This window comes from Heterocephalus glaber, unplaced genomic scaffold, assembly GCF_053883595.1.
Source record: "Heterocephalus glaber isolate CG9 unplaced genomic scaffold, H.glaber_assembly_v1.0 deba00001564, whole genome shotgun sequence".
In the NCBI taxonomy this organism is placed as follows: domain Eukaryota; kingdom Metazoa; phylum Chordata; class Mammalia; order Rodentia; family Bathyergidae; genus Heterocephalus; species Heterocephalus glaber.
The window spans coordinates 9,402,444-9,474,082 of record NW_028258351.1 but is presented as its reverse complement, the minus strand read 5'-3'; the positions used below and the strand labels follow the sequence as shown (position 1 = coordinate 9,474,082).

Sequence of the window (71,639 nt, the reverse complement as noted above, 5' to 3'; positions counted from 1 at the left end):
TGTAGTTCCAGCATTCATGAGGCTGAGGCAGGAGGATTGCTAAAAGTTCCAGGCCAGCCTGGGCTACATAGTGAGTTGAAGGTCAGCCTAAACTACATAGTGAGATCCTGTTTCAAAAAACAAAACAAAGCAAACAAACAAAAAAAGACCAATCCCAGCACTCAAAAGGCTGAGACCAGTGGATCTTTGGAAGTTTGTGGCCAGCCTGTACTACACAGTAAGACCCTTCCTCAAACAAACAAAAAATGATTAAAGATGTGTTATGTACACATATCAACTCCCCATGATGAATATAATCACTATGTACTGCAATCATGTACTAATAAATTTTTTTTTAAATCACCAGTTCAGTTTTCTGATATGTGATCATTCAAAGACTTGAATAGTTCTACAGCTGCGGTGTTGGCTGGCAATGAAGGTGCAGATAACATTTCCTCATGCACATCCTCCTAAAAAGTACATCTTACAAACAAAAGCATTGTTGCATTGTTGTCAACATCACTAGACTTGCCAACTGGATTGAATACCACAGCAATTCATTAATCTCCTCTAACAATGGTGCCTCAATAGCCTCTGCTAGTCATCTGTAATAGTGCTAGCCAAAAGAGAAATACATGGGGCCGGGGATTTAGCTCAGTGGTTCCAGCGCCTGCTGCGCAAGAGCAAGGTCCCAAGTTCGATCCCGGGTACCAAAAAAAAACAAACAAAAGAGAAACATATGCCACCTTTTGAACTTCAGCCTCTCCTAAAAGTTCACCATAAATGTCCTTAGCAGCAGGTAAGATCAACTCTTTTCCTATAGTAATGGGCTTCTTAGCTTTAGCAATGTTGTTAGCCATTGGCTACAAGAATAATGCTCTCTTGAGCCAGGGATTTAGCTCAGTGGTGTGGCCATCTGCCTTGAAAGCACAAGGTCCCTGAGTTTGATACCTGGTACCAAAAAAAAAAAAAGAAAAAAGAATAATGCTCTCAGTGCAGACGCATTTGATGAAGTGATGGCCTTCAACAATTCTGTTCTTTATGTTCATATTTTTCTCTTTTGGAAAAACTCCAAAGCCTTGTCTTTTAATGCGGGATGCTTGGTCTCCAGGTGATGAAGAAATTTGGAAGGTTTCAAGACCTTGTTGGATAGCAGGTTGTCACATCATGTACAAAGCAGACTAGAACAATATGAATCACTGGTTGCAATGAACCTCAAATTTAAGTGGGACTCTCGGTATTTTCTTTTTCTTTTTTTTCCCCATTAAGTTTATTGGTACATTTTCAGTATAGAATACAGTTATATTCATCATTGGGATCTTGTACCATTACATGAGCATCTTGGTTCTTATTATTTTTCCCCTTCCCTTGCCCTCCCTTCACCCCCTCCACCCTTCCCTATTTGCAAAGACTTTGTTTCCATTTTTTTCCTTTTCTCATATTTTTTCTTTTCCCTTCTTTCCTTTCCCCTACCCCTCCCACTTCCCCTACACCTTTAGACCTTTTCTTCCTGTTACACAATATCAATTATACATTTTTTAAATTACAATATCAAGATCTAGGAGACATTACCACAGATTTTACAGAATTTTAAAGGATATAGAAAGCATATTACAAAAATCCGTTTTGAAATAAATTTGACAACTTCTAAGAAGTACCTTGGAAGACAAATTAATGAAACTAACACTGAAGGAAATATAAAATTTGAATAGCACCTATTAAAGAAAGTATATTCCTAGCTTGAAACCCTACCTATATGACAACAGCAGGCTCATATACATTTTAACTGATAAATTATATCAAACATTTAAAGCAGAAAAAAAAGAAGGAACACTTCTCCCCTCATTTTAGGAAATCAACATTGTGCTAATCCTAAAACTGGATAAAGATAATAGAAAAAAGTATGAACATAGATAGAAATTTGTTTAACAAAACAAACTCTTAGAAGTCAGATCTGGTAGTATGTAAAAAGTGGTTTTGTTATAGGGATGGCAGTGTTGGTTCAGCATTGGAAGATACACCCCCAAAAGTCATCATTTTAACAGAGGAAAGGAAAAAGCCATATGATCCTGTCACTAGTTGGAGAAAAAATATTGGACTAAATTCTACAGCTGTTCATGGTAAAAGCTATCAGGAGACTAGAAGTAGAACAGAACCTTCTCAACAGATTAAAGACATGTACTCCATACTTTCAGTGAGAACAGCTTATATGAATGGAGAAGATACAATGCTTTGCTCATTAAGGTGGGGAACAAGGGCAGATATGCTTACTCTTTATCTGTCCATCAAACTTTGAAACCTAGGCCCCACCAAAATAGTCTGGCAATAAAATGACACAATTAGGATAAGATTGGCAAGGTAGAAGCAAAATCTTTATGTGTAGATGAAATAATCATCTACAGAGAAAATACTAAGAAATCTCTAGGAGCCCCTAGAACTTGTACTTGAATTTAGCAGAATTAGAAAACACAAGGTATATATAAAAATTCAGGTCTTTGTATACTTGCTATAAATGAAGAATTGGATATTGAAATTTAAAAGTTATGTAGGAGTACAAAGGACCTAGAAAAGTTAAAAAAAAAAAACAGTGTTGGAAGACGTTTAGTACCTAATTTTAAGACTTCTTCTAAAGCTACAGTAATCAAGGCAGTGTTGGTGTAAGGAAAGACATATAGATCACTTGAATAAAACAGAGAATCTAGAAATAGAACCACACATATATGGTCCACTGAGTTTTGAAAGATTATTTAACATTAGCATTTTATAGAATATAAACTCGATTCAAGAGCCGAGGAAGAGATAGTGTTTTCAGCAAACGGCACTAGAACACCTGGTTTCCGTATATAAAAAATTAACCTCAACCCTTTATTTCCATACATGAAAATAACTTGAAGGGATCTATGAACCTAAATATGAAAGCCTAAAAGTATAAAACTTTAAGAAGAAATTGTAAGGGAAAATATTTATGAATTCAGGGTAGGCAAGAACTACCTAGGATACAAAAGACATGATGTATAAAAGAAAAAAATTGATAAATGAGATTCCATCAAAATTTAGAACGTTAGATAACATCATTAAAATGAAAAGTAGTCCTTAAACAGACCATATTTACAATGCATATAACCTATGAGCAGAATATATAAAGAATTCTTAGAGCTCATTAATAGACAACCCAATTAAAAAGTAGACATAAGAAGATGATAAATGGCCAGTACAGCACTGGCTGTAGGAAAGGTGTGCAACTCTAGAATCAGAAAAATACTAATCAGTACAATAACAAGATTGAATTATACACTCATTAGGGAGATGAAGTTCAAAGTTTTAAAAGCCTTGTCATGACTTTTTCTTTTTGTTGGATTCTCCCCCTTTGTGTTTAATTTGTCATGCCCAATGGATTCATTCTGCTGGGTTTCCTGGGGTTGTGATCCTCATTGTTTTTTCCTAGGGTATTGTCTAAAATTATTTGGAGTGCTGGTTTGATATTCATGAAGTTCCTGAGGTGCTCTTTATCATGAAAGTATCTTATTTTTCCATCAATTTTTTTTAATTTTTTAATTTTTTTGGTACCGGGGATCAAACTCAGGACCTTGCGCTTGCAAGGCAGACAGCAGAACCACTGAGCTAAATCCCCAGCCCTCTCCATTAATTCTGAAAGATAGTTTTTCAGGGTACATCAATCTGGGTTGGAGGCTGTTTTCCTTTAGGGCTTGAAATACATCACTCCAAGCTCTTCTTGCCTTGAGGGTTTGCATTGAGAAGTCTGCTATGATTCTGATGGGCTTTCCTTTGTATGTGATTTGTTTCTTTTCTCTCACTGCTTGTAGAATTTTGTTCTTCTGTTGGATTTCTGGAATCCTAATTATTATATGCCTATGTGTAATTTTTTTTGATCAAGGCTATTTGGAGTCCTATATGCCTCACTTATCTGTATGTCAAGTTCTTTTCCCCTCCTTGGGAAGTTTTCTGCCATCACTTCTGTGAACAGTTTTTTTATGTCATCTGCACTCTCTCCTCTTTCTTCATTGACTCCAGTCAGTCTTATGTTATTCTTCTTTGCATTGTCTAGCAGCTGCTGGATTGATTTCTCGTGTTCCTTTACAATTTTAAAGCAATTTTTCTTTTCCTGGTCACTAATTGCAATCTTATCTTCTATATGTGAAATTCTATCCTCACATTGGTTCATTCTGCTGTGTAGACTTTTGATGGAGTTTTTAATCTCCTGGAAATCTGTTTGCATCTGTTTTATGGATTCCATTTGTTTTCTACGTTGGGATTCCATCATGTTCCTCAGATCCTCTATTTTTTTAATCTGTGTCCTCTCTAGATTTATTAATCACGTCTTGCACCATGAGCAAAATATTTGCTGTTATCTGAGTAATTATTTCTGATCTCATTTTTCCCAGATCCTCTTTTGTTGCCAGTTCAGGGAGTCCAGGTGGTTGAGTATCAGATTGTTCCATCTCGTTTCCCTTTGGGGTTGCTGTAGGTAATCCAGAAATCTGTTTTTGAGGCTTGTTTATGTGTCTTCTCATTTCCACGGGGTGGGGGGTGCTTCTGGTGCCCGCGTGGCTCACCTTCTCTGCCCTAGGAGCTTGGGATGGTGGCGGGGGAGCTTCCTTCCTGTTATTTTCTTATCAATGCAGCTTTCTTTTTACTGACAGTCTTAGATTCTTCTGTTGTCTCATCATTGGTCTTTCCCCCTTTTCAAACAAAAATGTTGTTTGTTTTTCACTCATTTTGGTTTGAGTTAGCACATGAGCTTACCAAAAATGTGACTGAGACCAGTGCAGAGTGAAAGAAAGAGGTGTGGATGGAAATGGTAACCAAAATAATGGGCAAATGTGTACAGAGTAAAATAAGTGTTGGATTCTAACTTAAAACCTGCCACCAGATGCAGCTTGTCATCTGCCACTCACAAGAGAGTTTTGACAAGTCTGCAAGCAGCTGGTATATTATGGTCCCTGTACAGTCAAACCTTTCTGCTAGTGCTAAACTGTATTTGCAGCTGCTCCCGAGAACTAGCATCACTGCCTTACCTCCACCTCAGATCATCAGGCATTAGACTGTCATAAGGAATACACAACCTAGATCTCTTGCATGCACAGTTCACAGGAGGGTTCAAGCTCCTGTGAGACTCTAATGCCCGGCTGATCTGACAGGAGGCAGAGCTCAGGCAGTGATGCAAGCAATGGGAGCAGCTGTAAATACAGATGAAGCTTCACATACTAACCACTCACCTCCTGCTGTGCATCCTCAAACCATCTGTGGCCCCAGGGTTGAAGCCCTCTGGTTGAATGGGTATAGAATTTCAGTTTTGCAAGATGAAAAGAATTCTTTTTTTTGTTGGTACCTGGGATCGAACTCAGGACCTTCCGCTTGGGAGGCAGGCAGCGGAACCACTGAGCTAAATCCCCGGCTCATGATGAAAGGAATTCTATGACTGGATGATGGTGATGGTGGCACAACATTGTGAACATTCTTAATGCCACTGAACCATGCATTTCAAAATGGTTAACATGGGGCCGGGGATTTAGCTCAGTGGTTTCGCCACCTGCTGCGCAAGTGCAAGGACCCGAGTTTGATCTCTGGTACCAACAAAAAAAATGGTTAACATGGTAAATTTCAGAGTATGTGCATTTTACTACAAATTAATTTGTTTTTTATTTATTTGGAGTTTTTCAGGGGGGCCGGTATTTGTGTTTTGGTTTGTTTGGTTTGGTTTTGTGCTTCGGATCAAATCCAGTCCTGCATCAGTTAAGAACACACTCTTCCACTGAGCTGCACCCCCAGCCCTACAATTGAGTTTTTAAAAATTTCTAATTTTCTATTTATTATTGCTATTTAGTCACAGAAAAGATAATACTTTCCAGGAAATTTACTTCAGCTTATGTCATATATCAATATAATTTAATGTGAAGAGAAACTGTGGCAGAACTAGTAGGGGCCTTTACAAGGAAATACAAGAAAGGCAATAAAGGAATTCTTCTGTACAGACTTCTGACCTGCATTATTTGATTTTTTTCTCAAAATACAAAACCTTAATATTAGAAGCAAAGAGAAAAACAGCAAAGAAGAAAAGAGTAAAATAAAAGACCAAGGATAAGAAATTTTTCTATCCTGATGCACTGCATACATAATGTATATGTATGGGCTGAGTGATAACAAAAATACTTATGTATTATAATCGAATCTCATACAGAGTTAGAAACAGCAATTTCCTTTTTTTTTTTTTTTTTTTTTTGGTACCAGGGATTGAACTCGGGTCCTTGTGCATGCACAGCAGGTGGTGGAAACACTGAGCTAAATCCCCGGCCCAGAAACAGCAATTTCCAATCAAGCAGGATTGGACCAACATTTTCTGTCTTCAATTACATGATGAAAAAAGGGGTATTAACAGTCACTTCTGATTAGCAGTATTATGATAAATGTTTGACACGATATAACTTTTCTCCTTGTTTACTCATAAAAATTGGTGCCTTTTTATAATGTTCTACAAGTTCTTCCATGGTGCTGAATTTACGCTGCCCAATGCAGTAGAAGGTCTCCTTTCATTGGACTTTAAAATGTGTGTTTTTCCCTTGTGCTTTTAATGATACTGAAAAATCATTTGGCCAAGATTCCCTATCACTGATGAGAAAATCTCCTTCATGTCCCCTTTCATTTAATGCCATTTCTGCTTCATGTCTGGTAACTTTGCCATAATACCAAGGATTGCCAGCAAACTTTCCAGTGAGTGAAGGCCTAATATAATCACACCGTGGAGGTGGCGGTTCAAAACCTGAAGTTAATGAATTATTCTGTGTAATGGTAATGTAGTTTTTTGGCACCAGACCAACCATCCCATTGATCTTCCTGCATTTCCACCACTCTGGGTCATTCTCTGGCTTTTCAACAACATCCATTATATTACCTTATCAAAATTACCATAATTTTATCAAAATTAAGCTCTTCATCATTGGTTGAACTGAATGGGTAAAGAGCCTGTACCACATGCAACACTTGCCCAGTATTTAGGAGATGCAGAATCTGGAACATTAGGTTATCTTTTCACTTTTTCAATGCCTAAGGTATCCTTTAGGTTTTTTACAATAGATGCTTTCAAGCACTGTTTTTCCTTTCCACATAGTTAGAAGGCACAAAATCTATTTTATTCATGGAATTTCTAACTCTTCACCAGGATTTAGAATCATCCAGAAGCCATAATCTCTCATTCTTCTTGATGTCTAGCTTTTGTTCTTGTTGGGCCACATAATCAAATTGGCAATAACACATCTTTTTTTGTTTGTTTGTTTGTTTTGTTTTGGTACCGGGGATTGAAATCGGGATCTTGTGCTTGCAAGGCAGGCAGCAGCACCACTGAGCTAAATCCCTGGCCCCTATAACTGAATTTTTTTCTTTTCTTTTTCTCTTTTTTTTTTTTGGTGCTGGGATCGAACTCGGAATCTTGCGCTTTTGAGGCAGGGCCCGGACCCACTGAGCTAAATCCCCAGCCCTACAATTGAATTTTTAAAAGTCTCCTTCTTGGCAGCTTCTGACTGCCTGCATCCCTCCTCTTCCAGAACAGATGAGACTTCTGCTTTGCTAATGGACAGCGAGCTTCTTGAGGATGAAAGCGAGTCAGTTCTGTGGCCAAGTCACAGAAGCACAGGGCAGAGCACTTGGCAGTTTGTCCCACAGTGGGTGAGGAGGGTGAGAGGGCAGGGCAGTGTGTGTATGGCTGGGCAGTAGGTTCAGGGCAGAAGGGGTCCTGAGGTAACCCAGACTTTCCACCACGGAGCAGGGGTTCATCCCTAGTGGCTGTGCCCATTGACCTAGTACTAGCAGGGGCTCAGTACTTCAGCACAGTAGTCTGTATCTTGACCCAAGTTTGACCTTGAGTCCTAAACCAGGGCTACCCCGCATCTCCTTTGACAAATGTCCACAGGGAACTCGAATTCTTGGCCTGACTCTGCACTCACTCCAAAAGAGAGGGTAGTCATTCTTCACTTGTTTTGAGGGGACTTTTCAGCAAAATATCTAGAAAATAAGAGAAAATAGGCCCTCTGAGAAACAACATCCCAAGTCACTAAGGCGCCCCCCGGAATCTATTTACTTTTCCTTTAGTCTCTATTCTAAGAAACAATGATCTGTGTTCCAGCCTACAGCAAATTAAAAGCTTCAACTTAGAAGGGGAGATGCAAGCTGTTAGCTAAAGCCTGAGAAAGACAGAAAAGTCCAAATAATGATCAAAAACAAATAAGGGGGTGCTAGGGGCACAAATATGAGGCACAGCTAGGGGTAGAGCTCTTGCCTATCACACTGGAGGCCCTGGGTTCCATCCCCAGCACCAAAGGAAGGGAGGGAAAGACACGGGACTGCAGGCAACATGCACACTGGGGGCAGAAGGCCACTCTGGCCCTGGGCTTCCCAGTCAGAGGTGAGAGGGGCCAGGGAGGATGCCAGGGCCGCACTTCCTGGAAAGCCAGGTGGGAAGATGCACCCAGGCTCTGCAGTCTCCTCCCGTGGGGAGGGTTTCGCCCCATGGTCTCACCCCACTATGCCAGGACTGGGAACTGTATCCCTTTGCTGACCAACCATGCTATGTAAAGCCATGTAGACCATCAGAGGCCTGACTTGCTATGAGATAGGGCTCCACTGGAAGGGTCTGAGCCCAGCAGTGACGTGATTTGTGAACAATCTTTCTAGCTAATGTATTGTGAAGCCCAGGGAATGGAGGTGGGAACACAGGCAAGCACAGGGGCTTTTTTCTTCTTTTTGAGACAGGGTCTTGCAGTGTTGCTCAGGCTAGCCTCAAACTCCTGGACTTGCTGGGCGTGGTGGCACACACCTGTAATCCCAGCACTCAGGAGACTGAGGCAGGAGGATCAAGGAGGATTCAAGGGCAGTTTGAAGGCCAGGGATGTAGCTCATCAGTGCAGTGCCTGCCTGGCAAGCTTGAGGCCCTGAGTTTGAGTCCTGAACCCCCCCCCCAAAAAAAAACCCAGCTTGAACTACATAAAACCAAAAACCAACAAAAAACCACACCTGGACTCAAGCCATCCTCCTGCCTCAGCCTAGGGCCTCTGCTCTCTGAAGCCTTCCTGGCCCCCTCCACTCCTCTGCGGGAAATGGCCTCTTCTTCCTTGCTTCTTCACAACATTTCTCCCACTTTAGGCACTTACCATTGCTTGTCTATCTTCCTCCACATTGCTGGTTGCTGTACCCACAACACCTGGCCCAGTGCAGGAGCACTGCCAAATGTCGCTGTGTCCTGTGAGACGTGACTGGAGTAACAGTTAGAACCCGGAATGCTGCTCAGGAATCTTTAATTACAAACAACAGAAGCCAGCACTGGTTGTCTTAAAGCAAAAAGAAAAGGAAATTTGGGAGATGCCCTGAACCTACCGGAAGGCTGGAGAACTGCCCTTGGTCAAAGTACAGGAAGCTACAGCGTGGTTCTTGGCATTCAGGTTAGGCAGCTGCGGTGACTAAGCCAACTGCTTCTCCTCCCCTGGTTCCCAGGTCTTGGGAAGGATGTAATGGGAAGGTTCAGTCAGGTGTCCTGGCTCTGGTCTCACTGGGGCACCGAGAGGAAGAACCAGGGCAGAGAAGACCTTGGGAATGCATGAAGGGAGGGCAGGGTTCTCTAACCGTCTGTCTTACACAGGCTGCACAGTCAGGAGGCACATGACAGCGAAGGAAACCAGAGAGCTGCAGGGAAAACAAGTGGCCACGAGCCAGCAAATGCAAACCACACTTCCCCCAGGCAGGAAAAGTGTTGCAGCAGGAACTGTGAATTGTCACTAGATGCCTCTTCCCCAACTTTGCATCCTCAATGCTCCACACGTACCTAGTAGGTGCTCAGCTAGTACCTGTCAGGTAGGTGAGTCATGGGACAGGGTCTAAGGAGGTCCCCAAAGGGAAGATGGGGAAGCTCGGCCCGTATCTTCCACAGGGAAGACTGCAGGTTTGCTGACTTCCAGCACAGAGAAAGAATGCTTAGGATGTGTCAGAAAGAGGCATAAAGATGGCCTAGCGTGGTGGCACACACCTGTAACCCCAGCATGAGGGAGGCTGAGGCAGGAGGATCACCGTGAGTTCCAGGCCAGCCTGAACTACATAATGAGACCCTATCTCAAAAAAAAAAAAAAAAAAAAAAAAGTCTCACAGATAAGAAAGCCAGTTTTGTCTGGTTGCTACCCAAAAATTACTTTTCTAAATCATGACCTCTACAGATGTTCACAGCAGCACTATCCACGACAGTCCAAAGGCAGAAGCACTCACACGACCGTCAGCAGCTGAAGTGATGAACCAACAGTGGCACTGCTTATCAATACAGCCACGAAAAGTAGCAAACTAAAGTGGGGCATGGGGATCAGTGAGAGATCACTTCCCTAGCAAGTGTAAGGCCACGGTTCTGTCCCACCACTGCAAAAACAAACAACAAAAAACTATTCATGAAAACATTACGCTAAGTGAAAGAGACAAGACGCCGGGGAGGAGTGACAGTGGCTGCTTAATAGGCACGGGCCCCCTTCAGTCCTGAAGCCTTCCAAGCTTTGACCTAGGCAGTGGGGAGGGTTACACAACATGGTGAAGCTGCTAAATGCCACTGAATCATGCACTTTAAATGGCTGACTTTGTTAAGTGAATTTCACCATGTATCTAACAGACAGATATAGTTTTTGCCCATAAAGAGTGACAAGAGGAGGTCTCTGTTGAGCCTTCATCCTCATCTTCAGGCGAGCACACAGGAAATGGGAAGCCACTTCCTACACCAAATAGTCCTGCCAGAGGGATTCCCCCGGGAACTGGGCGAGGGAAGACCTGTGGGTTGTCCTCACCAGAAGATCTCACACAGGGCCACTGAGGGCCAGGAGAGGCCTGGAGAACTGGCTTCCTCCAGTCTGGGCCCCTCCACCTCTCCAGGGTATCTGGCCTCTGGGAAAGACCTACTTCAAAGGAAGAGCAACTCAACATAAAGTCCCACAAAGACAAGAAAAATTACCTCTTTCCCTCCACCCCTCCTTCACAAATGGAGAACCAAAGGCCAGCTGTATAGTATGTAGAGCCAAGGAGTCTGGCAGACCTGGCCCTGGCTTTGGTTTGCAGGTGTTCTGGGAGAAGTAGTAGATACAGGTCTGGCTTCCTGCTACCCTCTCCTGGGGCTGTGAGGGGAAAGTCCAACAGGGGAAAATCTGCCACCAGTGCCCTAGGTCCTGGGACACATCTGAGCCGTCACAGGTCTGAGCCTTGGGCCCTTTGAGTAGTGCACACATCAGTCTATCAGTGTCCTCCTGCTCCCTGCCACAGCACTTGTATGTTGTGTACTCTCTGCCTGCCTTCCAATAGGCGCTCTCCACACCCCGCACCCAGTAAAACATGCAGCTTTTCATGTTTTCCACTGACGTTTGCTACTGCATTCTCCTTGTCCATGTTTTCAAACACTTTCTTTGCTTTTTTTTTGAGACAGGGTCTCACCATGTAGTTCAGGCTGGCTTTGAACTCACTATGTAGCCCAGGCTGGCCTTGAAATCACACCGATCCCCCTGCCTCAGCCTCCCAAGTGCCAGGGTTATAGGTGTGCACCACCATGCCCAGCTTCTTTCTTGCTTTCTGTTGGTGGTACTGGGAATTGAACTTAGGCCTTCACACTGAACTATTCCCAGCCCATTTTAAATTTTGAGACAGGGGGCCAGGCATTTAGCTCAGTGGTGCTGCCACTTGCCTTGCAAGCAAAAGGCCCCAAGTTCGATCCCCAGTACCAAAAAAAAAAAAGAGATTTCCTGTTTAGGGGCTGGGTATTTAGCTCAGTGGTTCCAGTGCCTGCCTCACCAGTGTAAGGTCCAGAGTTTGATTCCCAGTACCAAAAAACAAAACAAAAAAAAGAGTAAATTTTGAGACAGGTTCTCCCTAAGGTTCTAAATTGCTCGGGCTGAGTTGGAATTTGCTCTCTTCTTGCCTCGGCCTTCCAGAGTGTTGGGATTACAGGTGTGTACCACCATGTCGAGTTTGTCCATTTTCTTTTTAAAAATTAGCAAAGTATTAGCGATATCTTTGAAAAGGTTTAAATAAATGGATGAAGCTGGACATGGTGGCACATGCCTATAATTCTAGCATCTGGGAGCCTGAGGCAGGAGGACTGCAAGTTCGAAGTCAGCCTGGACTACATAGCAAGTCCCTGCCTTAAAAAAACCTAAGGAAATAAATAAATGAAACCAGCTTTTATTTTACTAAGCAACATGGTGGCCTGCTACATTAGATAGCACAGTGCCCAGTGTTTGTCCCTCTCATGCTGACTCTGGGCTTGGACTTGCTTTGATGGCAGATGTTAGCAAGAGTGCGGAGAGCAGAGGCTTGATAGGCATTGGTATGATGGGGCTTTTGCTCTTACAAGCCAGCTACCATGCTCTAGAGAAGCTCAGGCTATCTGGGCCATGTGAGATGAACTGAAAAAGAAGCCTGGAAGACAAATGAAGTGCCTGCCCCAAGGCCCAGGCAAGTGACAGGTCTTGGACACCACTGCCCAGGATGGAGCCAGTGAATGCAGCCCTGAGGGCCACCCCAGCCTACACTGTGCACAGCAGGCAGATCCCCACCCCACGCCCGTCAATCAGACTTCAAAGAGTAACAGACCAGTGCTGGTTCTGGTTTGAGTTTTTGGAGACACAGTCTCACTATGCTTAGTAGGCTGGTCTTGAACTTTTGGATACAAGTGGTCCTCCTGCCTCAGCCTCCTGAATAGCTGGGACTACATTTGTGCACCACTGGGCCTCACTTCTGTTGTTTGTCTAGGCTCCTAATTTGGGAGCAATAGATAAACTGACCCATGAAGTCTGTGCTCTCAACAATAATATGGCATGTGATCAGTCTTGGAAGCCCACTGGTGAAAACTTCTCAGCATTCTACCTCCTACTTGTACCATTATAGTTATTTTTTGTTTGTTTTGTTTTGTTTTCTTGGTACCAGGGATTGAACTCAGGTCCTTGCGCTTATGCAGCAGGAGGTGAAACCACTGAGCTAAATCCCCGGCCCCATTATAGCTATTTTAAAAATTTATTTCTGACTCTAAAAGGAAAATTAGCCCATACCCTTTGAGTGGATAAAGTCACAAGGACCTGACCAGAAACAGGTTTAAGCATTTAGTCCGTGATCCAGGTAGTATTTCAAATCAGTGAGGAAATATGCTCCTAAAAGATAAAGGCTCAATAATAGTACAGCCAGCTTTCCTATCTTCAGGTTCTGTGTCTACAGGTTCAACCAACTGCAGACTGAAAATAGCTCCTTCCCAATTTCTTTTTGGTTTCTTGAGACAGAATCAGTCTCATTGTGTAGTCCAGGATGATCTTGAACTCACTACGTAGCCACGTCTGGCCTTAAATTCATGGTGATCCTCCTGCCTCAGCCTCCCAAGTGCTGAGATTACAGGCATCGGCCACCACACCTGGCTACCTCCCAATTTCATCTGTACTGAACAGATACAAAGTTTTTTCTTGTCATTATTCTCCTACACTACAGTATGATAACCACTTGCATAGCATTTATATGTATTAAGTATTATAAGTAATCTAGAGAAGATTTAAAGTATCAGGAGAGTTGTGTCAGTTATATGCGAATATGACACCATTTTATATAAGGGACTGAGCACACCCAAGATTTCCATTTCTGCAGGGGCCCAGGAACTAATGCCCTGAAGATACTGAGGGATGGATGTGTTGATAAAGTTGGCTGACTGATTAGAAAAAACTAAGTTTAAATCTTTACCTCACACCTTATATCAAAATAAACTCCAGGTGAGTTTAAAAGCTAAACAAAGGAGAAAGAGGACAAAGAAAAAATAGAGATCTGGAAGAACATTGGGGGAATATTTGATACTGAGATGGGAACGTCCTATAAGCAAAGAGCAGTGGGAGAAAAGAATAAAGGAAAATATCAAAAGAGCACATAAAAATGCCAAGTGTGTGTATGTGTCAAAAATCACTAAAAATGAAACGAGAAGATAAATTCTAAACTCAGAAATATATTCACAACACATAGGACAGACTTGACATTTAAGAGTTTGTGTGAACCGGTAGGAGAAAAAATAGAAAAGCCGACAAAAGATACGAAGAGGCAGCTCACAGGAGAAGGCCCGATATTCCCTGCATCTATTTTTATTTTTATTTTTTTAAATTTTTATTTATTTACTTATATTTGGTACCGGGGATCAAACTTGGGACCTTGAGCTTGCTAGGCAGGCGCCAGAACCACTGAGCTAAATCTCCGGCCCCTGCATCTAATTTTGAAGGCAGCAGACACACGACCTTGGATTGCAGAGCCCAAGGCCGCCGAGCAGCCGGGCGCGGGGTCGGGGACGCGCGCTGTGCCCTGTCTCGGGCACCGGGAGGGCAGGCGCTGGGTGGGCAAAGCCTCACCAGGGAGAGCCCGCGGGCCCCTCCGGGAGGGGCCACCTCAGGCCGGCCCAGTTTTTCCGGCAGGGAGCAGGGCGAGTCCCATGCCTGGTCGCGGCCGCCGGGAGGCGCTGCCGCCCAGGAGACGCGCGCCAGGCGCCCCGCGAAGGCCCCTTTCTGCTCCAGGCCAGGAGTCGGGCCCAGGCCCGGGCGGGCTGGAGGGGCCGCTCGCCAAGGCGGCAGTGAGAAGCCTCTGAGTCACTCTGGCCGCGGCCGCGCCTCCTGGGCTTGGCCGCGCCTCCTGGGCTTAGCAGGCCATAATGGGGAAACTGGGTCAGGCTTGTGACCCAGTTTACTGGTTCACAGTTCCCGCCAACAGCAGGAGATGAATGCGAAGGCCGTCCAGACTGACTGCCTGGCTGGCCCTTGAGACAAATATCTGAGGAGTCCCTACTATGTGCCAGGCCTGGGCCAGGCCCTGGGAGTGGGAGGACAGACACGTTGACAGCCAGTTTCTCAAAGCAAACTCCTGAAGCGTGGGTGGCATGAGTTCAGAATGTGTCCTCTTGGGACCCTGGGTCTGGGCTTGCCTGGGCAGGTCCCCAAGTCACTGGTCTCCCTGTCATCTCAAGCTCAGCAGCCCAAATTGGAATGTCTCATCCCAGCTCTGGTGGCCCCGGTCATCCAGCTTGCCCACCTCTCCGACTTGCTTCCTTTGCCACCCGCGTACACATCCTGCCTGTTTTCCTCCAGGGCCCTGTTGTGTTCCTGCCTGCAGTGGTCACCTGCCTCCCAAGCCCACCGCAGCCCGTCCAGGCTCCTCTGTGTCTGCCTTTCTCCTAAGGTGTCTGGAAACACTTCCTTTTCTCTCCAAAATTCTCACTTTTTGCTAATAAAGAGGGTACTTTAGTCACCTGGTCCAAAGGAGTGAGGTGTTGGGCCTCAGCAAAGTGTCTGTTCAGTTGGACAGGGGACAGCTGGATGCTCTCCAGGAGGGCTGGGCTTCTGCGGAGGAGGAGGAGGAGGGGGAGGAGGAGGAGGGGGAGGAGGAGGAGGGGGAGGAGGAGGAGGAGGGGGAGGAGGGAGGATGGGGGAGGGGGTGGCCTGAATGGATGAGGGTGGCGTGTGGCAGAAGGAGATCAGCGGAGAGTGAGAGGAAGGGACAGAGTCCAGAAAAAACTGGCTCCTCCGCCCCTCCCAGGCCCCATTTGCAGTAATTCCAGTGCATTCAAGATGGCTCTGCCTGTACTGCAGGTGGGCACAAGGAGGTGGCGACGTGGCAGGAAACGCGGGCATCAGGAGTAGGCAGAGAGGCAGGAGTTCTCTTCTAAGACCCCTCCCTACTTCAGAGGATGTGGGCAGAACAAATGGAACAGCAGGCACACTGAGCCCGTGCTAGGATGACACTGTTCACAGAATTGAAGGTATCACCCCCTCCATTGAGCCCAAGGCCTTTGGACTGAGCTACACCCCTGCCCCCCCCTTTTCATTTTGGAACAGGGCCTTGCTAAATCACTAAATTGCCCACGCTGGGCTTGACTTGCAATCCCCCTCCCTCGGACCCCCAGAGTGCTGTGATTATAGGCGTCCGCCAACACACCCAGCCATCAATTTGTCTTTAGCATTTTATTTTTTTAATGTTAGCTGCAGAATCTCCAAATCACATAGACATGCATAAAATCAAATCCAAGCAAAAGTTCAATTCTTCCCCAACTCACATCTCACTGTTAACAGTTTGGAATAAACCCATCCGTCCAAGTTTTTTCAACATATAAAGTACATATACTTACACAATCATGATATCATCATTCTGGAACGCGGTCCTTTCCCTTCCGACAGCTTTATCTCCTTCTTTATAGATGCTCTAACATCCCAACAGCAGTGAACCCGCCCCTTGGGGATGGCTGGATGTTGGAGAGCTTCCTGGTTTTGATCTTCAGGTATACAACTTGGTGCACTGTGGAAATGTCCTGAGAACTAATCTCCTGACCATGGAGCTGTGGTGGCCGGGGTAAGGCATGGCTCTTTGAAAGCTCACACTCACCAGGGCTGACAGGTGCAAGGCAAGCCCCATGGAGTGCACCACTGAGCCATGCCAGAAGTCAGCCTCCAGGGAGCCTTCCCTGCCACCTGTCCCCCTGCTTCCCTATCCGCCTCTTGCCCTGAGCCTGGAAGGCACCCAGCCTAAAGCTTCCAATCGTGTGTATGGCCTCTGGGGTCCTTGCACACCCTGGATCCCCATGACCTTCTTTCTGCCGTCACACACCTCTACTATCTTCTGGCTCTTGGGACAGATGGACAAGTGTCCCATCCTGGGGATTCTCCATTTAGCCATGGACTTACAAAGTTTGCCTTTTGCAATCTGCCAGCTCTGGTCACCAGCATTGGTAACACACCCTACTCCCCGCCTTCTAAGGCAACGGCAGAGTAGATGAAGTTTGTCTTCAGGAACAAACCAGTCCTACTCTGGGTTGTTGACCTAGCTCTGCTTGAAATGTATCCGCTATTGTCATGAAACAGGGGCTGGGGACTTGGGTGTAGTTCAGTGGCGGGGCTGGTGTTTAGCTTGTGTGAGGCCCTGGGTTCGATTCCTGCACCTAAACCAACAAGAACAAGGCCAGGGGAGTGGTGTGGGCCAGCCAAGCAGTGTAGTTTTCTGGAGCCCTTGGCGCATCTAGCTCTTGGCCAGGCACTGGGAGGTGAGAGAAGAGAAATGCAGGACATAGACCCTGCTCCATTTTCTCCGAAGGATCCTGTGGATGAGGGCTGTGACTGTCCCACCATGGAATGCTGTCCCACCCCGGCATGGTTTCCAGGAGACTGGCCTCCTCTTGCTTCCGCCAGCACCTGCTCTGCCCCATGGGTACATGTGATTCTTGATGACCCTGTGGTTCAGGGCTGGTGACCAGCCTTGTATACGAGCATGCTGTTCGGTGATCCAGAGGGCCCAGTGGCAGGCACACCATTCTGAGCACTGCCTGTCGCTCTCTCTCCTGGGGAACTAGATGGGTCCAACCTCACAGTCAGGACCACAGACAATGCATAAACCATTCTGATACAATGAGGTAGACACTTAAAGTCCAAGAAGGCAGAAGGAGGGAGGTTGGGAAAGTGCACTATTTCCTCCCGAGGGACTTTTGTGGGGAAATGGTACCAATCTATCCTCTCCTTTTCCGCCTGCGTTTAAACTCCTGGTTGTATGTTCTCTGTCTGTGCCTCCTGTCCTTGAAATCTCCTGTCTCAAGGAAACATTTTCAGATTAGACACAGTCACTTTCTCATCCTGAGTGCAGAAGCCTCTTGACACTGGCCCGTGTCGCAGGTGTGTGTGAGACCTGCATCCGTGCCATCACCTACTATGTCATCTGCCATTCACAGGCTTCCTCCTTCACCCATTAACTGGATTGGGGATGCTAAACATACAGGGGAAAGGCTGCCTGTTTGTGCGTCGTGGTGCTAGTTAGGCCTAGAGACTCCTGCCTGTAATCCCAGCACTCAGGGAGGCTGAGACAGAAGGATCACAAATTCGAGCAACATCAGGACTCAAACTGTGCTTTGCTGGGCTTTGACTGCTTCATTTCCCCCTAAAATTCCTAGAAACTACTTTATATCTCCATGTCTTTGTGGCCCCCGTCACTCAATCTACCAAGTCCCCGCTCATCCATCCAAACTCAGTACTGGGTCTATACCTGTCTTTCTGGGCATTGATGCTCATGTGCTTGCTTTCTGAACCATAACAACTGATTGAAGGAGAAACAGGCAACTGGCCCTGTCTGCCCTTCCGGTCTGGGGCCACACATACCAATGCTGTTAATGTCAAACAGCCAACCTCTTTCTCACCCTTCCCTCCCTGGCCTTTGGTTTCCCCTCATAGTCTTTGAAAAACGAGCCTCACAGTGTGGACTACACCTGCCAATCAGCTCACTATGAACTCTTCTTTTTTTTTTTCTTCTAATGCTGGGGTTTAAACCGGAGGCCTGGCTCATTCTAGGCAAGTGCTGTAGCACTGAGGTATCTCCTCAGCTCCAATTACTTACTACATTTACAAACTGACTCTTTTTAAAGGCTTGGTAGGAGATAAGAAGGCAGGTTGCATGGTAGGCAGGACAGGACAGGGGTCAGTACGGGAGGCCTTGGCTCTGGACAGGCTGGACAGGCAGGGCAGGGCCCAGGCCAGTGGAAAGTTTAGAGAGCCCCCAGCCTGGGCTTGATTTGCATTTGAAGGAGCAGAGGGAACAAAGGTCTGTGGGGACACCATCAGCAAGAGTAGATGGCAAGGGCCGGGGATTTAGCTCAGTGGTTCCACCTCCTGCCTTGCAAGCAGAAGGACCCGAGTTTGATCCCCAGTACCAAGAAAAAAAAAAAAAAAGAAAGAAGAGTAGATGGCAGGAGATCATATCTAATATTGGGAAATGAGTATAGAATGAGGAATGCAAGAACTTTCTCCTGGGGAGAGAGTGACAAAGGGTCCTTGCCCTGCAAAGGTTAAGAATAGGGTCTGTTGGGATGGGGATGTAGCTCCCCGGTAGAGCACCTGCCTAGCATGCACGAAGCTGTGGGTACAAAGTCCCAGTACAACACACACACACACAAACAGACATGCAGTGGGGGTCCTTCTCAGTCAAGGACTGACCTTGAAAAGGAGAGACAGACCAGGGCCCAGGAGGCAGCCAACACAACACTCCAGGAGCCAGCTCCCTGGTGGGAGGAATCCCCTGGTTCCGGTTCCGGTTTCAGCCCTGGGCTCCTACCCCTCACCTTCTCCCACTGGGCGGCACCATGTGCCCAGGTGCAGCCCTGAGGATGGAGAAGCATCACAGGCCTGCTTCTCAGGCCTCACTTGGTCCAACAGCAGGCACCATGGTAATATAAGAAAGCTCTGAGTAGCAGGCGGACACTGGGTGTAAAGCTGTTAAACTGGGAAGAGGCAGCCAGGTAAGGAGGCAGTGTGAGCAGCAGCAGGCTCTGCCCAGGCAGGTTCCCAAGCAGCTTCCCCAGTTTCTAGTGTTTTCTGCTGCAGTCTCCCTCCTTTGAGGGTTCTATGTGCCCCTTACAGGGACTGTTGGGCAGCAGCTCCAACAGTAGGATCAAAAGGGCCACCAGACATGGTCTAACAAGGTTCCCACTGAGATACAAGACCTAGACCCACCTTACTCATAGAATTAAGTTTCAAGTTCGCCAATTCCCATTGCAGAAAAAGAATTTTCAGGACACATGAGAGATATAAGAGCATTTATCAGGCAGAAATTTTTAAAGTACGCACTCCAAGAAATAGCGTGGGCCCTCAAGAGAGAGGCACATTGTGATCTGGAGCCAGGTATCCCTCAGGGGCCTTGGGGTGCCTTTGAGAGGGGTGACCCAGGGTGTGTATTCCAGCTGTCTGCAGGTCACCTGTGTGGCGGCTGGTGGGATGCAAACTGGCTCCCTGTGTGAAGCTGAGATCTGCTGCCCAACATTACTGCCACTCCTTGAGGTTGGAGGTTGGGAGCCCGAAGCGCCATTTACAGGGATAAGCACAGACCCAGGGCCCAATTTACAGACTTATGGTGTCTTAAGACCCTTAGGATTTTTTTTTTTTTAGTGAGTTTCCTGGAAAGGAAAAAGGTTTGAGTAACGTTCATATCATGAAGCTGCAGTTTTTCTTCAAAGTACAATTTTAAAATTCCAGTTTCCTCATCGCCTTTCTATCCATCTTTATTTCTTCTATGCCACCTCAAAAGGACACAGCAGCTCCATCTCTCAGTCTGGGCTCTGCTGCTGACTTCCAGTTTCTTGGTCAAGTTGATTGACATCAGTAACGAGGAGTTTAAATTAGATGGGTGAGCCAGGGATGGTGGCTCACACCTGTAATTCCAGCACTGTGGGAGGCTGAGACAGGAGGGCCGGAAGGTCAACCCCAGCCCAGCATAAAAAAAGGCTGGGGATATAGCTCAGTCCAAAGGCCCTAGGTTCAATCCCCAGTACAGGAGAGAAAAAAAAGGAAAAATAACAGATTAGTGGTTCTTGGCAGACATACTTCTGCAGGGCCTGAGGAGTGGTTCAGACCCAGAAGGTCAAGGGAAAGGATCTATCAAGTATGTTTTCAAAAACTCGACAAGGAACTGTGATAGCCAACATTGGCCTTAGCTCACCTCTAGGGTCCCTTGTCTCCCCTCTTTTCCACTCGGGGACATTGGGAGTGGGTTGGGAGGAGCTGTGGACTTGGGGTGCAACTAGTGTAAAACCCCAGTACGATACCAAGCACTTACAAGAGCATAGAAAGAAAAACATACCGTGCTCTGTGCTAGGCTCTGTTTCAGTTTTAGAACTATTAAGCCCTAATCCTCCTAACAACCCTGCGAGGATGTAAATGTTATTGTCCCCATTTTACAGCCAAGTAAACAGAGGCAGAGAGAAACTCGATTCTTGTCCAAGGTCCATGGTAAGTAGAGCTGGGCTGCCCCCCCGCCCCCGCAAGGCTGGGCTGCCCGCTGTGCCAGTAACTGGGGTCTGGCCATGATTAGTGCCCTGTATGTGGCCCAGGATCACAATTAGGAAGTGGAGTTTGTTTTTATTTTTTTTCCTTAGCTGTTCAATGGCTTGCACGTGTGTGACATCTGCCCCCTAGGCTGGAATCCCTCAAAGGCAAGAACTGTGTCCTGGTGCCCCCAGAGCCTAGCACAGTCTTGCCTATCGCAAGTGCTCAGTTGCTGCTCAGGGGATGCATGAATGAATGAATGAACGAACGAGCTTGCTGGGATAAGGGGAGCACAGGGAGGGTGCCAGGGAACCCAAAGTGGAGCAGCCAGTGCAGGCAGGGCTCAGAATCATGCCCGACCGGGAGTGTGTGCCCTGCTCTGTCCACATCCCGGAGCTCCTGACCAGTTCCCCAGCCTGCTGAGCTGCAGCCTCTGGCCCTGGCAGCTCACAATGCAAGTGGCTCCCCCCAGGGCCCCAGGGATTGTGTTTTGGGGACAAGGAGCCAAGCAGGGTTTCCACCCACTTCTCTGCCTCCCCCACTCCCTGACCATCCCACGCTCACAGGACGTTGGAGTGAGGGTGACTCTAAGGCCTTCTGCATTTGGGGAGGAGGATCAAATCACGTAAAACAAGAGCTCAACACACTGAAGAAAAGTTCTCTGGTTTGGCTCCAGTGTGTATGGGTGATGAAATAATCATAAACAGCCAACGCTGCTGTTGCTGTGGAAATGGGATCTTTTAGGCAAGTTAGTAACAGCTCCTCCTAGGCTTAGGCTAGGCCCTGTGGTAGGTGCTTTTTGAGCTTGATGGCTCTGGACTATAAATACTATCATTTCTTCTATCTCACAGAGAGGTTAAGGGACTTGCCCAAGATCACACAGCTATGAAATGGTTAGAACAAAGATTTCAAGACAAGTTTTGTTTTGTTTTGTTTTGAGACAGGGTCTTACTATGTAGCCTTGAACTCACTATCCAGACCAGGCTGGCCTCAGACTTGCAGCAATCCTCCTGCTTCAGCCTCCTGAGTGCTGAGATTACAGGTGTGTGCCACCATGCCTGGCCCAAGTCAAATATATTTTGATTCTGGGGTCAGAAGGCCTGGGTTTGAATCCTCACTCCACCATTTATTATAAAGTGGTTTTTGGCACCAGTTAACCCTTCTGTGCCACAGATTCCTCCTTTATAAAATGGGCTAACAGTGTCTGTTTCATAGGTTGTTGTGAAGATTACATTCTATGGATTAAGTTTTTAGTGCCTGGTTCATAGTAAGCATTAATAAACATTAGCTCTTTCTTGATTTTAATGTTTTAGTTGCTGGCCATTGTCAAATCATTCTTCAGGAAGGGCTGATGGATGGATGTTGTGTCCCTTAACTTGCCTCATCCTGCCTCACTCTTCATTTGTCACCCGTTTCTAGCATCTTTTACTCCTGATATCACCTAGAAAACTAGCATTTTAATTATATGTAAATTCCACTTCGTATTTCACCCAATCTACATACCACCGATTTTTATCTGTACCATTATAGATAATTAACCATTTTAGTTGTACCATTTGAGAAAAAAAGATTTTTTGGTGGTACACACCTGTAATCCCTGGGAAGCTGAGGCAGGTGGATTGAAAATTCAAGCCCAGGCTGGCAAATATAGCAGAAATCTATTTCAAAATTTAAAAAGGCTGGGGCCCGGGATTTAGCTCAGTGGCATCGCGCCTGCCTTTCAAGCGCAAGATCCTGAGTTCAATCCCCGGTATCACAAAAAAAATTTAAAAGGGCTGGAATGTAGCTTGTTGTGAAGACCCTGATTTCAATCCCCAATACTGCAGAAGGAAGAAAAGAAAAAACATTTTTAGTTGGATGGTGTTGGTATGCACTTATAATCTCAGCACTCAGGAGGCTGAGACAGGAGGATCACAAGTTTAAAGCCAGCCTGGGCTACATAGTGAGCAAAAAGGGCCAGGGATTTAGCTCAGTGCACCTCACCTGCCTCACAAGCAAAAGGTCCTGAGTTCAATCTCTGGTACTGGAAAACAAAAAGAAAAAAGAAAACCTTATTTATTTATTTTTTTGGTACCGGGGATTGAACTCAGGACCTTGCGCTTGCAGGGCAGGCACTGGAACCACTCAGCTAAATACCCAGCAAAACAACTTTATAAGAAAACCTTTATGTTAGTTTTTTTTACTAACATAAACATTGATATAAAATACACCCAATTTCAGAGATGTTACAATGTGAGGATGGAAGTCTCACTTTTAATTTGTGAAATGTGGTGGGAATGATTTGAGCTTTATTATTGACATAGGTTCTTCCAGCCCTAAATTTTTCATGCTTTTTAGATGGCATCTATGAGTTGACCTGGACAATTCTTGTGACCAGTCCAGTTTGGCCTCCAAGACTCCAGCTCTGTGCCAGCCCAGTGGCTGTAATTTCTGCTAGGTCTGCTCTGGCAGGTGACACTAACCTTGCCCTGGGCAGCTGGGCCAGGGGCTCCTGCCAGCCTGTGACCCAACTGGTGTGAATGTTTGACACCAGCAGCTGCAATGTCAGCTGCCTTTCTCACCTCTGGGGACTGCTTTACGGCCTCCTGCTGCAGCCTGTTTGACTTAGATTTGTTAACATGGACAATAAAAAAGGATCTGACATAAGTTCCCGAGGAGAGCAATGTGGAGGGAAAAACCAACCAAGTTCCCATGTAATTTCCCTAGGCTGTGGGCAAAGGACAAGGCACAATAATCATTTAGTCTGTGTGTGTTTCAACTGCCAGATTACATTTGGAGTCCTCCTTCTGTGTTTGTTTTTTCCGTGATTCGGTTAAAGGTAGCGCATGTTGGGAAAAGGTTAGCCTGACATTATGGCTGCCCCCAGGGGTTGGCAAAGATACAGGCAGGGATTACCTTAGGAGTCTGATATTGATTCAAATTATTTTCCTTCGCACTAGTGCCCATCCATGGCCACTATGGAGAGAAACAGGGCTCTGCAGGCCAAGCAACCAGATCATCATCTTTTACCTCTTAGACCTAGAGAAATGAGTTGATCTCTGAACCTCCACAGCTATAAAATGAAGGCAGTGCCACTTTTTTGTTGTTTTGAGATAGGGCCTTGCTATGTGGCCCAGGCTGGCTTGGAACTCCTAATCCTCCTGCCTTAGCCTCCCAAGTGTGGGGTGTATATACGCATACCCCCATGTGTAGATGAGGAAACTTCCCAGGGCTGAGATGCACCAGGAATAGCAATGAGCACTACCTGGTCTGTGCTCAACAAATGGCAATGACAATCAAGTGCCTGCCATATACCCACAGATATGAAATGAAAACTAAACACCATGCATATGGGGGAGGCGTTATTACAGTATTTCAATACCAACACCCTGAATGTTACAAGCCGTTAAGGAGCCAAACTAGCAAGCACCCATCTTCTGTGGGTCTGCAGCCTCGGCCTCCACTTCTGCGGTGTCCATGGGCAGCAGTCCCTGGGGGAGGAACTGGGCCCACCCCCCATAATGAACATCCTCCTGATCCAAGGTCAGATGGGGCCAAGCCAGAAGTCCCAGCCTTTGGCAGGGGTTGAGGAGGGTGACCCAGAGTCTGAGGGATCTGCTTTTCCAGCCAGCAGAAGCTGGAAGGCATGCCCTGGGCCTCACATCCAAACCCCGACACCAAGGTACTTCCCTGCTGCTGACCAGCGGCCAGTCTTCTCTCTGCTTGGGGGGAAGCCAGGGTAGATAGAGCAGCCACTGCCAGGCCAAGCTCAGACTGGGCTCAACTGCAGGCTTTGTGCCCTATCTGTCCATATCCAAGGGGCCCCGAAACAGTATCCTCAGCACACGTCAAGTCATCGTGATCCAAATACCAGCCAGGAGAGCCCAGTGGGAGAAGGCTTTGGAATTCTCTCAGGCATGAGGAATTTGCCTTCTAAATGAGACCTCAGCATCTAAGAATAATTAACTAGCAACAGGGCATATTCAAAAGGCCAAAGAAGTGGTGTGTAAATGAGGACTCTGATGGAATTCAAGAAAGGAGCTGGACCACTTTGGGCTCAGGCAGCTTATCTGTGACCAAAAGAAGCCAGTTAGGTAATGGATCATAGGGCCGGGGATTTAGCTCAGTGGTTTCGCCGCCTGCCTAGCAAGCTCAAGGACCCGAGTTCGATCCCCGGTACCAAAAAAAAAAAGAAAAAAAAAGGTGATGGACCATAGACTCAAATACCCCTAAGAATCGGGGCTGTCTATAAAATGGAGTGAAACAGGTAGTGTTGTAACAGGGATGGGGACAGACTTGACTTGGGGACTTTCTGGTCCCATCTCCCAGGTCTCACCTGCAGACCCTTGCATCACAGGAAGCCCACAGATAACATTTGCTGATTCTCTCCTGAGCTACACCGGTGTCATCCAAGAGAGAACTGGAAACCTATGTAACACCCGCCTAATGATGGCAAGGGCCTCAAAGGTGGTAAAGGGTACAGAAGTGAGCTTGAGCTGGCCCTATAGTGACAGTGTGAGCTGTTTTAATACAGTGCCACAGGCTGGGTGGCTCAGTTCTGGAGGTTGAAGGCTGAGACTGCCACCTTCTCACTGTACAGGCACAGGGTGAGAATGAGTGAGCTCTCCGGAGTCCCTTTCTTACTGAGACGCTGATCCCCTCACGTGGCCACCACCTTTGGAAATCTGTCACCTCCCAAGCCCCCAGCTCCTGATACCATCATGTTAGGGATCTCAATCTCTGAGTATGAATGGGGGTGTGTGTGACGTCACCCATGACAGAGTACGCCTTAACTGTCCTTTTCCTCAGCAACTGCTGTAAGATGGTCGTTGCAAAGCTTTCAACTTACTGGGCTTCCCATTTTATATTACAGCTAAGGACTGGCTTGGCGCAAGTGTCTTTATCATTTCCATTTTCTATAAGCCTCATTCTTATCCTTATCTCATTCTCTTATCCTTATTCTCTTATTTTGCATAAGAACATTTATTAATCAACAGTTGGGGAACATAAATAACTTCAGTAGCCACATCATCAATCTCTTATTTCTGACCTACACTAGATGCTTTCTATAGTTTTCACTGTAGTTTGCAGACTGAGTTTTTTTTTTTGCGGTACCGGGGATCAAACTTGGAACCTTGTGCTTGTGAGGCCGGCACAGCTCCACTGAGCTAAATCCCCAGCCCTTACACTGTATTTTTGAAAAACAATTTTGTTTGGTTTTTTGAGACAGGGTCTCACTATGTAGTTCAGGCTGGTCTTGAACTCTTGGTGAGCCTCCTGCCCAGCCTCCCAAGTGCTGGGATTATACGCATGTGCAACCAAGCCTGGCTTGAAAGACAATTTTTAGAAAGAGCTGTTGGAGTTGCTTCAGTTGCCTGTTTTAGGTGTTTGCACTTATTTTTTCTTGAAAGAATGTCTTTATTTGCTTTTATGGTAGAGATTTTATGTAATTTTTTGAGACATATAATGGTGTGCTGTCAACTTAATCACTGACAGGCAAATAGAATTGTACACTATAGTTTGAATTATTTACAATTGACACACTCTCTCCCTCTCCACTTCTAAAATATGGTACTATAAAAAATAGCAGAATTGGCTTGCTGCTGAGAGATGGAAAGAGTGACCACCACTTGCTCTGCATGGAAAGATAAAAAGCAAATGATGGCAGATTCTCAAGTTGACTTAATGGAATCAACCATTACCAGGCAAAAATGTCAAAATACTCTGTCTTAAAACAAAAAGGGTTTAAGATTTTCTGATATGTTTTTATGTTAATAGGAATGGAAGTGCTAAGTTTTTTGTTTTTTTGTTTTTTTGGTACTGGGGATTGAAGTTGGGTCCTTGCGCTTGTGCAGCAGGCGGCGAAACCACTGAGCTAAATCTCCGGCCAGTGCTAAGTATTTTAATTCCTATCTCTTGAACAGTAGACCCGTACGGTTTTAAGCTATTTTAAATCCACTTGCTAGTTTTTGCATACTATATGTTAGTGAGAAGTAAAGACTGATGTATGGTACTAAGATTATGCCTCATGATAACAGATAAGCCGATTAAATCTTCTTAGCACATTTTTAAAGTATGTTTGATTGCTTGGGGGGATTACCAGGGAATCGAACTCAGGACCTTGCACTTTTGAGGCAAGCAGCGGAACCACTGAGCTAAAACCCCGGCCTGATTGCTTTTTTTTTTGCCTAATTGCTTTCTAATTAATGAACTTCTCATAGAAAATTTCGCTTTGTAAAACCAATGACTGTGGCAAAATCAGATTGGATCATTTCAGCTACCTTGGACTAATAGTACATAATGGCTTTTGTTTCTTGGTTTTTAGAAAATGTAGCCCTTAGCTGGATTGGGTGCACATAGTCTCCAATCAAGTTATGGTTTTTAAAGCATAATTTTTCTTGAGCATTAAATTATCCTTAAGGCAATACACTGTGGATACGCCTGGGCTTTTTGGACATAGTATATATTTGGGTTGATATTGGTTGACTCCTCCAGTTAACTGCTTTGTTGCTTTTTGCAAGATTTTTAATCATAAACATGTCAGGCATCTTAAATCATCTTTTTTTTAACTGTTCTGTTCGTTTGAATTTTTCAGTATGTTATAAAATGCCAGACATACATGTAGCAGCCATACTTGCATGGAAACTGAGTACATATATATCATACTGTATTGTTTGTAAAGTTTTCGCATAAATACAGCAATTATCCTGATTAAAATTATTTTTGATGTATGAGAAAATTTCTCATTGTAAGAGAATCTTGCATACAATGCTGATGGTTATTAACATCCAAATAAAACATTGTGTACAAGATGAAAAAAAAAAAAGAGCTGTTGGTAGCTCAGCCTCATTTGAGACAGTCACTGTAAAGGCAGTGTCAGGTAACACTGTATTGTAAGTTTCCCTAACAAAGTTCCTTTACTTTCAGACAAGAACAGCTTCTCTGTGGCAGTGTAGGTGGGAAAAGTTCCTGATTTCTACCATTAAACGACAAGGTAAGAGCCGGGGATTTAGCTCAGTGGCTCCGCCGCCTGCCTCACAAGTGCAAGGTCCTGAGTTCGATCCCTGGTACCAAAAAAACAAAAACAAACAAACCACAAGGAAAATCATAACTGTAGTCTCTAGTAAACAGTGCTGGAATTAATAAAAATTTCAACTGCCCCAAATCAACCTAATTTTTTTGATTCAACTATTAAACTTCTATGAATGTCAAATGACAGATACACAAAGCTATTCAGTGAACTGTAATAGAAATCCACTACTTTACTCCTGGTTCTGACCAGATTTTTGCAAAGGTTATGACCATTTCACCAGGTCGTTTTACTGTTTGCTGCCTTTAGTTCGTAACTTTTTTGTTGTTTTTGGGTTTTTTCATATTGGGGATTGAACTCAGGACCTTGGGTTTGCAAGGCAGGCAGTAGCACCACTGAGCTAAATCCCCAGCCAGTTAATTCTGATGGACAAGAATGTAGAAACAAAAAACCCACTATACTCCAATTGACACTTTATCTATGATTTTATCACTGACAGAATAGTAGGCTCGTACATTACTATACTTTTATAATCTATATATTCATAATCAAAATGTATTAAAATATCTTAGGCCATAGCCTGGTGAGAACTCCTTGGAGGAAACACTGTGTCAACTACAAATCTTGTCTGATGAATATGGAGGCTGGATCCAGTCTTGATGGTTCTGGCCCGGAAGACAATGTTTAACATCTGGGGCTGTTTGTTTATCCAGTGCTGGCTGGTAGCCAGCTGCAGTCTCTGCCACTGCCTCAACCAAGAAGCATGCTAGCCAGTGTACTTTAGCCCTTTTTTGGTTTTGGGTCCTGCTGCCCTGAGGGCAGTGCAAACTAGATGAATCCAACTATCTCAAGCTCAAGCAGGCAGGGAATTCCAAGGATTGTGAATTTTAAGATTTGCCAACCCAAGATCAAGTTATAGGTTTGTTATTTCCTAACTGGGTTGCTAAGTACAAGACATTTTCTACAATTATATGTACCCCATGAGGTATTAAAACAATATCTGAACATAAATGATTTTTTTCTTTTTGAGTCAGGCTCTTGCTATATAGTTTAGGCTGACCTCAAACTCATGGTGATCCTCCTACATTAGCCCCCCTAATGCTGGGATTACAGGTGTATGCCACCACACTTGGCAAGAACATAAAATGATTTTCTTGACAGTTCTCCAAAAGAATGATTTCTTACCAGTTCTCCAAAAGAATATAAGAAGCATTATCAGCTCAGCTCAGCACAGTGGTACACACCTATAATCCTAGCACTCTGGGAAGCTGAGGCAGGAGGATCACAAGCTTGAGCCCAGCTTGACCACTGGACAACTTAGCAAACTGAGACTTTTTTCAAAATAAAAACTTTAAAAACGTCTGGAGATAGAGCTCTGTGCAAGGGCCTTGAGGTTCAATTCCCAATACAAGTTTTAAAAAAAGGCATTATTAATTTCATGCAGCTAGAATGTGATTCCAGAACCCAATCACATCTTCCTTTAGTCAAACTATTATCCTATTGACTGATATACCACACTTCTTTTTTTTTTTTTTTTTTGAGGCAGAGTCTCCCTTTGTAGTTCAGGCTGGTCCTGAACTATGTAGCCCAGGTGGGCCTCAAACTCACAGCAATCCTCCTGCCTCAGCCTCCCAAGTGCTGGGATCGCAGGCCTGCACCACTACACCTGGGCACACTTCCTTTAATATTAGCATTATGGTTTTCACAAAAAAAGGTTGTAAACAAGTGTGGACATTTTAAATAGATATCTTGGTATTGGTGGAAAGTAATTTAACGGTGTGGGCAGTAGTATCTTTTTTCTTCTTTCCAACATAGGGTCTCTCATTATGTAGTCCTAGCTAGTCTTGCCCTTACTATGTAACCCAGGCTGGCTTCAAACTCTAAATATTCATAGCCCCAGCCTCCTTACAGGTGTGCACTACCATGTGGGCTTTTCATATTTAAAATTATAAAGTAAATACATTACAGAGTAAAATGCCAAATCAAAGTATCATGAGGTCTGAAGTTGAAGGATCAGAGTGAGTTCCAGACCAGTCTGGGCTACAGAGCAACAACTTGTCTTCAAAAAAAAAAAAACACAAGAGGCAAAAGATGCTTTCTGTGCCAGGTGTGGTGGTACATGCCTATAATTCCAGCACTTAGGAGACTAAGGCAGGAGGATCACCATAAGATCCGAGACCAGCTTGGGCTACATTCTGGATTTCACAGTGAAACCCAGTCTGAAAAAACAAAACAAAACGAAAAAATCTTTTTCAAGAAGTTATTTGGGCAGATTTTCTTCCAGGTTTTCAAGTTCATAACTCCTATCTACATACTTTTTTTGGTTTTTTACACTTCATCTTAGCCAAAAGGCCAAGAAGTGATAGTTTTTGTTTTTTTGAGGCAGGGTCTCACTCACTATGCAGTTCAGGCCAGTCTTGAACTCACTATGTAGCTGAGGCTGGCCTCAAACTCTTAGTGATCCTCCTGCCTCAGCTTCCCAAGTGCTGGAATTACAGGGATGTGCCACTGTGCCTGGCTACATCCATATACTTTTAAAAATCCCTTACTAGAGCCAACTGTAAGAAACTCCAAATAATTTCTCAGAGGAAACAATGAAGCCTTTAAGATCATAATGGTTAGTGAAAATTTTGTTTGTCATGTGAGGATTTCTTTCGGTGGCTGTTTGGTTTTGTAGTGCTAGGGATTAAACCTAGGGTTCATGCATGGTAGGCAAGTGCTCTACCACTGAGCTACATTCCACGGCTTTTTTTGGAGGCAGGGTCTCACTGTGTAGTTTAGGCTGGCCTTGAACTCACAGTGAGCCTCTTGCCTCAGCCTCCTGAGTGCTGGGATAATAAGCATGCGCCACCATGTCCAGCTTCTATGCTTTAAAATAAGCATTACCACAAAAGTTCTCTCAAAACAAAAACCATTACACTCAGGAAGCATAGACTCCTCTAAAGCAATGCCCTAGTCTGGCACTATTTCATCACCCTTTCCTGGATTTGCTTGTGGTGCTCCAGTAATCTCACAATGGAAAAAGACAAAAAGCACTACCATCATATTTAAGAGGCATTTGCAATATGTTGTCTTTTTACAATTCTTTAATTAAAAAACTCAATAAAAATATATAATCAAGCATTTTACATAATGCATACATTCTTAATATCTGCAGATAAGATAAACAACAGAAGGTAAAAGCAGATATACTGTATTGCTTCTCTTTGGCAAGGTACCAATATCATCCTCTGCAGAAACACAGAATACGTGTTTTTAAAGAAAAACCATGGTCTTAAAATAGTTGTCCCTTAGTATAAACAAAATATTTAACAATAATACAGTAGGGCTGGGGATTTAGCTCAGTGGTTCCGCCACCTGCCTCCAAGCGCAAGGTCCCACATTCAATTCCTGGTACCAAAAAAAAACCCCAAGCCATTAATACAGTAGATGGATTTTCAAATTAACTAAGACATACAAAACTTTGGACAGGGGTTAAGATAGAAAGCTGCTTTTCCAAATTAAGGCCTGTAGCAGTATTTAATGCGGTAAAGACATCCTTTTTAATGTCACAAATACCACCTCTCAGATGTCATCCTAAGGAAAACAAAATCCTTTCCCTATACATAAACTGTGTTTCATTAGCTGGTCAGTCTGCTCCTGTTCACTTTGAATGAGGCAATTCAGGTTTCTTAAGTCAGTATTTCTCACCAAATTCAGTATCCCAAATTTTTAAAAAAAGAAAAATTTCTTTCCCCTTTACAGAAAAGATACATGTTGTAGCTCTACTGAAGCAGTATATACAGATCAGAACTAAAAATCAGAAAAGCAAAAGAGTCCATTCAACACATAGCAGTTTATATCTAAATATATACATGTATGTATATGTTTTCACAGTTAACCTAAAAAAATTTACATTTAATACGTTCAGAAATACTTCTATAGTCTATAAATATTTTAAAAGCTCAACTGGTAAAATGCAGTACAAGAATGTATCAAATTAAATAAATCTTCTAAACCTTTAAAAAGATACTTAAAGTTGGTAAAGCTTGAGGTTCATGTTAAGTATATTCTGTCAGTCCCTACCACTAGGGAAGGTAGTCTTCTAAACACGATATAAAAGAAACTCCAAAACTTTGGAAGGAACTGGCAGCTTCTGGACTTCTTGAGTGGGCATCACTCTTCGGATTGACATGCGACATAAATGCTGAAGACTAGCGACTTGTCTTGGAGTGGCCCAAAAATACACACTTCCATCATGTGTCCTAAACAGAAACAAGAAGCATAAGCCCACTCAAGTACATGTACTTCAAAGTCCCTACAATTCAGGCAACTATCATCGGGGGCTACGTATTAGATTCCCAAACTTTACCTTAAAACCTAATTAAAGAAAAAAAAAAAAATCTAAGGAGAACTACCCAATGATATACTCTATAACAAGGCAATCATAATGTTATGGTCTATATAAGATGTCACCCCAAAGCCTCATGTGCTCACAGGTGCATGTGATACTGGATTAGTCCACTGATGGGTTTACAGATGGGTGTGATGTTGGGAGGTGAATCTGGTAGGAAGAAGTGAGTCACTGTGGGAGTGGCCTGGGAGTGTGTATTCGTGCGCTCATACACTTCCTCCTCCATTGCTCTCTTTCTGCTTCCATTCCATGAGTTGTTTCTCCTCTGCAATGCTGCCCTGCCTTGGAGCCAGCCAACTATGGACTGAAACCTCTACAAACTGAGCTGAAATAAATCTTTCCTCCTTCAACTTTAGTCAGGCATTGTACCTCAGTGAGAGAAAATAACTACCACAAACACTGTTATAAAAGCACTCATGAGGGACTTACTGGCTGCTTTGTTTTAAAACCGACCTTAACTTGCCCTTCTAAGAAAAGAAACATACTTACCCAGCAGCTAGAACACTGCCATCAGTAGAAAAGGCACAGCAAAGACCATTGCTCAAAGGTGCAACTTGTACTGGATAATCCTCATCAATTCTCCAGAACCTCACCATTCTGTATTGGAAACAAATTATCAAGTGAGCATCTTGTATGAAATTTAAGGTAGAAGTAACTTTTAAAATTCAGAGCTGGGGGCCAGGGATTTAGTTCAGTGGTTCCCCGCCTGCCTCGAAAGTGCAAGGTCCCAAGTTCCATCCCTGGTACCAAAAAAACCCAAAAAAACCAAAGAAACAAAATTCAGAGCTGGACATGGTAGATTACACCTGTAATCCCAGCACTGGGGAGGCTGAGGCGGGAGGCTCCCTGCAAGTTCAAGGCCAGACTGGGCTTCATAGTGAGTTCAAGGCCAGCCTGAACTACTACTTTAGACCCTGTCTAAAAAAAAAAAAAAATTCAAAAAGAAATACCACTGTGTTGAATCACAAAATAAACACAAATCACTAACAGGTAATTAGGTTAACTTGTTTTAAAAAGCTTTCTTCTTGTTTTCTTACCCTTAAAATCTGAATGTTTTACCCCTTCCAAGGCGCTTACAAAGCCTTTTCACCTAGGTAGAGTGTATCTAGAAATGCAGCAGGGAACTATATTCAAGAATGATGGGCTGGGGATTTAGCTCAGTGGTTCCACCTCCGGCCTCGAAAGCGCATGGATCCAAGTTTGATCCCCAGTACCAAATAACCAAAAAAAAAAAAAGAATGTTAACAAAACACCAATAAAATTAAAAAAAGAAAAAAGTAAAATAAAAAACAAAAGTTAAAAAAAAAAAAAGAATGTTAACAAATAAAATGATTACTGGCAAATTAAAAACTCTCCCGTCTCTTTGCTAACATTCTGGAAAAACGATAATGAATAGTTGTATGTATTGATGTGATCAAACCATAAAAAAATAGAATGGCTGTAACTAATTTCTGCTTCTTATAAGCAGCACATTTCTCACACATGCTATTTCATCTAGTCTCAACAGCAATGGATGTAAATTACTCTGTTTACTATTTCTGCTTAGAAGTTTCCTTTTGGTTCACTCTCCATAGGATATTACTTTTTTAAAACCTCTGTGGGCTGGGCAAAAACAGATGGTTAACAGTGTGTCTCGTTTGCCTAAGTCAGCTAAACAAAGAACACAGAAAAAGGCATTCATTACCACTGGTTTACAGAGATACTAGTTAAACCAATATTCTTTAAGACACACCAACATCTCCTAAGGTCTTGTCCAGAGGAAAAATCATTACACTAGGGTTAGGACTACAGAGTTTGTTTGTTTTTTTTTGAGACAGGGCCTCACCCTGTAGTCCAGGCTGGCCTCAAACTCCCAGTGATCCTCCTGCCTCAGGCTTCAGAGTGCTGGGATAACAGGCATGCACCACCATGCTTGGTAAGAAAGGGCTTTTGACTTGAGTATTTTCATTAAGTAGAAGGATGAAAAGTAATTAAGAAGAAATAAGCTATAATTAAAACACTTACTTATCATCAGCAAGGCTTGCAATGTGCAGTCCATCATGACTGAAAGATACCGAGCGCACCCATCGGTCATTTGCTCCTCCAGCAAATATTGGAGTAGGTGGGGGAAATAGGTGCCTGAGGGCAAACACAGGTTTTTTCAATGGCTCGGAATAATTTCAAGAAACAAATTACCCAAGTACATTGCACATCTGTCTTTGAATAAAGTAGCCTTAATGAATACAACTAAGAAGGCTGAGCAGAGCTGATACAAATTAAATGACAGGGACCTTTTCACAATATGATTAAAATGCTAAGATTAGGTATAACTTTAATTTTAACTATTTTTCCCCAACATGAAACTCTAAATATAATTATCACTTCCTACTGGGTACTATTAAATATCAAGACCTCTATCATGAAAGCCAAATTGATTTTCAGAATATAATCTAAAACTTTCTATTATTTCAGAGCTTAATTAACAGGAAAATTTTAAATTATGATATACTTTGTTTTCATATATTAATTTTACCAATTCAAAGTATTCATCTCTTTTTTTTTCCTCTCTTTTTTAAAAACTAAGACAAAGTCTCACTACGTTGTCCCGGCTAGTCTTTTTTTTTTTTGGTACCAGGGATCAAACTCTGGACCTTGCACTTTCAAGGCAGGTGGTGGACTCATTGAGCTAAATCCCTGGCCCTGTCCAGGCTAGTCTTGAACTCTTGTGCTTAAGTGATCCTCCTGCCTCAGCCTCCTGAGTCCTAGAACTACAGGTGTATGTCAGCAAACCCACCACACACATAACTGCTGCCACTACTTTGTTTTTGTTTACTTTTGGTGGGGGGAGCACCACAGATGAAAACCAGAGCCTTTGTATCAAGCTACACCTCCAGGTCCTTTTAAAATTCTTTCATTTTGAGACAGCATCTTGCTAAGTTACTCAGTTTGGACTCAAACTTACAATCTTCCTGCCTCAGTCTCCCAGAGTGTTGGGATTATAGGCACTTATAATTTCTTAAAAGTACAGTAATACCCAGTGATGGATTATAGACTAAAGTAATTCATGTAGTACCCACCCAAATTCCATCAAAATGTCTCCATTGTGTGGATCCCAGATATACACACGAGTATCATAAGATGCAGTAGCCAGCAATGCTCCATCAGGAGAAAAGTCACAAGCTACAACATCATGGTGATGTCCTTCTAGTTTCCGTATCATGGTATACTTATCCATATTCCAAAGGAAGACCTGAAATAAAAAGGCAAATGTTATAGCTTCATTCAGATACACATAGGACAAAATGGCACATCTTAAACTAAAACTGATAAATTTAATAAAATTATATTAAATTAAACATTATAAATTATGAGTAATTTAAAGATATGCTCAGTGTCATAGATTAAAATCAGTCTTTAAGTTAATTAAAACAGACATGCAAATTCTATTTCAAATGGTTCTGTTAAATGTTAATTTAAAATATAGGCCTAAACATAAAATAAAGGCAATGCAATTTAACCACAAAGTTATACTGAAACCCATTTATTCCAAAAAGTAATTAACTAAAATATACGGAAATAAATAGGGTTAAGTACTACAAACCCCTTTTTTTTCCAGAAACTACCAAATTTTTAAAAAATATACAGACAGAAAATGTAAGGTTAACAAATTGTTACTCCATTGGCATCTCCCTTTGAGATAATCACTTGTTTACAATAGCCTTGGATCACCAACGTGAGCCTAGGAAGAGAAACAGATACTGCAAGCAAAGAGAATTTTCACAGCCAAATGAAATTTCTTTGGCAAACAAGGATGTTAAACCACATTACAGTACGAAAATGCTATTTTATGAAAATAATTACAGCATTTCTGTGAATCAAGATTTACCAATCATTTTTCCCAAACTATACATTAGTCATTTTCAGTATAAAACAATTAAATTACTTAAGAACAAGTTCACATACAGTTTTAGATTCTAAGCATCAACAGTCAGATTGTGCAGAACAGCCCTACATAAGGTTCTGTTTATTTCAATCTGCTATATTAAATGTGAGCTTAGAAATTTATAACAGTCTTAATTAGATAATCTCTCCTCCTCTTGGAGTAAAGCAAAGCTTTTTCTACTTTTTTTCTGCACAGACACAACATATTATTTCCAAAGGTAAGTAAGCACAAATTTCAAGTTGGATCAAATACTTAAGGTATCTAGAATCTTAAAGAATTCCAAAAAATAGCACAGAGAAACCATTTAAAAGCCAATTACTTCAAATTAAATTGGTTTCACTTGTTATGACTCCCAATTCCATCAAACTGGAAGAGCAATTTACTTGGAGGAGTCAGTGGATTTCACTGTGGGGAAAATTATTTTTAAAAAGAAAAAAAAGAAAGAAAGAAAAGCAGAAAGTGGACGCCGACCAGCACCTGTGTACGTACAGTACACCTTGCAGCCGAATGCAAGGTTACTTCATCCTACGGTAAAGGTCGCCCCCAGCCCGGTAGCCAGAGATGCCACTCTTTCTGCCCAGCTAACACCATTGTGCGCCTGTGTGCGAGTGGTGCCAGCATAACCTCAATCACACCAATATTGCTGCCACCACCTGTGACAGGGAAAGCAAGAAGCATATGGAAAACACACAGCCTAAAATAGCAATGTCAACATCTAGCTTTGTTGTTCTTATGATTTTTAAATAACTAAACTATTTTGTTCTTAACTTTCAACATTTCTAACTTCATTATAACATACCTCTTGGCTAAATAAAATGCATTTTAACTAGCTTCCACCCTCCCCCATTAATTCAAAGTGTATTGTGATCATCACATGTATTTGGACTTCAACCTTTCATAAATACTTGAAGCTACTAAGATCCTCTTAACTATACTAACTCAGAGCTGGTAAACTAAAGAGTTTAACAACAAATACCATAACCCTCATAAGAGTCAATTTTATTTAAGCTGTCTACAGGTATGCTACATAAGACAGACAATTTAAGTTTCATCTATAATTCACTCTAGGACATACATGAGTGCTTTTATTATTATGTTACTTTTTTCAGTTAAATGTCCAGGACCAGCTGGGACTCAAAACTTTAAAAACAGCAAACTGGACAAAAATAGAACAACAGAGAAGAAAATAATTAGCAAGGGAATGTTTTAACATATGAACTAGAACTCTTGTATAGCACATAAACTTTCCTAGACCTTACACAAAATAAATTTGATATACCCCTCATTTTATATTATCTCTAAGAGCAATTCAACTTCTCACTATATTTAATTTCCCTCATGCAAATTCTCCATCATAAAATAAAACAAATAAGATATTCATGACACCGAGCACAGACTTAATAGGTTACTTAGATTTAAAATGATTATGCATACATCATTAAAATCCAATTCATAAGCAATGTGTAAGAACTTTGACACATACTGCTTTACTCGCTCCGACTGAACACAGCATAGAAGAGTCAGGAGAGAATGCACAGCTGTACACCCAGTTCTGATGCCCTCTCAATACTTTCATCATGTTTCCTGAACAAAAACAAATATTTGTGTCAACCCAAAAATGTATTTCAAATGAGTAACATTTAAAAATGGCAGTAAAACACAAGCCACAAACGTTAACAGCTAAAAGTAATATATCTATAATAGTTGGGCAATATTTACCACCTGCTTATTTTTATAGACAAAATTTTACAATATGAAGTTTACCCATATAAATACAATCATGTCCATTTGTTTATGCTGTACTACTATGGGAGAGACAGCATGGCCCCTAAACCTTCAGTATATAACACCTAGCCCTTTAAATACCTGTGACCCTTCATCTTTTATTCTTTTAGTCCAATTCTCTTATTCTACAAATGAAGGAGCTGAAATACAGCAAGTTTAAGACTTGTTGAACATCTTCAAAATGCCTCTTCACCCTCTTCCACTTTGATAATCTACATTCCATTCCAAAGTCCTTGTTTTTCTTATACCCACAGCACACAACTATGCTTACATTATTTAACTCTGCCTCTCAAGAGCTAAGCAACCAGCCAGACATGGCGGCGCATGCCTGCAGGTCTGCCATTCTGGGAGGCTGAGGTAGCAGGATCACAAGTCTGAGTCCAGCCTGGGCAACTTAACAGCTTAGTGAGACCCGTTCTCAAATAATAAAAAATAAAAGGACAAGCTAGGGCTGTACCTCAGTGCAAAAGCTGACCCTGAGGGCCGGGGATTTAGCTCAGTGGTTTCACCGCCTGCTGCGCAAGCACAAGGACCCAAGTTCGATCCCCGATATCAAAAAAAAAAGTCGACCCTGAGTTCAATTCTCAGTATTTGGGGGAGGGAAACAGAACTGAGCAATCAGAGAATTGATAAAATGCAGTCTAGGTATGTCAGGATTTGGGAATATTCATACACTATTTTATCAAGCAATCCATCAGGTGGAACAATGGCTCTAAATCTGAGAGTTTGTTTTCTTCCACATTCAGTATACACTATATTACTCCTAGGCAAGTCTATCAACTTCCAATTTGAGACTTGAGCACCAACACATCCTACTTAAATACAAGATTTTAGCTTAAAATATAAACAGTTTCATTAGGAGATAAGAAAAGAGGAAGAAATGCTCATCTCTGGGCCTCTCAAACAAGGTAGCCTCTCTAAAACTCTCTAAGTATCATAAATATCAAGTTTCAGAAAAAGGTGAATACTTGACATGAACATACATTACTATTGTACTGGAGAGTAAAAAAATCTTTTATTTTTCATAAAAATTTCTTAACCTATGCTTACTAGCATTTACAATGCTATTAATTCTAGTCCACAAATCACGTCTTAGTCTAAATTTTATTAATTACTGAATTTGCTTAAAAAAAATTTCACTAAGTAAATGCAGGAAGTTAATAACCCTAAGATAAAGGAAGTAAACACAAACCAGTTCATGAACAACCCTAAAATGATCCAGGTTTTGTCCTCGAGTAGCTGATAGAGATCTGAATGGTTAGTTTCTGAATGAATAGTTTCTGCATAGTTCACTTATAGTAACTGCTGGCTCCTATTCTGGTTCACTTTATGTTTTTGTTTGATTTATACAGGAAAGGGAACAAATGGTTGAACAGGGAGGAGGAAATTCTGGTCAAATGTCTGATCACTTTTAAAGTTAAATGCCAAGATGTTCCCAAACCCTCTGAACAGTACTACCAAGAAACCAATCTTTTTACAGCATGGAATAAAGACATACCATCATCTTTCAGGTCCCACACTCTGAGAGTTTTATCTCTTGAAGCTGATACCAGGATCAAGCTCCCATCTGGAGCAAAAGTTAAATTTCTCACCACTTCAGTATGATCTACCAAATTAAGGAGGAGTTTTCCTAAACATGATGGAAGATTAAAAAAAAAAAAAAAAAGACAGTTATTTTCAGCTGTTGAGAAATAGGGTTACTTTTTAAAAATAAAGAAATTCTCATTGGTTTACCAGTGCAAAGTATTCATTTACTGATGCCAACATTTATTAGTGCTACTATTGTTACTTGCAAGAATTCACTATTTACAATGTTTTAAAATGTATTCTTCCCAGTTTAGCAAAGCTATAAGTTTATTAGAAAAATTGAAAGACAATTTCTGAAATGTAAACAAACTCATGGATCAAGTTAATATCAAGAAAGCCCTTATATTATTATCACCTTTGTTAGAGACCCCTGTAGTCAGGTTTTATACCTACCTGTCCAGTGTGTGACACAGGGGACAATGAACTCAGACAGAACTGAGGGAGAAAGTGGGGTGTCAGGACTAATAATGTCAGTGTAACCGACAAAGGTGCTGGACAGTCCCAGCCACTGACTTTCATTGGCAATCAATTGGGGTAAGGCAACATGTGTTTTTTATGGAAATTAATGTAAACAAGGCTCAAAAAAGACAAGACAAAGCATTCTGAAATTACGAATAGACTAGACAAAATATATGACTGTAACTGGAATGCTGTCCTTCTAGTCTGAAGGTTTTAGTTGTGGGAACAGAATTTGGGTGCAAATTCTTCTGACCTTGCACATAGGCCCCAGCCAGACTCACTTCTACAGACAAGCCAAGGGCCAGGGATGTAGCTCAGTGGCACTGCATCTGCCTGGCAAGCACAAGGTCCTGAGATTGATATTCGATACAGCATAAAGAAAAAGGAAAAAGAAAAAAAAATATCTCCTACCATCAGCTAACAAAAATTATGATTAATGGGCCGGGGATTTAGCTCAGTGGTTCCACTGCCTGCCTTGCAAGCTCAAGGTCCTGAGTTTGATCTCTGGTACCAGAAAAAAATAAATAAATAAATAAACAAGCCAAATGTGGGATTAACTTTATAGCTTTCTTTAGGCATAATCAATATTACAGTCCTCTGCAACCTTGTAAATCTGTTTTGATTTTAAAATATAAAATCAAGTTTTGCCTTTCATTTCCCAAGCTCCCAAAAAAATACTATCCCACAAGTAATTTTTGAACACAGTCTCAGTGAAAAAAAATGTACTTTTCTTACCCACTACTATAAGACCTTTGTTTTCTAAAAACTCTACGTGCTTACCTAAATTCTTTTTCTCAAGGCTCCAAATTCTGATGTAGACCTGTACCCTGATTCACGAATTTAATTCTTTCCACGAGTCTAATCACAATCCAAATTAGATGAAAACCGAATCAAATTCAATGGTTAGGCTCACCTTATAGGGAAATTTTAGTTCTCCTCCAATTCAGTTTGCAACCAGAAACGTGGAAAGAATTACATTCATGAACAAAGGTACCACTGTATTATCCCCAGTATTAGTAGCACTTCCTGTGTTCTGAGAACATCTTATTATCTTATTTTAATGTTCATTTAAAATTCTTTCACATTTTTTAACACATACTATATGGTAGGCAATGTTGTTTTGGGGTTTTGTTTTTTTTTTGGTACGGGGGATTGAACTCAAGACCTTGGGCTTGGGAGGCAGGCAGCAGCACCACTGAGCTAAATCCCTGGCCCAACACTGTTTTATTTTATTGTTTGGGTGATACTGTTTTAGGCAGTAAATAAAGCTTTTTTGTGAGATAGGGTTTTGCTATACAGTCCAGGCTGGCCTTGAATTTGGGGGAATCTTCCTGCCTCACCCTGGCATGCTGGGATTATAGGCGTGCACCTGGCCAAAACATTTACTTTTAATTGCCCAAAGAATTTAACCTGTCTAGGTAGGGGCTGGAGATTTAGCTCAGTGGTTCCACTGCCTGCCGTGCACGTGCAAAGACTCGAGTTTGATCCCTGGCACAACCCGCCCCCCAAAAAAGTTGTTATACTGTATTGGTTAGGGAACAATGATAAGAAAAACTGTGTTCAGTACAGCTGCAATTTTTAAGCACCCAATGATAAATGTAAATGTATTGTTTACCTAAAATGTACCAATAAAAGAATTTAAGAAAAAAAAGAATTTAACCTGTCTCGTTAGACTTTAGATAAACAGTCACTAAAACATTCTACGTTTAGATAATGATTGTTAAAATATGGTCAGGCATGGTGGCACATGCCTGTAATCTCAGGACTTGGGGAAAGTTAGGCAGAAGGACTGAAGTTGAAGCCTAGCCTGGATGACTTAGTGACTTAGGGAGACCTTGTTTCAAAATAAAAAAATAAAAAGGGCTGGGGATGCAGCTCAGTGTGAAGGTTTTGGGTTCAATCCCCAGCAGCAAAAGAAACCAAAACCAAAAATACATTAATTTGCCTTAAAAGCTTCTATGATGAACACATGCCACAGATGGCACACCGGCATCCAAGCCAAGCTGCCCCAGCACCTGAACGTCAAACAACAGTTGTTCTTTTCTAAACTAAAATCTCACTATTCAGATTTAATTGTAGTGTTGGCACTTTGAGACAAGTAAGTGGGTTCTGGGTTGTATTAGGCACTCGATCTCTAAAAGGTTCGCCATCACTGCTCTAAGCTATCACTGAAAAGTAGGTAAGAAAACACCTGTTGAATCAAATTAAATTACTATTTATAAATAATAATTAACTAAACACTCCCTAGACATGCCTTCCTACTATAATATTCTCTGAAGGGTCATCAAACTGCGAATTCTATACTGCCTTCCTAAATTAAAATCATGAGCTAAAAAAAAAAAAAAAAATCATGAGCTAAAGATGCTATCAAAGCCTTAAAGACACACTCAGCCTGGGATTTAGCTCAGTGGTTCCGCTGCCTGCCTCGCAAGCCCAAGGACCTGAGTTCGATCCCCAGTACCAAAAAAAAAGACACTGAAAGCAGCAAGTCTTGCTTTCAGTTCATTAAAACTCTAAGAGACTGAGAGGGCTCAACCTGGCAGAACACCTAAGGATTAAAGAGAGCAACCTTGTAGAACTGCAGCTTTCAAGCCAAACGGTACAGCACAATTCTCCTGCACCACATCCTCCAAGGTGTGGGAAATGTTAAACCAGGTCAGAAAGAACGCAGGTGAGTGAGGGACTTACAAAAAACAAGCAAACAAACAAACAAAAAAACCCCCTCAAATCATATATTTGCATATTAGCAGTATCCTACATTATAAAGCAATCAGGTTTACTTTTAAAACTATGAATCTATACCTGTATATACATCCCATATTTTGATACGACCATTGCTTAATCCTGTGGCAAGGAGTAGCTGATCTTGTCCAAATCTGAACCGATGCCATTCTATATTTACACAGCGACTTTGCTTTTCTGGAACTGAAGATCCAAAGGCAAGACTCCAGACTATATCTCCACAGTCTATAATATGTTCACGAGGTTTATTTTTTTGACCACCATCACTGTTTTGTCTTGACAATCTTAAACTGTTTGAGTTTGCAACATTCTTTGTGCCATGCAAGAGACTGAGGGGGTAAAAGAGTGAAACAGAATTATTTATCCTAGAATCCTGCAGACATTAACAATAAACATTTATCACAATAACCTCAAGGTGATTATAATGATAATGAATAACAACAGAACCCAACAGATGGAAATGGGAAAACTTGCTAGCTGAACTACAAGAGAATCATGGGATAAAATCAAGTATTGACAGAAATTTTCAGTAGTGGAAAAGTAGTTCAATGAGAAAGTAATTTTATAACTCATCTGCCTCTCAAATTTTCCTCAAAACCACTTTATCAATTGAGACTCCTTTAACCTAAATGCAAAAGTATAAATAAGAAAAAAAAATTCCAGTAACACAAATATCTAAACTCAATTCAAGCAAAGGGATCATAGATAGGTACATAAAAATGCATATGATCTGTTCACCACTGTTATACAATAAAATGCTATGAAACCCAAAGTGAATGTAAAAAGTTTCACATAACAAAGGTCACCTGGCTCTGTTACAACAGAATATATACACTAACAAGGTATAATTCATCTGTTCTGATTTTTTAGAGACAGGGTCTCAATACATAGCCCAGGCTGCCTTTGAACTTGCTATATAGCCCAGGCTGGCCTCAACTCAAGATCCTCCTGTCTCAGCCTCCCAAATGCTGAGATTGCAGGCATGTGTATTATGCCTGGCTTAATCTGCCTCTTAATACACACAAGAACAGATAAATAGCCAAGAAAATATTATACAATGTATAAATAAGGCTAGATAATTCTTTACACAAATTTTAAAATAAATGTATTGCCTATGATTAAAACACATTATAACACTATAAAGGAAAAACAAATATTGAAATGTTTTATTACCCTACATTAAGAGACAACAGTAAATTCCAGAAATTTAAAAAAAGGTCTTACAAGTTCTTAAGGCACTGGGACCATGGAACAAGCTTTACTGTTCGATGTCCTTGTGACCAAGCAAAGTATGAACCATCTGGAGCAAAAGCAACAGTCCAGTTTTCACGACCACATTTCTTGTCAAAAGGAGCTGCTGGAGTTAAAAGTTCACCTATACTACGCGATCTCACTAGAAGAAAAAACACAGGATATCATATAGAACCAACAATGAATCTGAAACTGCTTCCATATTACTTTGGGATTTACTGAATTTTTTCACTTTCAGACACAGTATAGGGAAACCTGCTTCCTACCAGCTAAGAGGATGTATTTGTACTCAATGTAAAGACCCCTTAATGATGGTGACTATCTTCAATTTTTGGTAAAACGATTTTCCTAAAATCCCCCAACGCGAGAGTTTTTAAGAAAGTTTCACTGAATAAAAAACTACAAAAAAAAAAAAAACTATACAAGCAATAATGTAATGACCAATTCAGGTTAGCAATTACTTAAGATCCTAATTTTTGTACTGTATTGTTTTCACCAAATTACATTTAAAATGCCAGAGATTAAAGTTACTTTGCAAGAAAAATATTTTCCAAATTAATTTTTTTTTGAGACAGTGTCTCCCTATGCATGCAGTCCAGGCTGGCCTCCAACTTGCAGCAATCCTCCTGCCTCACCCTACTGAGTGCTGGGATTACAGGCATGCACCACCATGCCCAGCCCTCCAAATTAAGTTTTTCAGCTTTCAAGAACTATAAACTATTATAAAATATAATATAGTAAGATCCTGTCTCCAAACACACACACACACACACACACACACACACACACACACACACACACACACACACAATAACAATAACAACAAAAAATCCTGGACCGGGGATTTGGCTCAGTGGTTCTGCCGCCTGCCTCCCAAGCACAAGGTCCTGAGTTTGATCCCCAGTAACCCCCCAAAAAAAATCTGACATATTTTCAAGGAGAGTATTAATTTCATATTTAACAAAAAGCATAATCAACAAAATCCTATTACAATGCACATGCAAACTCTAAGGACATTTTCTTAATTTTGGAAAAGGGCATTCTTTATCAAAGTATCATCACTACTTTGTTGGATTGGGCTTCAGTTCAATTTTACCACTTTTCCTTTTTGTTATAGGTTTATTGATCACCTCTACAGTGTACAACAATGTTTTTTATATACTTCTGGCTTAAACTTTCCAACAACTACACTGTAATGGACTGTGTATTGCACTATGAATAAGAAGCACTTACCCTCCTATACCTAGAGCAGATCTATACACACAACCCTCACTCGGGGACACTTCAGTCTGAATGTGTGCTCCATCAATAGCTAGTACAGCACCTAGCACATGACAGGTCCCCAGTAAATATTTACTAAGCAAATATGAAAGCACACATATAATTTCCCATTCTTAAGTGATTTAAATGTTCCTTGCCCAGTCCTTTGATAACACTGAATATGATTTAAAACACGAAAACAAAACAAAAAGATTCCTATTTTTCTATGACATTTATAAAGAAGAATAAGGCTTATTCTACTTTAGTATAGTTGAGATTATCAGAAATTTTTCCTTTCAGTGATATAAAATCTTCCTTCCAGCCACTCAGTCCTGATTCTGACCTAAGAGAATAAACCTAAGCCTGCAAATCTCACACAACCATGATGACATCCACAACTGAGTCTTTTTGTTAAAGTATTTCTAGCTCTCTTCATCATTTCTCAGATTACCAATCCATCCTCCATCTTAATTTCATATTTTCTAGATTAACTGCAGTTAGTAAAGGCCCTCATACCATGACATTAATTTCACTAAAAGTCATATAACTACCTTAAGACAATATTCACAATGAGTGACCCTCAGATGTCTGCAGAGTGATTTTGTTTTGTTTTCTTTTTTTTTTAGGTATCAGGGATCGAACTTGGGACCCCTTGCACTTGCGAGGCAGGCGGCAGAACCACTGAGCTAAATCCCCGGCCCTTGCAGAGTGATTTTGTGCCTGTATATTGAACTGGGGATTGAAGTCAGGGCCTCAAAAAATGCCAGGTGAGCCAGGGATTTAGCTCAGTGGCACAGCACCTGCCTCGAAAGTGCAAGGTCCCGAGTTCGATCCCCGGTACTTAAAAAAAAGTTTTTAAAAAAAATGCCAGGCAAACTTTCTACTTCTGAGCTTACATTCCTATCCCACCCATCCCACCATACTTTTTTTTTTGGTACCAGGTACCGAACTCGGGTCCTAGCGCTTGTGTAGCAGGCGGTGAAACCACTGAGCTAAATCCCCGGCCCCTACCCACCATACCTTTAAAAAAAAAAAAATTTAAATTTTAAAAAGGGTTAAAAAAATTTTTTTAAAGGGTTTCACTAAGTTGTCCAGGGTAGGCTTAAAGCTGTCACTGAATTGCCTCAGCCTCGGCCTGAGTAGTTGGGATTACAGGCATGTGCCACCATGCCTGGCCAGAATGATTTTTTAAAATACATAGATGATGGGCCGGGAATTTAGCTCAGTGGTTTTGCTGCCTGCTGTGCAAGCGCCAAGGACCGGACTTCGATCCTCGGTACCAAAAAAAAAAAAAAGAATTGCACTAAAATACATAGATCACTTCAGATAGGGGCTTTGCCTCCAGATTTCCTTATATTTTTCCAAACCCATTTCATTAGGGCTCTTTAAATGTCTGGCCTCTGAATTTACAACTTCTGCCTGAATTTATTTTTAATTTGGGTTTCTTTATAACCATATCTATCTTGTTAAATTTATAAATTTTAGGTTGAAAAATGGCAAACCTCACAGATAAAGGAAGCACGTTTTAAAATTCACCTGAAAAGAAAGTCCTCAGTTGAGAATACAGTACTAAATTTCTCCCATAGTTCTCATTTTTTAGTCTACATTTTAAGATTACTCTGTATTTTTTAATTCTCTTAATTTTATTTATTTATTTTGCAGTAGTAGAGACTCAACCCCAGGGCCTTTGCACTGAGGTCCCAATCCTTTCTCATTTTTATTTTGAGAGAGGGTCTCATTAAGTTGTGCAGGCTGGCCTTGAATGGGATTACAGGTATGCACCACCACCCCAGATTGTTGTTTTCTTTTTTCATATCTTGGCCACAATTATGAAACTCTTTTTGTGTAAGGAATGGTAGTAAGTTATCAGCAAGAAGTAGTTCAAACAGCAAATTCCAAGAAATATTAAACTACATAGAAATCTAAGAAATGGTGCATTACAAAAACAGGCAAAGAAATATACTATTATAAGTATTACTAATTATTGTCTTCATTGTGCTTTTCTGCTGGCTAACAAACACATCAAATGATTTTTGCATTTTAGTAAATGACTTAAGCACAACTTAAAATACTTTGCAATACGATATTACAAACATAGCACAAAGTGCACACTAAAGTGCTTTGAGAAACAAGTTTAACCTTTATTACATTACCTGCTAACCGAGTAGAACCTTAAGAAATGTATGGTTCAATGACCTTGTATAAGGGAAAGGCTGCCTGCCTGGGAAATGGACCACAAGACACAACACCTCATTATTAACACCTGTACAGGAGTATTACACCACAGGTCACACCTGAACTCAGCAAGCCAGCGTTAGCTACTTCTTCACATTGCTCCCTACAATTTCACAACCAGAAAGGGAGGGTTTGTGGCAGCACCTAATGAAAGACAGCAGTAGCTCATGGCTGTTAAATTCCTGTCATATAGAATTCTTTAATCATTCATGGACTCTTACTCTACTTGCAGTTTGTACTTGAGAAGCCGAACTTGGCCTGACTACAACTGAATACTCATGCAGAGACATTCCTCATTCATAGACGCAAAGCTACACAGAGAAATAAATGTTTAACCTTGTATCCTAATCATACTTCACAAAAAGAAACAAAAACTGGGGATTTAAAAAAGATTTTAAGGTCAGGCATGGTGGTGCATGCCTGTAATCCCAGCACTCAGGAGGCCGAGGGAGGAGGATCACAGCGAGTTCGAGGCCACCCTGGGATACATGGCAAGACCTTGCCCCAAAAAACCAAAAATAAATCAATTTTTTAAAAAATAAATGTTTTAAAAGGCCAAATATGTAGACAATGGCATTTACCTAATAACTCATTTTAAATTATAGCCAGGAAACAGTAAAACAAAAATTTTTTTAAATTAAGAAAAGCTACTTTAGGACCGGGGATTTAGCTCAGTGGTGCTGCCCATGCCTTTCAGGCACAAGGTCCAGAGTTTGATCCCCAGTACAGAAGGAAGGAAGAAAGGAAGGAGAGAGAAAGAAAGAAAGAGAGAGAGAGAAAGAGAAAGAAAGACAGACAGGAAGGGAAAAGAAAAGAAAAAAAAGAAAAGAGCTACTTTGTGCAGGTATGTTAAGTTCTATCCATTCCTCAGGAAAGGGGACTGGAAAGTTTTCAAAATGAGTTATGAAGACTAAAATACAGAAAAATGAAAGGCAGATCTGTAATACTATGGTGCGGGTGTGGTGGAGGGGGGTAAAAAATCCTGGACTGGTAAACTGGACAGGAATTCCTTGTGTTCTCCGTATCTTTGAAAGTTATTAAGACGAGGTTTAGTCATCTAATCAGCCATTCAATCCTATCCCTAAGAGAGCAAAAGTCCAAAATTCTACAAGAGCTGTTTCTCAGTATAGAAATTCATTTTAATGCCAGATGAGGGGCATTTTGGCTACTTCCGTTTCTTTCTCTAGAATACCTTTCCCAACTCTTTAGTAAAGGTGTACACCTACTTCAAGAGCAGGAAACCGCAAAGGCTCTGTGCTCAATTGCTACTGCCTATTTTTATTTAATTAACACCGTAGAAACAAAAAAAAGTCAACTGCACAGCACCCCAAGAGCACCAAAGGCTATTCTAGTTATTTTACTTTCAGAGAATTTAAATCACGTGAGTTGCTTTAAACAGAGCCACTGGTATGGACCACAACCTTCAACACCGGATTCCCCTGTCTTCGGCGCAGAAGGGCAGCTTCCAGGACAACTTCTAGAAAGCCTTCCGAGACTTTGCTCTTCAATGTAACAGCCTTCCTTTGGTCTCTCCACCCAACCACGCTGCTCCTCCCATATGCATTTGAAAGATAATTTGAGTCTCCTCCCCTGAACCACAGACTTTTCGTAACACCAGATCGTTAAAAAAAAAAAAAAAAAAAATGCGTCTACAGGCCAGTGGCACCTCTTCGAGCATATTTTAAAGAGTGGTTCGTATATGAGAACCCCTTCCATTCATTGCCTCTCAGAAAACACAAATTTATCCCCCTCCCCATCCACAGCGTCTCTGAGACAAGCCAATAACCCTTGGGAATAACCTTCCCGGGTCTACTCGATGCCCGAGCCCTGAGTCTAGACATTCCCAGGATAAGGACCTTGCGCCGATCGCCGCAGAAGAAACTGGGGTCGGGATGAGCAACCACCGCGGCCACACTGGGCGCCGAGCGCGGGTCGGAGTGCATCCCAGCCTCGTCCCCACGCGTCCGGCTAACCCTGGACGCCGCATCCACGCCGCCCCGCGTCCCCTTGGGCTCCCACCCACCCGCGGGGCCGCTTCCTCCTCCGCGCTCTCGAGCTCTTCGCTCCGCTCCAACTCGCTTCCTCCCAAACCTCCTCCCGGGAGTCCCTGCCTCCCCCTCAGCCCTCGCGCGCTCACCCACCGTCCCGTTCCTCACCGATCTCTTTCTCGTTGACCCTCGGGGGAAAGCTGGCCATCTATGGGGCACAGTCTGATTCCGGGGACACGATACGGACGCAACGACGACAGAGAAAGCAGTGGCTACGGCCGAGGGGCGTGACGCGGGCTCGGTCCCTCCTGGCCCGGGGACGGCGGGGAGGGGCGGGGGCGGCCGCTTCGGCTTCCACAGGCTGCACAGGGAAAACAGAGAGGCCTCGGACCAAACTACGGGGTCGAACACAAACAAAAGACCTAGTATCCTGCCTCCTCCCGACGGACCAACACGGCGGACTCAACACTGCCGACGGCAAAAGAGACACTGGGACAAGATGGCGGGCGGCGCGGGAGATAGCTGGACGGCAGGGGGCGTGGTTCTGTGACGTTGGTGTTCGTGCCCCGCCTCTCGACGCACGGGACGTGACGGCCCGGGGCCTTCTCGCGCGGGCGTGGTCCTGGGGGCGAGCAGTGCGGAGAGAAGCGAAGAGTGCTGAGGTGGGGGGAGTTGAGGTTCTGTCAGCCTGGCGAGAGGGGCTTCCTGACTGTGCCGCTTAGAAGTCAGAATCCCTTTCCAAAGACCACCAGAGAATTGTTTAATACATATTACCCCGCAGCTGAAAGATGGCAGGGAATTTAAACTGGCTGAATCAAAAAGAAAAAAAAGATACTTCAATTTTGAACTCTATTTGGCCCCTCTCCAGCTCCTGCGTGCCAGTTAGACTGACGAGAGAGGGTGAGACTTAGCGTCATTGTGCGCCACCTGTGCGCTTGCTACTGTGGTGACACGAGCCAGCCGGTTTGAGGAAGTGTGGCGGTGACAGCCTAACCGTGCCTCACTGCGTAGCCTCCCTAGGCTGCCCCCGTCCGGCTTAGCCCCTAAGCCAGTTCTGCCACAGAGCTCGAGGTCTTTGGAGTCTGGCTGCTGGCCTAGGCGGATCCCTCTGTGGCAGCTCAAAATCCACTTTTCCTCTGCCCTGGGCCTGGGCCTCAGGGGAAGTGAGCTGTTCAAGAATCTGAGCTGATAAGTGTGTTGGTGTGTGCCAGATGGCAATTGGTTCCCCTTTACAGATGACATATTTGCATTTAATGGCCCTTGTTTCTACTCTAAACCTTGTTCCAAAGGAGGGCATACAAGGCTGGGAATTTCAAACCTGTGGCAGATACCCCTGGGAGAAGGAGCTGCCTAGCCTAACTCTTGAGAGATCTCAAATAACAACACGCAGTGCACGTCTACTTTATCATGGCTACTTCACCTTGTTTATATGTGTAATTCTTCAAATAGTGAAACATTTAACAGAAGCGAGTGTGGTGGCACATCCCTGTAATCCCAATACACAGAGAACATGAGATAGGAGGATCATAAATTTGAGCCCAGCCTGGGCAACTAACTCACTAATTTAGGGAGACCCTGACTGAAAATAAAAATACTAAAAGGCCGGGGATTTAGCTCAGTGGTTTCGCCGCTAACCCGAGTTCGATCCCCAGTACCAAAAAAAAAAAAAAAAAACCACCAAACTAAAAGGGCTGGGGATGTTGCTTATGCGAAGGCCTTGGATTCAAACAGTGTGTGTTGGGGGGGGGGGGTGAGAAGAAAAGGAAAAAAAAAAAATGTTTATTCCCGTTTCCCATTTACCCTGAGAATACTTGGCAGCACTTTCAGCTGCAGCGTTTATCCCAGCATCACTGGAAGGTTAAACTCCTAGCTTTATCCCCAGTGTTTGCCAGGAAATATCTCTATTATTGATCTTTCTACTATTTTAATAGTCATTGGAAACAAAAGACATTCTGTGTGTAGCATTCTGTTTTTAATAGTTTACTAATTTAGTGGTATCTAGTAGTTTTAGTAGTTTCTATTTCCAAAATACAGTAATTCTTTGTTATGGCTTGTGTTTAGATGTCCCCACAAAGCCTCATGCAAATGAGGTGGGACCTTTTTGGAGGTGGCTGGATCTAGAGTGTGTGATTCATGGTGCAATGCTAGGCTCAAAGGCACTAGGATGAAGGGTGTGAGTGCTACCTGCCCTAAATAGTCTGGATAAGATAAAAGGGGCAGGAAGACAATGTTAAAGTTCTCTCATTGCTTCTGCTGTCTCCCCCCTCCATGAACTGTTGCCCCTCTGACATGTGCCACCCTGCCTTAGAGCCAGTCAATTATGGACTAAAACTTCTACAAACTATAAGCCAAATAAACCCTTCTTCCCTTAATTTGTGGATGTCAGGTATTTTGTCTCAGCAATGAGAAAAGTAAGATATTCTTGACCATTAAAAATGTCAAATCCAGGCCGGGGATTTAGCTCAGTGGTTCGCCACCTGGGCACAAGGACTGGAGTTCAATCCCTGATACCAAAAAAAAAAAGTCAAATCCTAGAATGCATAATATCCCTGCATATGTTAACATTGTTCTGGAACAGCTGTTAGCCAAAGATTTACTAGATAAATCCAGTTTTTCCTGACTAGATGATTCTGATGATTTTTTCAACTAGTTTGAGAAGACAGCAGAGTCAGGCCTCCATCCAACTTGAAATCTGTTGGAAATAGCCCTCCATCAGCTGACTCAGGTGTGCTCTGAAAGTTCGAGTGATTCCACATCAAAGGTGTATCAGCACACCCAGCAGAATAGTTAATGTCAGTGGTACCTCTGACCCACTGCAGTATGTTGAACTGTTCTTTACTGAGGGATTTGCTTTTTAAATTACCAGCAAAACAAATACCCAAACTTCCTTGTTAGCCTCAAAGCCACCTGGTCCCAAAGGATTTCCGTGAAGGGATTAAGTGGAAAAACACTGACAATGATGAACTGAAAGGTTTTTCTGCAGTAACAGCACTGCAAAGTTCTATGCAGAAACCTGAGCTGGAGAAGTTTTGGTTGACAAGGACTCTTTTGGATATTCTTATCTCAGGCAAATTATGACTGGTGAAAAATTTTTACTTTTGCTTCGGTGCCTGCATTTTGTCAATAATTCTCCCATATCTGCTGGTCAAAGGCCCTGATTTCATTGCAGATCAAACTTGTGTTCAACTGGGCTGGGGATTTAGCTCAGTGGTGCTGGCACCTGCCTCGAAAGCACAAGGTCCTGAGTTCAATCCCTGGTACCAATAAAAAATCAACATACACAAACTTGTGTTCAACTTGCTTGTAAATAAGTTTTCAATATGCTCCAAACAGAAACATTACAGTTGATGAATCATTGACACAGTTCCAGGGGCAATTAGCCCAAAGCAGTATGTCCCAGTGAAATGAGCACAACTTGGTCTCAAGCTACATGACTTCATAAAAGGCATTCTGGTTATGTGTGGCATATGCTTGTTCACACAAGGCCCAGTATGAATTTGAAAGATTCAGCTGATGATCTGAAGTCATCATATTGCTTTTACCTTGGTCATTGACCTTCTTGCCCAAGGATATTATATTTTCCTCAATAATTTTTATACACTTCTCATGCTTTTCAGAGAATTGCATCAAAACCGGACTGATGAGGTTGGAACAACTCATTTGAGTAGAAAACAAATGCCAAATGATCTGGAAAAAAAAAGGTTACTGTGGTGAACATATGGCACTGAAATGGTGTGACAAGAAGGTGGTGACAATGTTGCCAACCTTCTATAAGGGTACTGTGATTGATGTAGAGGACAGAACTGATAAGAAAACTAAGTTGAAGCCTTGTATCATTGTGGATCATAACAAGATATGGAGCAGTGGAGTAGGCTCATTAGACGCTCACTCCTTATCCAACTGAGTGCAAAAGACACAAGGTTTGTTATAAGAAATTCTTTCATCACCTTCTAAACATTACAGGGCCAAACACCTATATCTTATTAAGAAGGACAATCCTGAGCACATGATTGGCCATATAAACTTCAGACTGAAGAATGCTAGAAGAGAATCACAAGGCAGGGCAGCAACATCTGGGAGGTTGTCCGTTTTCTGATGATGTCACATTTCTTCACCTGTCCGGAAGACATTTTCCCAAGAGCACACCACCAACATCAGGGAAACAAAATCCATCCAGCTGCTGCAAAGCTAGCTGTTCAAACAAAAAGAATAGCAAGAAGATCTAGAGAAAAATGCGGAATTTTTGTGCCACATGTGATGTCCTGATTTGTGGTGTTCTATGCTTTGAAATTTACCACACTAAAAAAAAGTTGAGTTTAGTTTTTTTGAGACGAGGTCTCATTATGCAGTTCAGGCTGGCCTTGAACTCACTATTTATCCTAGCCTAGCCTCAAACTTGTGGCGATCCTTCTGCCCAGCCACTCGAGTGGTGGGATTACAGGTTCACGCCACCACACCTGGCGAAAAAAAAAGTATTAAATAATGCTAATCATATACATTTGTTACAACAGGATTAGAGCAAGTTCCATTTAGAAATAACTCCAAGAACAGATTTTATATTTTATTTCCCATTGAAAACCAGTCACATTTGCATCAACCTCAAAGAATGTGTCTGTGTATAATTAAATGATTCCTGGCATTGAGCTGTGCTTTTCTCCCTAACTAGTTAAGAGGTGTAAGAAATCATCTCCCCTCTCCTTCAAAACAAAATCATTTTGTTACCTTCAACAAACACATTTATTGAGGACTTGGCACTGGAGCTAGTTGCTGAATATTTAGAGTAGAACAAAAGAAAAAAGTTAATGTAGTTTTGAGGCTAATATACCACCATTTGTATCATTCCCAGTTAATTCTTTAAGCCAACTGCTATTATTACTGTTTATTTGTACTATACCACACAAATTCATGGAAAATACCAGTTCTTGAGTGCCTAGTTCTGAATTATTTTGGTGGCTTTTTCATACAATTGTTTAATTCCCACTTTATTCTCACTAGCCAACACACTTCCTGATCATTTTCTCAACTGACACAGTATGGTGTGGAATGAAAAACAGTGTCATGATTTGTGTACTCATTGGTGATGCTGTGTAAAATTTGGGAGTCCATGTTACTTGCTAGGCACAGTTATCAGGTGTAGTGGAGATCAGCAGTCTTTTCCAGGCTCTCATTGTCTCATTCAATGAATTGGTTAGGACAGTTGGTGAATGTGAGACTGCTGTTTATTTTAGGGCAGAAATTCAAAGAGGAAAAGAAAAGAAGCACAAAAGAAGTGCTAAAGGAGAAAAGGGTGCTCAAAGGAAAAAGAGAAGGTACATCTTACAAGCCAAATGGACCACTGCAAGAATAAGAGGGCAGTGGCACAAACTCAATTGCTGCCGGTTTTTTATAGCTTCTTTGACAGTTGAGCCAGGGGTGGTCCCACTCAATCTCATGCTAGAAGACTGGCGTCAGGTGCCAGCTTTTGCATGTTCTTGTGTCAGAAGATGGTTGCCAGGTGATCTCATGCCAGGCTTTGCAGATGCCACTCTGTGCCCATGGTTAACAAGTGTCTTCAGTTGGCAGGTCATGCCCAACTGCACCAGCCACACTGCCATGCCCTAGACTCCTCCCTCAACACTGTGCCATGTATGTGCTTTTGTGAATTAACCCATTTAATACTCACAACAGTGAGCAGTGTATAGACTATCTTCACGCTTAGTAACATACTTAGTTACCTGAGAACTGTCACAAAACCTAGGATTCATTGGTGAAAAACAAGGTAGCATGAAGTAGGGCAGTGAAACAAATCCAGGTCCAAATCTACCATGTCAGGAGCCATTCTACATATTTTTTGGGGGAAAAATTATTTCATAATTGAAGTATGACTATAGTTGTCAAAGGCCCAATGTCACCTTGCCCTCGAGCTGGCTATCTCATGCAGAAACATAACTCTGTTTTGCCTCTGGTCACAAGTTGAGGCCTCAATGGTCCCGTGATACTTTGATGCTCAAGGGCAAGAGTCCATCAGGTGAAGACATCCTGGTTCTTGGAGAATGGAGAATCAAGTAGTAATAAAAAAAAGTGAAAGGTTTCACCTTAGGGAAAGACAAATTCTTTAATTTAGCCCGCTATCTCATCCCACCTACTACTGTAAGAATGGTTTGCCCATCTCACCATCCTCAGCAACAGAAGATCCTCTTCAGCCTAAGACCCTCATCACCATGAGACCCTCATCAACATAGGATTACCACCACCTAAGTCATCTGATACTCCCTCCAATTATTGTGTGTACCCAGTAAATAATGGCTAGCTCTGGGTGTCATTTTTTTTTTCCACTCTGAGGCACTGACCTCCTAGCCTCCCATGTGCTGAGAAATTATGCAAGTTCCTACTGTCTTTTACCCTTCCTGCCCCCTTTCTAGGCAGATTGGAGGAGTAATCACTCTCCAATACTAGCATCCACCACTTACCAATCCATTTACTCTTTTTTGTTTTGTTTTCTTTTGTTTTTTGAGGCAGGGTCTCGCTTCGTAGTTCAGGCTGGCCCTGAACTCACAATGTAGACCAGGCTGGCCTCCAACTCACAGTGATCCCCTTTTCTCAGCCTCCTGAGTGCTGGGATTACAGGCATGCACCACCACACCTGGCCATTTACTCTTATCTTACCCAAAGGTTGTATTAATAGCCTGGCATTTTCATGTAGTTATACGTTTTGGTTTTTTACACCATTTCTTATGTGATAGGAAGGTACATAAACATAAGAGAAATAGAGTAATCATTGTCACGTTCTTTTATTCAGGAAGAGTGAGTATAAGCATACACATGGAAATAGCATTTGGGAGTAGATTACAATCTAAAAATTTGCGTCTTACCTTTTCATTTTCAGATTATAAAATATTTTCCTATATTAACAAAACTTTTCACTGTATCATTGTATATAGTCTTAACTTCATTTGGAGTTGAACTTTTCCCTTTTCTGCCCCAAACTGCAGAATAATTTAATACTAGAAGGATGGGCTTCTTCTGTGACTACCATTTCATTACTTCCTGGACAGTCTCTTTCCCTTGATGTCATGAATGTAACCAGTTCAAAATTGTGACCTCTTCCTAAAAGTTTTTATTCAGGGCCGGGGATGTAGCTTAGCAGTGCTGTGCCTGCCTGGCAAGTGCAAGGTCCTGAGTTTGATCCCCAGTACCAGAAAAAAAAAAAAAGATACTTCTAAAAGTTTATATTCACAGAAGATTAAGGCAATTCAAGTGAGTTGCTGTCAGGATCTGCATCCATATAGGTCTCTAAGGTTATAGACAAACCACTACATAAATTTCACATTGGGAAAGTTTCCTACATGATTGGTTTTTTGTTTGGTTTGGCTTTCTGGCTTTTTGTGGTGTTGGGGATTGAACCCAGGGTCTTGTGCATGGTGGGCAAGTGCCCTACTACTGAGCTATATCCCCAAACCCAGAAACTTACTTCTGCTATGTAGATTTTTTTTTTTTTGGTACCTGAGATTGAACTCGGAACCTTGCACCTGCGAGGCAGGCGGCGGAACCACTGAGCTAAATCCCCGGCATTATTTCTGAAATTTATTATCTTGGTAAGAGAAGAAACTAAGTGTTCCCTTCCTATAAATAAAGGGAAATTATATCTACTTAATGCAACAACCAACCAATGATATCTACACTTAAAACAGAAGAGCTAATAAATTGTATAAGTGTTTGAGGCTACACTGACCACCAACCACACACACACACACAAAACCGACAAACAAAATGACAAATATTGTATTGTTTTCTAGCATAGTTAAATTTCAAAAAAGATTGCTATAGTTTTGTTTTGGGTTTTTTTGTTTGTTTGTTTGTTTTGGGGGGGGGGTTGTACCAGGGATCAAACTTAGGACCTTGCGCTTGTGAGGCAGGCATGTTGCCACTGAGCTAAATCCCCAGCCCTATAGTTTTTGACTCTGTACTGCCCAGGACCAAACAAAGCTAACAGCTTGGAAAGTATGCATCATTTATGCAATACGAGAGTTGCTTGTTTTTGCTTTTTAGACCTCTCGAGATCTAAATTGACTGAGGATGTTACATCCAGTGTATCTGGGGTCTAGGGTTAATTTAGAAAGCAAATATTTGTATTATTATCTTTATAAAAATAAACCCATAAATGAGCTCAAAGACTGAGATAATGGTGGGTATATGCCAATAAAAAATACTGTGTGATTTTGCTTATTAATTTTACATGGAAAAATAAGTATTAAAGAGATTGTATCCGATATATATTTAGGAATTTTTTGCATGTGTTTGGCACTAGGGATTGAACCCAGGATCTCAACACATGCTAGGCAAGTACTCTCCCATTGAGCTATACCCCTAGCCCTTTGGAGTCCTGAAGATTAAGCATTTAAACTTAGTTTTAACTAATGAGGCATAGCATCATTTTCAGACTCATAGCTAAAAGGGACGTTAGAGATCATGTAGTGTAACCATAGTTTACACAGCATGAAACTGGTGTCTTATTGTATGCATGACTTTTTCACATTCCACAATTACTGAAAGGAGGATGAGGCACAATTCTCCTTATAAGAAACCCAGTGATTTTCCTTCTTGATTGGGTTTTGTATACATGCCATCTCTCCCAAAAGAGCTATAAATTAGTGAAGACAGAGATCATCTCCTTCTCAAATTGATCCTTCAAGAGCATAGAGTAGAATACCTGAGATGGGGGTGTAACTCAGTGATAGAGCACTTATTTAGCAAGCTCAAGGCCCTGGATTCAATCCTCAGCACTGCCAAGAAAAATAATGCTAGCAAATAGAGTTGCCAAGTAGTAGGTACTTAACTTGGATTAAGTCCTTACCTAATGAAATATGATTCTACCTGGCTTCATGTTCATGGGAAAGCAATTCTTTGTTTATTCATTAAATATTTATTGATAACTTATTATGTGCCAAGTGTTGTGTCAGGATCAAAATGAGATTTAAAATGAGGTTCTCCTTTTTGATTTGAGTCTATTCTAACACCAAAAAATTTAAAAAATACTAGTTATTATTATTGTAGGTATAAGAAAAGAGACGAATTCTTATCTGATCTATTTTCTTTTTTTCTTTTCTTTCAGTGCTGGGATTATATACAAGGCCTAGAGCCTCAACCACGCTAGGTAAGGAACCTACCACTGAGCTACAACCCCAGTCAGTTCCTACTTTCTTTCTTTTCTTTGTTTTTTTTCTTTTCTTCTTCTTTTTTTTTTTTTTTGACAGAATTAAGGATTAAACCCAGTGTCTTTGCACTGAGATTCATCCTCAGACTGGTTTTGTTTTTTGGGGAAGGGTCTCCCTAAATAGCTAAATTGCCCAGGCTGGGCTCAGCCTTCCAGAGTGCTGGGATTACAAGAGTTCTTCCCTCTTTTTTCGTTTGTTTGTTTTGTTTTATTTTGTTTTTGAGACAGGGTCTCACTATGTAGCTCAGGCTGGCCTTGACCTTACTACGTAGCCCAGGCTGGCCTGGAACTTGCAGCAGTCCTCCTGCCTCAGCCTCCCAAGTTCTGGGATCACAGGTGTGAGCAACCACACCTGGCTTCTACCCTCTTTTTAAAGAATGAAATTAGTAAGTGTTAGAGATTCAAAATAGGAATTGCTTCCTGGTGCAATTAAAGTCAAATGTATTTTGAGGTCAGTTTATGCTGTAGTTATTTGCCAGCTTAACTTGGTATGTTTACTACCCACAATTCACACCTCACATTTTGGGAGACATTATTCTATCCAATAATAGCATTTACTGAAAATACATTTTAACTCCGAGCACTATCATCCTTGGGTAGCATTGTAAATTAGACACATTACTTGGCTCTTATTTAAAGTTGTGTCTTAAGGGCATGGATTGTTATTTCTTCATCCCACAGAAGAATGAGCTCAGTTCCAGAGAGGTTAAGAGAATGATCCTAGCACAGCACACAAGTATGACTAAGGAAGGGGTAAATAAACTCAGAGTTTAAATTCCTGATAAGGATCTGGCTGCCTTCCTCCCCTGGATGGGATCTGGGAATCAGGAATTGCATAACCCGTCAGGTTTGCTCCAGCTATCCACAAAGGCTGCAGTGGTGGGGAGAAGGTTACCCTTCATTGCACTCTCTCTGGCCTTTCACCAGGTCAGCCCACTTAATCCTCCCAGAAAACAGATCTCCATTCCACAAAGAAACAGTTCCTTATTAGGTACCTAACTTTTGGAAATTCACACACTTCCAATAAGAGGCAGAGCCAGGATTCAAACCCATTTTTGATGTCTGAGCTCATGTGCTTTGCTAACACTATGAAATTATGGAGAGCTTTGGGGCTCTAGGTTACTTTTGTTACCAAATCAAAATGTAATGCTGATAAAAGATCCCAGGACCCAAGCCATTGTCACGTCAACCTCCTTTTGTCCCATACCACATGAGAAGCCAGCAAGTGGCATATCCCTCTTATTTCTTAATGGCTCATCTGATGCAATCATTGATTTTGGATAAATCATCTACCGTTCTTTTCACTGCCAGCATAGCCTACTCCACACCAAAATAAAATTTTTTGTAATAATATTCTTTTTTGTCAGTAAATTTAAAGATTTCATTTATCTACTTTTTTGTTTGTTTTTTGTGGGGTTTGTTTGTTAATGTGGGTTTTTTTTTTAAACAAGGTATTGCTAGATAGCCCAGGCTGGCCTCGAATTGGTGATTCTCCTGCTCAGCTTCCCAAGTGCTGGGGTTAGAGGTGTGCACCACCATCCTTGGTTCCAAATCTTGTTTCTTATGTGAAATTCGGTGGAAAATAATAACTGAGTGAAAGGTCAAATGGGAAATAAAAGAACTGGCAAGGAGCTGAAATCCAAATGATTGAGTCATGAAAAGGAAATGAATGAAGCTAGAATACAATCGAGCCATGTGAGATTCTTTCTTAAGTGACAATTATTTTTTATGACCATTACTATACAGGTCCTAGAACTCAATGCTCCACAAGTCTCTGAAACATAGTTCTGAAGGGAACTGCTTCAATGTATAATCTTAGTTCAATAACTCCTGAGATTTGGATTCATTTATTGTAGTAAATACAGATAAGAGAAGGCACAGAAGTGGGGAGGAAGGATAAGCCTGGGAATTCTTTGCCAAGATTTTCTTTTTGTAGCAAATGACCCCTCAAGAAAGAAGAGCTCATTCTCTTATCTTTTTAAATCTTACAGCATCATATTCCTCCTCAAATTTATATTGGAATCCCTCCAGTACTAAAACCTATTGTCCAACTGAAGTGATAACCTTTCTTATTTTCTTTTTCTTGCCTGCCTATTACAAATAGGAGATGGCTTTTGCTTTTTATTAAAACTATTTTGTAACTAAATTTTTTTTTGTTTCGTTTTGTTTTGTTCAGAGATTGAACTCAGGACCTTGCACTTGCCAGGCAGGCATGGCACCACTGAGCTACATCCCCTGCCCTAAAGTGGTTTTTTTTTTTGGTACCAGGGATCGAACTCAGGACTTTGTGCTTTCAAGGCAGGTAGCAGAACCACTGAGCTAAATCCCTGGCCCTGGAGTGTTTTTTTTTTTAAAGTTTATTTTTTTATCAAAACATCTCATGTGGTCAGCTGTGTCCAGTGCAGCCTGGGGTGCGAGCAGCCTGCCCTGCCACAGTGACAAGGCCAGAGGAAGCAGAGATATCCTCCAAGAGCATTTCAGTTGCTGTTACCCAAACCTCAAGCATTCCAGGGATGCTGCTGGAGAGAAACATTCTAGTAAAACTAAGTGGACACCAAGGAGCCACCCGGGACACTGTGAGGTTTGGAAGATCCGACAGCCTGAAGATGGGCACAGTCATCCAGGAAGGAAGTGGCAGTGGCTGTTCTGACCCTTGGCCTGGCCAGAGCTCTGTGTGGGGCCACTGCACCTGCCAGCCAGTGACTGACTCCACTCTGCGGGGTATCATCCCCACCCACCCCCCCGGCAGGGGAGTCATGGGGCTTCCCATGCCCTTCACTCATGCCTGGGGCCTGCACCACACCCCTATCTCAACCCTTAGGCTCATGTATGGGTGCCCTGAGGTGGTGGTGTCTGGATGGGGCACCCACTCCTGTCTGCCTCGGTGCCTGTAGATTGGTGTTGGGGCACCTCTAGCTTTGATCTCCACTCAGGCAGCCAGCACCCGACTGCCCTGGACCCCAGCGTACTTCCTCATCCCAGGGACTCCCCACCTCCAGCTACTGTCCCCAGGTAAGGATCCAGGCTCCTGCCAGTTCAGCTCCCTGGGCTGCAGTAGGGGCCCCAACCCGAGGAGCTCTGAACTGGAGGTGTCGAAAACCTCTCCCTTGGGCCAGTCCCCAAGCTTGAGCAAGTGGGCCCTGCTGCTGTCCTCCAGCTCTCAACTGTGCCCTCTGCCCTGTCCCCTGTGCCAGACCCTGAGCTCCAGTCCCCATCCCAGATCCTGAACCCTAGCCTCTGCACCCACCTCCCCATCCCAGACTCTGAGCCCCAGCCCATCAGCCCTGAAGGGACCACTGTCTGAAACCCTAGCCAGCACCCTACATCCACTCCAGCCCAGGCACTGGCGCATGGCGCCCAGTTCACCAGGCTCTGCCTGGGGGGCTCGCTTCTGGACTTGTGTGCAGAGGCTCAGCTGTGAGCTGTGAGCTGCTGTCCAGCCCATGCCCACCTCTCTTTCATATTTCCTTTCACTTTCATTCTCTCCTGGTGCTCTTCAGCCCCCATGGGCACCCTTCTCCTCAAACCCTGCCCTGGCCAGCACACTAGAGCCCTTGGATTCGCCATACCCAGCACAGCCAGGTGAATTTTGTGTGCTTAGGTTTTAAAATTACGTAAGTGATGGGCTGTAGAAACTGTTCCTTCACTCTCTACTGGTCAATAAATGTTTAAGGTTTAAAAAAAAAATCTCGGGCCGGGGATTTAGCTCAGTGGTTTTGCCGCCTGCTGCGCAAGTGCAAGGACCCGAGTTCAATCCCCGGTACCAAAATAAATAAATAAATAAAATTTTTAAAAATTAAAAAAAATCTCATGTAACTAGTTTAGGGAGACACATAATATTAAGAAGATTTATCCCCAAAGCAGTTGCATTTTGATATCCTCCACTCCCACCACACTTCCTATCAGTTAGCAACTACTCAACTTGTTAAATTTATTCTCTCTCTCCCTCTCCTTCTCCCTTCCAACCTAAGACGTCAAACAGGGTAGGCGTGTGCTCTACCACTGAGCTACAACCCCAGCCCCATCTCCACATATTTCTAACAAATATGTGTAGTATATTGTTTTTGACACATAGCAATTTTTTTTTTCTGGTACCGGGGATCGAACTCAAGACCTTGTGCTTGCAAGGCAGGCGTGGTGATACTGAGCTAAATCCCGGCCCAGCAATTTTTATAAATTAGACAATCTTGAAAAGCTTAACAATGTGGATGAGCTATCTATCTGATCAAATTTATTATTATTCAAAATAGCAGTAACAAGTTCATTTAGTCTTCAAAGTACAAAAGTCTGGGTTTGGGGATGTAGCTCAGTCACATGGTTAACAGGTGTGAGGCTCTGGATTTAATACCTAGTACCCCCCCCAAAAAAGCTATAAAATCTACATAACCAGCATACAGCATACCATTCTGAATAATAAAGTTTTGGGAAGTGCAAACTCAAAAAAGACAATGCATTTGCCCAATTATAAAATCGTTATAATAAGACCATGATTTAATTACAGAAGCAGAGATTCAAGATGAGAAGAACCTACTGAGATGTGCACGTGTGTTGTCATATACCACTATAATCTTACACAATTATGGAAACTGTTTAAGCAATCTATAAAACTGCTGTCATCATGACTAATCCTGGAGGAGGGAACACAGATATAAGGTAGAGAAGAGCAAATACAGGCCAGAACTCACCAGGGAAAACTGAAATCATATTGATACTCACTGCCTCCGACCTTCATGATTCTGTTATCCTGCAGGAGCTATACCTAGGCCAAGAGTTTGGAATGCTGGAGAAGGATCTAGAGGATGGTAGCCTTTTCTGTGCCAGTGAAGCAAGCCAGTAGGTAATAAACAGCATGGACTACAAAATGATTGTGGCTTCATTTCTGGTTTCCAAGTCTGCATATACATGTCTCTTGTGGCCCACCATAATCCAAAACAATCAGGAATGGAATTCTGGGGAATGTAGTTCAAGCTAGCCAAATCAACACATTACAAAGCCTCCATTATCTACCCCTTCTCAATTTGGTGCCTAAATTTTAAATATACTTAATCTCCGAATAAAAACAACAACAAAGCTAAGTTTCTGCCTGACATGACACAACTATACAATGTACAAGTAAGATCAAGCTTACTTTTCCCCCCAAAAGAACGTACAAAGTATGCTTTTACTCTTTTGAGTGGTGTTCATTCTAGCTGCTTCATGCTCCCTTTGATATTTTACAACTCAGACTGAAATCTAAATAGATGATAAAAGCCAGGCATGGTGGCACATTCGAGAAAAGAAAATCAAAATATTTTATGCATGTAGAGATAAACGTAGTCACATGAAAATAAAGAAGAAATACTCATTACAGGGTTTGTTTTTGCAACTAGTTATACTGTAGAGAGTAGGTTTATCAGGCCTATCAGTTTATCAGACTCGTGGGAACATGAGAAGAATAAATTCCACGAGCGCACAGGGAGACACAGAGCATTCCACAGCCCCGGAAGGGCAAGTGGAGACCATCTATCTCCCCAGGAGACTTCCCTGCAGTGTGCTCCATGCCTGGCTGGGTGCTTGAAGATGGAAAAAAAAAAAAGATTCCTCCCAGGACAGAAACAAGTCCTTTAAGTTTATGTTAGGCAAGAAGGCAGTGATCTGAAGCTGGGAAGAAGGGGGTGGCCCAGAAGAGTGTGAGTTAGAGAGCCAAACTGACTTTCTCCCCAGACTACACCTGCAGTGCCACTGGGCATGGGCATCTTCCCACCACATACTTCTCTCGTCTTCCATGTGGAGCTTCTAAAACTGGAATGACAGGAGTGGCCTCTGGCTTGGCTCCCTGCTCTTGGATCTGCCGTGGGAGGCTCACAGGAATCCACGAAGAGCTTTTCCTCATGTGCCCCTCTCTCTGTACAAGCATCTACCCCTTCTGAACGTGTCCTGTCACTCAGCTTTGCTTCCCACGCCTCCACTGCCTCTTTCTCCTTGAATGTGTGTTTACCTAACCTCTATGCCATAAACCTCAGGTTACTCATTTTATATTGTTTTCATTTTGTGAGGAAGATTGAGTTTCAGTATTTTGGATCTAGTTTCCAATCAAGTATATTGTCAAGTATTAACAGCACAAATGATAGGTTAACTTTACAATAGGGATTGGTGTTGGGGGGATAGGGTTTGCAAAGTTCTTTTACTTTTTGATGATATTTTCATCCATTATATATTAAAAATCCTTGCTTCTGTGCTGCATAGCTATAACTAATTTGAGACACTATTGAGGGCTGAATTATTCTCCCATGTAAGAGATGTTCTTGGGTTAAATTAAAAGCCTACCCCAAACTGAAATAGGGGGAGGGAGAGTCTTTGCCTCTCACAGCCCTACCTACTTCTCCTGAAACCTCTGTCTTTTTTTTTTTTTTTAGACAGGTTCTCATTATGTAGCCCAGGCTGGCCTCGAACTCACAGCAATCCTCTTGCCTCAGCCTCCCAGGTGCTGGGATTAAAGGCATTCCCCATTGTGCCTGGCTGAACTCTGCCTTTTGAAAGCAGTCTTTCACTGATGTTGGACACTGTATGCAGGTATCTGTCCCTGGATCAGCAAGGACCGCTGAAGCCATCTTCATGACTTGGCCTTTTTTTTTTTTTTCCGTCCTGTGGTTTTTCTAATGGATTTTCAGGATTTGTAATCTCATAACTAATCAAGCTACACTTCCCAAATCTTAATAACTTTAATCCAAAGTTTAAATTGAAGGTGCTATTTGTAGACCCCATGAAAATCCAGCTATCATCACAAAGCCTTGAGTATTCTCTCTCTTTTCTCCCCATTTGAGTGTTCTTATAAAAGAATGATTCTGGTCATCACAGCTTCAACACCTCCTGTTTTTGATGCTTGGCTCTCACTATAGATGTTTCTTGGCTTTTCTTTCCCCAGTCCCTTCTCACTCTTTGCTGTCCTGTGCAGTGATTTTGTGAGAGATATTGTTGCTTTATTTTCCTTCCCACCTACCCTCCCCCCCACACACCACATATGATTTTGAAATTTTTTTATTGTAATAAAAGTGCTTTATGCTGTTTTTTGTTTGTTTGTTTGTTTTTGAGACAGGGTCTTGCTCTGTAATTCAGGCTGGCTCACTATGTAGCACAGGCTGGCCTCGAACTCATGGCAATCCTTCTGCCTCAGCCTACCAAGTGCTGGATCATAGACAAGTGCCACAACACCCGGCTATGCTGATTTTTCTAAGAAAAGAAAGAAGAAGGGGAAGGGGAATGAGGAGAAGGAGAAGGAAAGGGGAAGAGGGGGGAGGAGGTTGGGGAGGGTGGGGGACAGGGAGGAAGAATAGGAGGAAGAGACAAAGCTGGAGCTGAGGCCGGGGCCGGGGCTGTGAGGCCCGTGGGGCGAGAGGCGGCGGCGGCCACCCGGGGCCCGAGTCCGGAGCCAGGAGCGGCCGCCATGGCCGAGAGCATCATAATTCGTGTCCAGTCCCCAGATGGGGTGAAGCGGATCACAGCCACAAAGAGAGAAACAGCTGCAACATTTTTGAAAAAGGTCGCGAAGGAGTTTGGCTTCCAAAACAATGGCTTCTCAGTTTACATCAATAGAAACAAGACTGGAGAGATAACAGCGTCATCCAGCAAATCCCTCCACTTGCTGAAAATCAAGCATGGCGATTTGTTGTTCCTGTTTCCCTCAAACCTTGCTGGACCTTCTTCTGAAATGGAGACGTCAACCTCAGTAGGGGTAAAGGCCTTTGGCACTCCCAATGTGTTGGAGGATGAGATTGATCAGTACCTCAGCAAGCAGGATGGGAAGATCTACAGAAGCCGGGACCCGCAACTATGCCGCCATGGCCCATTGGAAAAGTGTGTGCACTGTGTGCCGCTGGAGCCATTCGATGAGGACTACCTGAACCACCTGGAGCCTCCTGTGAAGCACATATCCTTCCATGCCTACATCCGGAAGCTGACTGCAGGGGCTGACAAGGGGAAGTTCGTTGCCTTGGAGAACATCAGCTGCAAAATTAAGTCAGGATGTGAGGGACACCTCCCGTGGCCTAACGGCATCTGCACCAAGTGCCAGCCCAGCGCCGTCACGCTGAATAGACAGAAATACAGACACATGGACAACATCGTGTTTGAGAATCACACTGTTGCTGACCGCTTCCTTGACTTCTGGAGAAAGACCAGGAACCAGCATTTTGGGTAGTTGTATGGACGGTACACGGAGCACAAAGACATTCCCCTTGGCATCAGGGCCGAGGTGGCAGCAATTTACGAACCTCCTCAGATTGGTACACAGAATAGCCTGGAGCTTCTAGAAGATCCAAAAGCCGAGGTAGTTGATGAGATTGCTGCCAAACTTGGCCTAAGGAAGGTTGGCTGGATATTCACAGATCTCATCTCAGAAGATACCCGAAAGGGCACAGTCCGATACAGTCAAAATAAGGACACCTATTTCCTGTGTTCTGAAGAGTGCATCACTGCAGGAGACTTCCAAAACAAGCACCCCAACATCTGTCGACTCTCCTCTGATGGCCATTTCGGATCCAAGTTTGTTACTGCCGTGGCCACAGGTGGTCCCGACAACCAGGTCCACTTTGAAGGGTTCCAGGTGTCCAGTCAGTGTATGGCGCTGGTCCGTGATGAATGTCTGCTGCCTTGTAAGGATGCCCCTGAGCTTGGATATGCCAAGGAATCCAGCAGTGAGCAGTACGTGCCTGATGTGTTTCATAAGGATATAGACAAGTCTGGCAACGAGATCACCCAGCTGGCCCGGCCCTTACCTGTGGTGTATCTGATCATAGACATCACAACAACCTTCCCCAAGGATCCAGTTTATACTTTTTCTATTTCACAAAATCCATTTCCTATTGAAAACTGGGATGTACTGGGTGAGACACAGGACTTCCACAGTTTGGCCACCTATTTGTCTCAGAATACCTCATTTGTGTTCTTGGATACCATCTCGGATTTCCACCTCTTGCTGTTTCTGGTCACCAATGAAGTTATGCCTCTACAGGACAGCATCAGCCTGCTGCTGGAGGCAGTGAGGACCAGAAATGAGGAGCTGGCGCAGACATGGAAGAAGTCTGAGCAGTGGGCCACCATTGAGCAGCTGTGCAGCACTGTTGGCTTGCAGCTCCCAGGCCTCCATGAGTATGGCGCCGTTGGAGGCTCCACACGCGCTGCCACCACCGCCATGTGGGCCTGTCAGCACTGCACCTTCATGAACCAGCCGGGCACAGGTCACTGTGAGATGTGCAGCCTTCCCAGGACCTAGGGCTCCGGCCCTCTGCTGGGTGGACTGGGCCAGCCCAGCCCTCTGAAGCCAGGAGTGTTACGTGTCCCCTGTATGGCTGAAGCCAGCAGCCCTGCAGGGGCAGAACAATCTGCCCTGGTGTCCTTGGACTCACCAAAGCTTCTCAGCTCTGAGCCTGGAGTGGTGGCTCTGGTGGGTGTGCTGGGCCTGAACACAGCCAACTGGAAATGCCAAGCAGCCCTGCCCAGGAGCACCCCACACACCTTGTGCAGTGCACAGCCCCACCATGGTGGAAGGACCGGGCACCTCCACATTCTCACCTGGAGGGGGCTCCTGCCACCAGCTTCCCTTTCCCTTCTCAGTGCTTTCTGTTCTGTTCTTTACACCCCACCCCACCCCAGCTGTATGTTTGGTTGGCAGCTCTGGGCTGCCTCTGTCTTCTGTTGCTCTGGCATAGAGGCCCCTGTCCAAGAGGGCCACAGCCTTCTTGGCTTGACCTGTAAATTAGCGGCTGCCTTCCCTTCTCTCACCCAGCAACCAGATGGGATTTTAAAGTCTCCATTGCTTGTAATAACAGTTATTAGTAATTTGTGCCCCAGAAGACTTTTATTTATTATTTTTAAGATAAAACTGCACAAAAGGGGAGACAGAGAGACTAGGCTAGTGTCCTCTTTGTCCCTCCTTCAGTGCAGCCCCTCTGGGTGTTCAGGGTGGTGAGTAGGCAGGGGCCCTCGTCAGTTCACCTCACAAACCTCAGTGCCTGAGACTTTTCTACCAAGCCGCACAGGTGTGACAGCTGGCGATGTGGGTGGCTGAGCAAGAGTAGTGGTGGCTCTCACCTGGCAGGCAGCCCCTCCAGACAGCTGGGAGGGTGAGCACCAGGGCTTTGGCCCTCTCTCCCCAACGTTGTCCCTCTCCCCATGGCTCTGTGCTGTGGCCATTGAAATGGGCCTGGAACAGAGCGCCTTGTGGGACCTGTGGGATCTGGGCAGGTGATAGATACTGTGTGAGGTCCAGCAACCCAGAACAGGTCCCAGCAGTCCCGAATGCCATGTGGCTGGCTTCGGCCCTTTCCCGGGCAAGCGGTGAGCATCTTAATGCCTCTTTGCCTTAATGAGAGCCAAGTCAGCTGTGCTAGCCCTGGGAAAGGCCAGCACAGCAGCAGGCAGTTGGGAAACTGTCACCCTGGAGTAGCAAGCCCACAAAGTCCTCCCCATCCTTGGTCCTGTGGACAGAAACCTGGCCTGCTTTCCGTGGGGTGGTGGGGCTGTGATCGGCACCCTAGGTCTGCTTGCTGTGGGATCTCATGAAGGCCGATGGTTCATTTGCTCCTGGGGCTATGAGCCTCTTGGGTTAGGTCAGGCCAGGGCCACTGGGGGTCAGAGGCTGTGGGAAATAGCCAGGTCAGCAGTCTGTCTGCCAGTGTGTGGATGCCAAGGCAGGCTGTGTGGCCTGCCTCTGGGAGCGGCCTCGGCTGGGGCTTTGTCCTCCTCTGTCTCACCTGCGCCCTGAGGTCAGCCGTGAGACTGAATGCTGTACTGGTTGCTCACTGTGTCCAAGGCCATTCGTGCCAGCACTGCTGCCCAGCTTGGGCAGACGCTGGACAGTGCAGGCTTCCAGAAACCTTGCTGCCACTGCTACCATGGTCTCCTCTCCCACTCACTTTTGTCATTATCCACCAAGCTCATTTCCTTTTCTCTTCAACCAATATTTTTCTTGCTCTAAAGTTCTGGCATCCACATAGTTCATGTTTTCTTTTGTCTTTTAGCTAAAGAAAAAGTGTTGTGATTTCTCTGAAAAAAGAAAAAAAAAGAACAGGCGGAAAAGGAGGAGGAGGAGGAAAAGAAATGAATTCCTCAAGAGTGAGCACCTTGCCACACTTTGTTTATAACTCCTTTCTTTCTCTACCCATTCCGTATTCTTTTAACCCTCAGCAAGCACCTCAGCTGGTTTTAGTTCCCTACCTGCAGGTGTAACCCAAACCTTCATTCCTGAACAGTCTGGACCATTACAAGATCTCCCTTAACTGGGTTACAGTTACACCACTGGGTACAGGAGTACAAAGTGGAACCCTAGACAATTTCTGCATTCCAGTCATGGTCCTCCTTACTTCATTGCATAACAGCAACCCAGTTCTGCCTTGCTAGTCAGGCTCAATTACAGCAAACAGTAGTTCTTCTTTGCCTGTTGATTCAGAGGCACAAGGAGCTAAAGTGGCCTTGAATTCTAGCTAATGACTTCCAGCTAATGACTTCCTTGTGTTCCCCGTGGAAGTGTGTATCACCCTGCAACCAAGATCTCCAGACTGCTCACAGGAATGAGAAGCACAGGAGTAACACAGAGAGGAACTATTTCCCTTCTCATTCCTGTCCTTTGATCTCCAGACCTGTGAATCCTGGTGCCTTCGTCCATTTTCTGTTGCTATCAGAGAATATTACAGACTGGGCCAATTGTATGCAGTAGAAGTGTATTTGGCTGGTGGTTCTGGAGACTGGGATGTCCGAGAGCATCAGGCTGGCACATGGCTGGGGCCTTCATGCTGCATCTTAACATGGCAGGAGGTCAAGTGAGCAAGACAGAGGCCAAACTCAGACTTCTGTCAGGGGTCGACTCCTGCAATACCTAACCCACTCCTCTGATCAGGACATGAATCCATTCACAAGGTCACAGATTTATTTATTTGTTTAATTTTTAGTGTTACCAGGGATCAGACCTGGGCCTCACACACATTAGGCACACTCTATCACTGAGCTAATTCCCCAAACTTCTACTAGCTTATGGTTTTATCTTTCACATTTAAGTCTTTGGTACACTTGAAGTTTATTTTGTTTAGAGTGTGAAATAGGGAACCAATTTTGTGTGTGTGGTATTGGAGATTGAACCAAGGGCCTTCATGCTGAGCTATATCCCCATCCCCAGCCTTCTTTTTTTTTTTTTTCTAGGCAGGATCTCACTAAATTGCTAAATTGCCCAGCTGGGCTTGAACTTGCAATCCTCCTTCTCCATCCTATCCCCACTTAGAACTTGCTCTCTTTCTGGCTTTTCTATTCTATTCCATTTGTCTATTTTCCTGTTTCTATGAAGGTAGCATATCTTTCCTTTCTGTGGTATTGTAATGTCTGCCTGAGACAGCCTATCCCTTTGCTCTTCCTTTCTCAAAATGGTTTTAATTATTTAGGAATATTTAAATAGTAAATAAAACAGTTCAGGATTCAAATCCTCTTCTGCCCTCTGAATATTAGAGTCATCTAACATTCCTAGGGCCACATATACTTCTTTTAGAAATATTATTTGTAAGAAAAAAGGAGAAAAGGTGGTTTTTAATTCCTGGAAACTACCTAGAAGTCCACCATCAGGGATGTTTGCCCAACTCCTTTCATTACCACAGAAATTAAGATACACTCAGGATAATCCCAGGTTTCTAAAGTTGCATTCTCTACATTATAAGGTAATAAAACACAGTAGAGCTCAATTTTAATCCAGAGATCTTTCATTTTCTTTCTTTTCTACCTTGGGTGTGTTGTTGTTGTTGTTGTTGTTGTTGTTTGGTTGTTTTGTTTCATTTCTTTTGGTTTTGGTTTTGGTTTGGATTTTTTTTTGAGACAGGATCTCGAGATGTAGTTTAGGTTGCCCTTGAACTCACTATGTAGCCTAGGCTGGCCTCAAACTCAAGGCGATCCTACTGTCTCAGCCTCCCAAGTGCTGGGATTTCAGGTGTTTGCCTCCATGCCCGGCTTTCCTTTGATTTTTTGATTTGTCTCTCTCTCTTTTTTTTTTTTTTC

General features: G+C 43.0%; 1 protein-coding gene and 3 pseudogenes across 6 annotated transcripts; 2 read left to right on the top strand and 2 right to left on the bottom strand.

Moving 5' to 3' along the window:
- Positions 1 to 2,878: 2,878 nt before the first annotated feature.
- LOC147823825 (SH2/SH3 adapter protein Nck1 pseudogene) lies at positions 2,879 to 9,901 on the bottom strand (annotated as a pseudogene). The gene is made up of 2 exons (XR_015443180.1): positions 9,141 to 9,901; positions 2,879 to 7,995 (listed from the first exon to the last, which is right to left on the bottom strand). The product of XR_015443180.1 is annotated as an SH2/SH3 adapter protein Nck1 pseudogene (transcript).
- A 20,980-nt stretch (positions 9,902 to 30,881) lies between these two features.
- Wsb1 (WD repeat and SOCS box containing 1) lies at positions 30,882 to 49,929 on the bottom strand. Of its 5 annotated transcripts, none has more exons than XR_015443179.1 (9): positions 49,604 to 49,929; positions 43,926 to 44,094; positions 42,762 to 43,030; positions 39,412 to 39,543; positions 37,612 to 37,712; positions 35,263 to 36,781; positions 34,211 to 34,324; positions 32,696 to 32,803; positions 30,882 to 32,057 (listed from the first exon to the last, which is right to left on the bottom strand). XR_015443179.1 is itself a non-coding variant. In XM_004856958.3 (9 exons), the coding sequence occupies exons 1-9, from the start codon at positions 49,641 to 49,643 to the stop codon at positions 31,898 to 31,900; spliced, it is 1,266 nt and encodes a 421-aa protein (XP_004857015.1). In that variant the 5' UTR covers positions 49,644 to 49,929; the 3' UTR covers positions 30,882 to 31,897. The 5 variants fall into 5 exon arrangements, 3 of the variants coding, with proteins under 3 accessions (XP_004857015.1, XP_004857016.1, XP_012932352.1); XM_004856958.3 differs by having other exon boundaries at positions 35,263 to 35,435; XR_002386948.2 differs by lacking the exons at positions 30,882 to 32,057; positions 32,696 to 32,803; positions 34,211 to 34,324 and having other exon boundaries at positions 35,400 to 35,435; positions 36,606 to 36,781.
- Positions 49,930 to 64,165: 14,236 nt separating this feature from the next.
- On the top strand, positions 64,166 to 64,418 carry LOC110344413 (peptidyl-prolyl cis-trans isomerase FKBP1A-like; annotated as a pseudogene).
- Positions 64,419 to 66,004: 1,586 nt separating this feature from the next.
- On the top strand, positions 66,005 to 67,968 carry LOC101697168 (nuclear protein localization protein 4 homolog pseudogene; annotated as a pseudogene).
- Positions 67,969 to 71,639: the final 3,671 nt, after the last annotated feature.

Bases quoted from the DNA above. Each gene is read 5' to 3' on its own strand.
- Wsb1 (XM_004856958.3), bottom strand. From the start codon at position 49,643: ATGGCCAGCTTTCCCCCGAGGGTCAACGAGAAAGAGATCG. The intron at 43,031-43,925 runs GTAAGACCTTTT...TTACCCCCTCAG, and splicing joins TCCCAGTGCCTTAAGAACTT to TCTCTTGCATGGCACAAAGA. The intron at 39,544-42,761 runs GTATAGATTCAT...CATCATGTTTAG, and splicing joins AATATGGGATGTATATACAG to GAAAACTCCTCCTTAATTTG.